This window comes from Lactuca sativa, chromosome 2 (genome assembly GCF_002870075.4).
Source record: "Lactuca sativa cultivar Salinas chromosome 2, Lsat_Salinas_v11, whole genome shotgun sequence".
Lineage (NCBI taxonomy): Eukaryota > Viridiplantae > Streptophyta > Magnoliopsida > Asterales > Asteraceae > Lactuca > Lactuca sativa.
The window spans coordinates 10,359,530-10,431,618 of record NC_056624.2 but is presented as its reverse complement, the minus strand read 5'-3'; the positions used below and the strand labels follow the sequence as shown (position 1 = coordinate 10,431,618).

General features: G+C 35.6%; 2 protein-coding genes across 5 annotated transcripts; both read left to right on the top strand.

The window, feature by feature from the left end:
• Positions 1 to 12,883: 12,883 nt before the first annotated feature.
• Positions 12,884 to 17,283, top strand: LOC111915502 (uncharacterized). Its single transcript, XM_023911154.2, has 5 exons — positions 12,884 to 13,156; positions 15,121 to 15,127; positions 15,457 to 16,057; positions 16,120 to 16,172; positions 17,216 to 17,283. Exons 1-5 carry the CDS (start codon positions 12,884 to 12,886, stop codon positions 17,281 to 17,283), a joined length of 1,002 nt encoding a protein of 333 aa, XP_023766922.2.
• A 643-nt stretch (positions 17,284 to 17,926) lies between these two features.
• Positions 17,927 to 47,989, top strand: LOC111915505 (uncharacterized). 4 transcript variants are annotated; one of them, XM_052768264.1, is made up of 10 exons: positions 17,927 to 21,005; positions 22,827 to 22,876; positions 24,955 to 24,991; positions 31,575 to 34,302; positions 34,437 to 34,961; positions 43,512 to 44,177; positions 44,840 to 45,571; positions 46,257 to 47,375; positions 47,505 to 47,547; positions 47,686 to 47,989. In XM_052768264.1, exons 4-9 carry the CDS (start codon positions 31,603 to 31,605, stop codon positions 47,526 to 47,528), a joined length of 5,766 nt encoding a protein of 1,921 aa, XP_052624224.1. In that variant the 5' UTR covers positions 17,927 to 21,005; positions 22,827 to 22,876; positions 24,955 to 24,991; positions 31,575 to 31,602; the 3' UTR covers positions 47,529 to 47,547; positions 47,686 to 47,989. The 4 variants fall into 4 exon arrangements, with proteins under 4 accessions (XP_052624224.1, XP_052624222.1, XP_052624223.1 ...); XM_052768262.1 differs by lacking the exon at positions 17,927 to 21,005 and adding an exon at positions 26,511 to 26,598 and having other exon boundaries at positions 22,854 to 22,876; positions 24,955 to 26,422; XM_052768263.1 differs by lacking the exon at positions 17,927 to 21,005 and having other exon boundaries at positions 22,854 to 22,876; positions 24,955 to 26,381.
• Positions 47,990 to 72,089: the final 24,100 nt, after the last annotated feature.

Here is a 72,089-nt window from a genome sequence, read left to right as displayed (position 1 = left end):
AACATCTTCTTCCATAGTTTCATGGTTAAACCTCTTTTTCTTCTTAGTCTTCTCTACTTTTCGGATTCTATGCCTTTCCATGGCTAGAAATCTTTATTCTCCCCTTGTGGTTTGTAGATTCTCACCATAACACAATGCATGTGTTAAAGATGGTGAAAATCCGGGATCAAACCCATGCAAGGAGTGGAAAAGAAGCACATATGATCATGTGACATCAAAACATAATATTTCATGTTCTTCTCCATTTCTTGTGTGTTCATGCATGAACGAAAGCATTAAACCATTTCTAGTACATCTTGGATGCTCATTCATTCCATGCATGTGTTAGAAATCGGGCCTTACCAAGGACATGCATGATGTTCTTATTGAAATACCCTAAAAATGCACACAAGCAAACATGCAATCTGCCAGATTATTTTGTTCGACTTTGAACAGTCATAACTCAGTCATTTTTTAACCAAATCATGATATTCTTTTTGTATTGGTTAGTTCCACGAGTTAACTTTCAAACCCAACTGGTCTTACTGTAAAATATTAAATATCCGATTTTTGGCAGATTTTACAAAAAGGTTGCGCATACAGCTCTTTTTCTGTGATCACTATTTTTATCTTGCTTAAACAATGGTCTTAAACCCAACCATAAATCTTAGGAAAAATACCTTAGAAACTTAACATATCTAGTGAGTTATGGTTGAAATTTCGTGGCTTAAAACCTCACTGAATGGGCTACAAAAATTCATGAACCTCAGCCACATCTACACTTCATGCATTATTGCATGCAACTTTTCTTAAATTGTTTGGAATCATTACCCTCATTTCTCTTCTGAATACATTCTTAACATTTTTACTTTTGAAAGCCCTTGCATGCATGAGATAATCTGGAAAATTTCAAGAGCTTTTGTTATTTATTTGATTTATTAGAATTATTGCTAAAACCAAGGGCATAAATCATATAAAATACTTCCAGAGGTCAATAAATCCTAAATAAATTCATGGATGATACTTATGGGGAATAATGACCCCTCACCAAATTTCAGCAATTTTTGTTACTGTTTCATATGATTTCTAATTTTCTTTTATTTAGGACATGATAAATTACAAAACCACTTTTTAGGATGTGAAAATTTTATCTAACAATTTTCGCATACCTTACTTGTGATGGGTGACTCAAGAAAATAATTTCAAGATTTTTCATCATGTCTAGCTATTTTTCCCAATTTTTGGTAATTATAATGGCTTAAAAATGGGAAAAATAGTTCTGATTATCCAAAATTCATGAAAATTTGCCAGGATATCATATTATATAGTAGGAGGTTACATAAAAATTTTGAATATTTTTCTCCACTGTAAACTATTTTTCCCTTATTTTCTAAAGTTAATTGCACTAAAATTCACTTAAATATACATAAATACCCAAAACCAGTTTATACATTATGAAAACCACTTTTGATATTTTTCCCAAGATATTTATACTGTAAATGATGTTACAAAAATTTATGGTAATTTATTTTAACTGTTTAATAATATTTCTTTAATTAATGACTATTTAAAGAAATAAAACAAGGAAAAATACAAATAACCACTGAAAAATATATTTTATATTTTTCCCAGCCTATTTATGTATAATAACAATTAAATAAAAAGTTTGGGTAATTTTGGAAACTGTTTACTATTTATTTCAATTTTTATTGAAATAAATGCTCAAAAATTATAAAATATAATTAAACAGCTTGGAAATCCATTTTTATAATTTTCCCAGCTTAGTGTTGTGTATTAACAGTTAAATAAAAAGTTTGAGAATTTTTATCCCTCGAATACTATTTTTCGTGAATTTATGTTGTTATTGAGACTTAAAATTTGGAAAATTAACCTTCCAAGGTTGTAATTAATCGCACGACTTGTAAAATTTCAATACATCAGAAAAAGTGTAACAAAATGATATAAATCCAATACTAAAACATAAATTGGCATTTCCCTATATGTAGAGTTTAGTATATTAGCATTAGATATCGACATGGAAACTCACTAGTGCGTGTGTTTGGTGTCGTAGGATCCCGGTAGTAAGACGTTGGTGCATCCCGAAGTACCGCTTGTGTCTACACAAAACATCGTGAGTATTCACGCACTCCCCTATTTTCGTTTTTTATGTTTTGGGGTGGAAAAGCATGTCCAGAAAAACTATTGTTTGCATGTTGTACTTAAATTGAATTGTATCAAACATGATTGCTATTGTATTGCTATGTTTCTTTATGTATGTCTATGCAACACGGAACATGAGAACTTATCGTACAAAGGCCCTTCCCTTATCTCTAACCATTAACTCTTTGAGCCAATGGTCGTTATGGATAGCGCTATTAGGAATTGACAACTCCTCACTCGCCCGAATCGCTGGAGTGCATGATACCATATTCATCTATGGAACGATAAGCATAGATCTCGATAGGGCTTCAGTCATAGGTTTGGTTGAGACTCATTGTTTGCTCATACACATACAAACTCGTTTCTCGTTATAGCAATAAACTTGTATTCATTAATAGCAATCAACTTGTTTATCATTGAAGCAATGTACTTGTATTTACGAAAAGCCTTATTGTACACTCGATTTTATAAACTTGTGATACTCACCAACTATTTTCATAGTTGACGCTCGTTTTACATGCTTTTTCAGGAAATAATTAGTAAGTGGATGTAAAGATTCATCATCATAGAGCATGCTGCATCGTGTTGAAGCTATTATGAAGCTATATTTTGAACAATGTTATTTTGAAAAACTTGTATTTTGTTCTTTTGAAGCTATGGGTTGTAAACTTTTAAATACTGCTATGGTGATGTATCTTTATCTTTTGCAATGAAACCGTTATCGCTGTCATACCTTGCGTTTCCGCTTTAGCGGGGTGTGACACTTCTGCTTCCACTTTTGCTCAGTTGATGAATGAGATTTAGAACGAGATCGAGACGAAACCGAGAGTGAGGAAGAATTAGAAGAATAAGAAGAATTAGACTTAGAAGGAGACTCTAGGTGACCCTTTTGTTTTTGATCATTGGAGGGACCGACCTTAGAGTTTTGTACTCTTTTGTCTTCAGAATCGAACCTTTGCATTCGGTTGGAGCTACCTTTGGAACCGAACCTTTGGTTCTGGTTGATATCCTTTTCAGAACCGAACTTCTGCCTTCGGTTGATATCTTCTTGTGAACCGAACCTTGGCTTTCGGTTTTTGTGACCTTCAAGCTTTCCTGCAGGAATGTTTTCATACTTTAGATTCTTGTCTTGATGAGTGAAGTATGCATTCTGGGAACGCCAAAATTGTTTCCTTTCAGAAAGGTTCTTCCGGTATCTATTATTCCTTTCTATCTTCCTGTTCCGCATCTGAGAAGGTTGATGATGAACATTTGCTTTCGTTTTTGCTGACTCCTTGACCGGTTCCATTTGAACTGTGGTTGAATTACTTTGAGCTGAAGGAGCCGAAGGAATGTCTTCTTTTGGTGACTGAACATTCTTCTGAGGAGTATCTTTTGTACCACTAGTGCTCGGCTCATTGAAGTTATTTGGCTTATTCAACGGTTCGGGTATGTATCTTCCTTTGCTCTTCCAGGAAGTTCTTTCAGATAAACCAATGGTTTCGTCTGCATTATCAATAGGAGCTTCCCAGAAGTATTCATCACAGCCATCAGCATTGTCTTCGTTTACAATGGCTGCAAGTTCAGCTGTTTGATGTTCAGTTACTCCTGTTACCTTGTATACTTGATTTGGAGTAGTCCTGACCTTTTGATACACAACAGCTTTCTCAACTAATTTCGGGGACTTTTGATGGGACAACCGAGCGAACTCTACTGAATTTTCAGAAATAAGATTCTTGTGATTTTCTGGCTCGGTTTTAATAAATTCTGAGCAGTCAACCGTGTCCTCTACAGAAATTTCACTCATATTGTCGTCCTCGTTAAGCTCAGATGCATTTTCAACATCAATTTTGTTTTCCGAGCTTACTTTGGCGTTTAAAGAGTCAAATTTTTGCATGGTTTCGGTCCTCAGTTTAAGTCTGTCATTTTCATCCAAAAGATTTTTAAGCATGAGCTTGTGGTCTTTAGATTTAATGAAGGACTCAATTTTGTCCAGTCCATACATGTAGGTGGGATTTATGTCATCAGACGATATCACACATTCACAATTATAGGCTTCGGCATCGATTTCATCTTCCTTAAATTCTAGGAAGGGCAAGATCATGCGGTGAATTCTTTGGCCTATTTCACAATCCAAGTGAAGTTGAGTAATATTAGAATACAGACGTTTAGCAATTAAACAAAAAACATTTCGTTGTTTTAACAACTTCAAATTGTCTCTTTGCAAATAAATGTTTTCATCTTTGACTTTGACTAATTCCGATTCCTTTAACTCTATCCACATTCTCCGCTCCTCACTCTTCGACGCTGCCCTGCTCAATTGATCAGTTAGGTTAGAATTTGTGACCCGAGTTTGAGTTAAGCTACTATCTAGATGAGATATTCTTGTATTGACATTTTTTAGTTCTTTCTCATAAGAGGATGATGGTACTTTACATGAAATAAAAACAGATTGTACCTTCTTTATCAGTTCATCAAGCTCATTGAACTGCTGGCTGAGTGGTTTGGCTGTGAAGCACATGTCCTCCTTTGCATTCTGTCCATCATTGCCTCCATCGGTGTTGTATCCCCTCAATTGAGATACGTCAGAAACCACAAGGCATTTACCACCACTGCCTTCTTTCTTAGACACGAACGCCTTTCCATGAGTAGGCTGCCTCACTTCCTCATCTTCTGAGTCGGTAGACCAAACTTCCGTGCTACCGAACTCATCACCTGGAACAGAACCCTGCACAATAAGAGCATTACCAGGCGGGTTAGCAGCAGACTTCTTCTTTCTCAACTCATCTAGTCTTTTCTGCAACACAACTTCCTCATTGTTCCCATCATCTTTCTCAGCCATTTTCTTGAGGACACAGTCCTTAGCATAATGATTTTTCCCACCACAGTAGAAACAGCTCACCCCGGAGTCTCCGTCAACCTTCGGTTCCTTCTTGTGCTCCTCAGCTTTCGGTTCATTAACCACCTTTTCAGAGCTGTAACTTCCCTGCCAGTTTCGGTTTTTGTTGTTGGGAAATTTCTTCTTTATGAACCTTTTGGGATTGGATACCATCAAGGCATAATCTTCTGATGTGAGATCATATTCTTCCAGGCTGAGGTCTTCATCCTCCATAACGGCTTTACTTTTTGAAAAGAGAGCCAATGAACCGAGACCGGAAATGACATTCTTTTCTTGCACAACGGTTTTCTCTTGAGACTTGAGAATTCCCACCAGTTTCGCCAAAGAGTATGATTTAAATTGCTCATGGGCTTTAACCGTGGAAACTACTGCTCTCCACTCAGACCTTAGACCATTCAGGAATGTAACCTTCTGTTCAATGAGCTTCCTTTCGATATCATGTTTGATCATCTTTCTTAGAAGATGATTGAAGCGATCGAACGTCTGGGTCACAGATTCTTCAGCCCCTTGTTTGAATTCACCAAACTCAGATAGAAGTAGAGTTTGAATAGAATGTTCAAGATCTTCGTCTGTAGAGTATAGTTCGCGAAGTCTGTCCCACACATCCTTCGCCGTCGCGCATGAGCTAACTAATCTGAATGTATCGGACTGAAGGGCGAATCGGATCAATCTTAGTGCTTTGATATTGCATTGGAACTTATCCTTTTCATCTTGTGCAATGTCTTTCACGTCCTTGAGCAGATCATTGTATTCTTTTTGAGTTTTAATGATTCTGGACGTTGCAGAATGAGAAAACGGTCCGTTGGTGATGGCTTCCCAAATCAAATACCCATTTTCCTCCGATCCAATAACATAGTCTTCAAAATGATGTGCCCATACTTCATAATCATGGGTATATAAGATCGGAATCTTTGTCGTCGAACCAATGCTGTTGGAAATATTAATGACGTTTGATTGTGTTGCGTCCATTATGATCGAAAAACCTGTTCAAAGATCAGACTTGTAATAAAGCAGATTAGGGCAAAATAATAAATATCAAGATACGTCAATAAAGAGATGACGGCTCAATAAATATTAATGATTGCGGAAAAACCCTAATGAAAATCTTTTTCACAGAAAAGATGTGTATCAATTACACAGCCTCCTGCTCTGATACCAATTGATGAGATTAAAGTTTCTTTTAATCTGTGAAGATCGATTAGATCTTGAACAAGTATGAAAACAATGACGATATAGACACAGTAAAATAATAGAACAAGAATGAATCAAACGTGTCGAATGATTAAAACAAAATCCTCAGAAGAGCTCGATTAAGAACATCAACTGTAGAGGATTGGAAGGTTACAAGTATGAACTAAGAAACCTTTAGTCGTCTGGAAAATATCGTATTCTCAGATCTCTAAAACCTTAACCTAATATGCATGCAAGCATAAGCTTATATACAAATCATAAAAGACACACGGTTGGACAGGCCCAAACCGGAATACAAAATATTATAAGTAGACGAGCCCAAAAGACGCAATCTTCTAAGCCCAACAGTGTTTCATATTACATATGTTTTTAACACTGACAAATCATAGCAGACAATCATTTGAACTTGCAGATCACATTATCATATAATTTGTGAAAAACGTTATAAATTGTCGTATTTTATATTTTCACAAATGGTTTTCCACATTATAATAGTTAAAAACATAACCTTTAAACTTTGAACACGAAACTTAATATATTGTTTTGTCCTCGGTAACACTCCACAGAGATACGCGAGTGGAGGATGATAAATAGAACTTTTGTATTGTCCTTAATAAAGCACCCCCTAGATACGAGTGTGAGGGACAGGTATCATTAGAACTTAGTCAGGTCCTAGTTAGTACTCCCCCTAGACACGATAGTAAAGAATCAGTAGAACAGGATTTCCGTATTAATATTTTCAGTTTTAAATTTATGAATCTTAAGATTGGAGACATGTCCTTTGCAACACTTCCCTTAGACACGAAAGTGGAGGACTATCTCCGTAACTAGAATCTCCGGAAAGGGGAGAGCGTGACTTGAGTGTATAGATCTATACGGGACTGACTATCCCGCACCTGGCTGCTAGCTACAGCCGAACCGAAAGGTTCAAGGGTGACAAAAGTCATAGAAGATATTGGCCCCGTCTCAAGTCAAATCTAGTCTGTAGTATGGTTATGGAACTCGCAATCAAGATTATGAAAACTTTATACTTATTTATTAATTTTATATACGTCTTAAAACTAATTTACGCTTAAAGGTAACCAAACTTTCAGGAAACTTCGCACACACACACTTTAAGTATGGTAGATACTTGTACGTTTTCATAAACACTTCAGGAAAATATAGGATTTTCCTGGAATAACAATTGAACATAATTAGAACCATACAATATACCAGTTAACCAAACATTACTTTTAAGAAAATATGGGATTTTCTTGGGTCGTAACATTCTCAGAAACACTTTAAGTATGGTAGATACTTGTACTCTGCGTTCTGAATCAATAACCAACCAAACTTTTAGGAAAATAAGGGTTTTTCTTGGGATAACATAACTGTTCTTAACCAAAACTGTATAACAAATAGATAACTAAAGTTTTCATATAAGAAAATATGGGATTTTCTTGGATAACGGCTTTTTCAGAAAACCAAAGGAAACTTGTTTATTTTCAGAAAACAAAACCGCTTATGAACTCACCAGCTTTATGCTGATTTTCAAACTGCTTGTATTCTCAGGTCCGCATTGGAAAGGTACCCGATGATCCTTTTGCCGAAGACAGAGTGCATCGAAGACACGTCTTGCTTTTGTTTATATATACATATGTATAACACTGTACAACTTTACTTTTGAACAAATGTAAATTTTAATATCTAATGTAATGGTTGTTTACTTTCTTACTATGTATATTGGTTGCGATATTCATGACGTCCTCCACCCCAGAACATTTCCGCCTTCGGTTTCGGGGTGTGACAGAGAGTGAAGGACACGTCCTGGATAATACTCCCCTAGATATGAGAGTGAAGGACTAATAATTAGAAAGTTTTGTATCAATATTATATTTAATTTCATTAAACCTAAGATTTGAGTTATGTCCTTGATAATACTCCCCCTAGATACGAGAGTAAAGGACCAATAACATTAATCTTAGAACTTTTGATATGTCCTTGGTACACTCCCCTTAGTTACGAGAGTGAAGGACTAATAGATTAGAATGTTATGTTTTATTATTTTAATTTCATTAATCTTAAGATTAGAGTAACGTCCTTGATAATACTCCCCCTAGATTCGAGAGTGAAGGACTATCCCTGTAACCAGAATCTCCTGGAGGGAGAGCGTGACTTGAGTGTATAGATCTATACGGGATTGACTACCCGCACCTGGCTGCTAGCTACAGCCGAACTGAAAGGTTCAAGGGTGACAAAAGTTATAAAAGGATACTGGCCCCGTTCCGAGCCTTATCTAGTCTGTAGTATGGTTATGGAACTTGCAATCAAGATTATGAAAACTTTTCTATTTATTTATTAGTTTTATATACGTGTTAAAACTAATGTACTTTTTAAGGATAAACCGACTTTCAGGAAACTTTACACAAACACTTTAAGTATGGTAGATACTTGTACTCTGCGTTCTGAATCAATAACCAACCAAACTTTTAGGAAAATAAGGGTTTTTCTTGGGATAACATAACTGTTCTTAACCAAAACTGTATAACAAATAGATAACTAAACTTTTCATATAAGAAAATATGGGATTTTCTTGGATAACGGCTTTTTCAGAAAACCAAAGGAAACTTGTTTATTTTCAGAAACAAACCGCTTATGAACTCACCAGTTTTATGTTGATTTTCAAACTACTTGTATTCTCAAGTTTACGTTAGACAGGTACCCCACGATCTTTTGGAGAAGTCGGAGCGTATAGAAGACCCATCTTAGCTTTGGTTCATATGATATATATGTATAACACATGTAACTCTTGTTTTCAGACAATGTAAATGAATCTATGTAATGTAAAGTTTTGTGTTTGCTATGCTTACTATGTACATTGGTTGCGATACTTCATGATGTCCTCCGCCCCGGAACGTTTCCTCCTTCGGTTTCGGGGTGTGACAAAAGGACTAGAACCAGACATGACTTAATTAATTAAACAACTATCAAGAGGACAATCAAAGGTTCACCAAGTAGTGGTCGCTTATGAGCAGTTGGAAGTATAGTAACAAATGGACCTTACTGACATTATTCTTATTAGATATGATTCTATTAATAATGAGTTGTCATATGGCAAATATGGAAATGTTTTGATATTGGGAGTTGGACATTAAGAATATATATGTCTAATTAGAAACTTTTATGTAAGAAGGATATTCAAAGAAATGTACTTTGAATGTGAGACTTCATATCTATGGAGTTGTCTTGAAACAATCTCTGATAGAGGACTTTGTAATTTCATTGGCCCTAGTCTTTGTGACTTTGGTGCTACGACATTACGAAAGGATCATTGCATAAAATGTTAGAATCTAACATGTTCTGTAAGTGGCAAGAATTTGGTATTCTTACACTTATGGTAAGGATTGGGAATTATTAAATGAGTGTGATTGTAAATGTTATTCAATTATACCATTTCACAAATTAAGGACCATAGGTAAACATAGTGTGCATGCTAAGAGCATGGGACAGTTGTTGTTATAATTCAAGTAATAAGTTGATTACCAGAAACATTATACAATGAATAATTTGTAATCAATATGGTGACTAAATAAAAGGAGTTTTATTTATACTCAAAAGGTTGGGACCATACTAGATTCGATTATATTGTGTTTCACTTTGCATGTTTTGACTTCCTGAATAATTTAGTTAATTGAAAAAAAATTGAATTATTTGAACGTTCCACAGTCGCTCATACTTTGGGAGTAGGTATGAAAGAAGATTGTCATGAATTGGTTTGTAGATTGTTTAAAGTGTATTAGACATAGAAAAGGTTTGTTGCAACGTTTATGAGTGCTTTTGAACATGATTTGAGCATTGGATTAAACCCACGCTCACTTGGATCGCTTCATGGATTTTATCATGAGCGATTGGTGAGACGATAATATCTTATATTCTTGAAACCGAGATGTGTGAGTTGTATTCTGCAAGTTGGTTGCACAGTGATAATATGCAAACGCACCAGTAACTTGGTGTTATAAAACATATTGTTGTGTGTGATTTGATGAGTAGCTACAAGCGAGCATTGAGTCAAGGTTTATTTGTTCCTTTTACACAAAGTGGGATAAAAGCGATATCTATGGGCCCCTCGATGATTTAGTGATGAAAAACGCAAGTGCTCGGCCGAGCCAGGACTAATTTGATTTGTTCAATTAGTCAGTTGTCATGAATCGGAAATCAAGAAACAACACATAGACTGAGAGAATGATTTCAATCCATGTCTCACTTCTATACGATATCTAGAATGGAGGAATATATGATCCCTTATCTAAAAGATGCATATCTGATAAGATCAGAGTTGACAGTGGCTTTTGAAAGCTACGATTGTTGATCAGGATCCGAAGTCATACGCGTAATAGTTATTAGACTTATCCAAGTGGGAGACTGTTGGATTAGTGTTTAAGTCCATAACTATATTTGGTATGTACTTGACTCGGTTGTAGCATGGTCCTTTTGGGTTGCCTTCACACTGGTGACTAGACAGGATGACTACTGAGGAAAGAGGCCGATTTATTGTTAAGAATAATAAATTAGGGTATAAATATGATTTGTTAATATATTATAAGAATAATATATTAATTAGGAATCATATTATTAATTTGTGTTTAATCAGAAATTAATTAGGAGTTAATATTGGGATTAAATGAATTAACTAAAAGTACAGGGGCTGTTATGTAATTATTTGATAGTTGAGACTTTGAGCCATTGGATCACCTTTATTAAGGCTTGAACAAAAATCCTAGAAGGATCTAGGAGTTTTCATCCAAGGGCTTAAGGAAAGGAGTCCATGGACTTGCTTAGGCCCTAACTAAAGGATTAGGGTTTCCACCTTGAAACCCTAGCTAGCCTTAAGTATAAATAGCCCCATAGGCTTAGGAATTCGGTCATCCCTTAGGAAAAACCCTACTATAGCCGATTTGGAGCTTAATAACCTTACTCCTCTCTCTTATATTCATCCTCTCACCCAAGTGTGTTTGTGAGCCATGAGAGATACTACACTTGTGGCACTTGCTTTCAAAAGCTAAGGAGATTCAAGGAACTAGTTGTTATTACTATATAACAACAAGATATATGTATTCTATTCTTCTATGTGGATTTCGAAAAGAGTAGTAGCATGTCAAGTTTCTTTTTGTGTTCATAAAGTTGTATGTCTAATAGTGAAAACATAGATCCAACTCTAGGGTTGCATGCACACATAGGATTGTTTGTATAAAACCTAACATTAAGCAAAAATTAGCTACTTGACCAAAATAGCCATGATATCAACCCATTTCAAAAATTGAATAAAAAATTAGCTACTTGACTAAAATATGTAACACCCCGACTTCCAGAAGCTTGGAGTATTAAAAGCTTGGAACGAGAAGAAGAGGGTAGATCCTGTATCTACATTATCTTGGCTTGCATTTGAAGGTGTTTGTGTTGGAGCTGTATTCGAAGGAGTTTAACATTATCATCCCGAGCAACTTGTGAGGTGAGTTCTTCTCACTATATCAATAGGGTCTAAGGCACCAATGTCGGCCCTTTTCGTATTTGTATCCGGGTTTATTGCATGATATGCTTATTGATTGGTATCCTGGTATATAGGATAATGCTAGTTAGTGACCGGTCAGGTCGGTATCCTGGTTATATAGGATGTTGCTATGCTTAGTGATCTGTTAGATCAGTCTGACTGTTATATACATGCTAGCGTATGATATTTATGTACACATGGTTGTTTGATTTGGGGGTTGGGTTGGGTTGAGGCGGTCGTACTTTGTGTTGAAGGCCAACATACCTAGGGCGGATCGGATAGACTACAGGCCCGGGAGGGCGTACTAGTCAAGCCGAAGGCCCGACGAGCAGTCCGGATAGGCTGAAGGCCTGTGAGGCAGTCCAGATGTGTCGAAGGCTCAGAGAGCGGTCCAGATAGGCTGAAGCCCTTGCGAGGCGGTCCAGTCAGGCTGAAGGCTCTGCATGCTGTTTGTTTATATGATATGATTATGATTGTATGACGTTGGTATTTTGGGGGTAACAACTCACCATAACTAACAACAACCTATACTTCCCAACCTCTAGGAATTGTATCTAAGGGATATGGACAACTTGAGTCATGTGTGGAAGTGCAGCAGCTGGAATAATTTTTTCACTCTCCCAAAACAACAATCAGAATCCTCATTCCACAACCGTACAACTAGGGGTGGCAAATCGGGCCATCGTGTCGTGTTTTTATCTGACACGACACAACACGACAAGGTTTTATGTAACACGAACACGACACGACACGACGTCGTGTTTTTTTAACTAACACGAAAACGAACCGATTAAAAAACGACAAACACGACATGACACGAAAAAGATAACATAATAAAAAAAATTAGTTTATTTAATTAATATTTAATCATACATAACACGAAAAACACGACAAACACGAAAAACACGACAAATAAATGCTAACCGTGTCAATTTCGTGTCGAATTTTAAACACGAACACGACACGACACGACATCATGTTTTTTACACTTAACACGAACACGATACGAACACGAATTCGAATTTCAGTTTCGTCCCAATTTCGTTTCGTGTATTTTTGTCGTAGCGTGTCAACAATTGCCACCCCTACGTACAACCATAAAAATTAAGAATTGCAAAAGCATTAAGTACTTGTATTCACCTCTCATGGCAGAACTTCTTTCCAACCTACAGAAAGTCAAGATAGAATATTGTGATGGTATTGAAGAAGTTGTTTCAAAAAAAGATGATGAGGATGAAGAAATGACTACATCTACATCTACCCACACAAGCACCCCTTTGTTCCCTCATCTTGATTCTCTCATTCTAAATCAATTGAAGAATCTGAAGTGTATTGGTGGAGGTGGTGCCAAGGATGAGAGCAATGAAATATCTTTCAACAATACCACTACAACTACCACTTTTCATGATCAGTTTAAGGTATGTTTTGTGAGTATTCAATTGCTTATTTAATATCCTTATCAATATCCATTTTTTCTTTGAAATATTCTACAAAAATCACGAAATTACATATAGAAGATTTAAACTTTTATTTCACACCCATTACCTACCATCCAAACTCAATAATGTGATTTGGAGGCATAAAAAGTTCCATTCATTTGAAAAAGTATTACCGTGTATTTATTATTTTATAATTTACTGATAAGATCTCTTTTTTATTTTTTCTAATTAGAAAATATAAACGTGTCTAATTAGGTTTGCCATTCTATGTGAATCCTCTGTTGTTTCTGTAATAACCGAGCATCTTAGATTATTTTTCCATTTTCATAATTGTGTTTATTTCGGACAATATTTCCTTTTATAGTTGTAATTCCAACCAGTTATATTTTAATAATGCATTTTATACATATACTACAGTACTATACTACGATAATAACTACCTAAAGGGTAAATGCCATGACACATTATATATATATATATATAGTCATTAAACAATCAAATTTATTTTTCATCAAAAAGCTATTACCCCAAACAGGTAATAGTTTTTAAAAAGAAATTTCACAATATATATAAGCTGTAATCATTACAAACCACAAAGATTTAACCATTAACCATCATAATTTTAACATACACATGAAAATACACATATTTAAGTCAACAAAAATCTGTGTCTTCGGTTAATCCCACAAATCCCAGCATTGTACATACTACTTATTGCATTTCTTTTCTGATATATACTACACCGTCAGCATGGATGACAAGTTGATCACAAATCCTAGCATGTCTATGATTGAAGTGCTAAACCCACAAATCCCTGAAATAATTGTAGATGTGTTTAAGCTAAAAGAAGTTAAAAACATGCAAGTAACTTTTTCATACCGGATGCTGAATACATGTATTGAAATCATCTTCTTGTGACAATTTTGCTACTGCTGGTCTCCAATAATGACAAGAATGGAACCAAATCTTGAAAGACAAAAGGATAGTCATCAACACATTATGACCAATTCATCACATTATGAAATATCATTTAATTCTCAAATTATAACCAATTTAATGGTTACAGCTCGTACGACTAAAGGCTATTCATTAAAATGTGAGGGTCATGCATGTAACACATAACTTCTTAACTTGTTGTAAACTACTATAATGATTTAAGTTAGAAACTTACCCTATGTCATATATATATATATATATATATATATATATATATATATATATATATATATAGAGAGAGAGAGAGAGAGAGAGAGAGAGAGAGAGAGAGAGAGAGGTAGGTTCAAATGTTTCTCACATCTATTGTGTGCTAGAATGCATCAATAAGAATTGAGTAAACATTAAATGTATATTAAATGATATCCATATTTATAATTCCTTTTTATAAAAACTAATTTAATTCGTCATTAATGTCAATAATAATATTCTTTCAGAATGAATTCATATATAAAATAATAAGAGTGTATTCTAGGAGAACGAGATTATATTCTACTAGAATACACCCTCATTCTTCATATTCCATACAACTTTATTGTATTTTAAGTGAGTGAGTCCTAAAATAATGTTATTACTAACATAAAAACCTAGGTACGAATCTATTCTGAAAGAATGTTATTGTTGATATTAATGACGAATTTAATTAATTTCCATAAAGAGAAAAATTATAATTATGGATATCATTTAATATACATACAATTATGGAAACGATTTAATATCTATCATTATTTAATTAAATAATAATATAATTTTTACTAAATTCCTATTGGTGCATTCCAGCACACAATAAATGTAAAAAACACTTTAACCTAGCCCTATATATATATATATATATATATATGTGTGTGTGTGTGTGTGTGTGTGTGTGTGTGTGCGCGCTCTAATCTAAACAGTAAGAAGCAAAAAAGGCAGTAAATATTTAGTTAAATTTAGATAATCGTGACCATCAGGCGACAGGTATTGTAGGATATAATTCAATAAGTTATAATATTACCAAAAGCTAATTTTTCTAATCTTGTTTTGTAAACACATGCTTTCTTGATTTCATTGAGTTTGCATACCTATATTTTAGTTTGTATACTGGTATGTCTTTTATTGTCTCTAAAATAAATCCGGACATTAACTATTAAAAAAAAAAACCAAAACTACATTTTTGATGTGGAGAGCAATCGTGTCATTTAGTATAATAAAAAAACTAGATTTTGAATTAATTTTTTTATACAAAGGTTGTGTCTATAGTTTAATTTTACATTAAACTTTTCTATGTTTGTTGCTGGTGTCTGAAGCGGGTGGTGTTTCTTGGAGTTTATGCCAATACTCTAGAGAGATAGGAATAGTTGGATGCCATGCATTGTCAAGTGTGATTCCATGTTATGCAGCAGCAGGACAAATGCAAAAGTTTCAAGTGCTGAGAGTAGTGGTTTGCGATGGGATGAAGGAGGTATTTGAAACTCAATTAGGGACGAGAAACAATAAAAACAATAGGAGTGGTTGTGATGAAGCAATTCCAAGAGTAAATAACAATGTTATTATGCTTCCCAATGTAAAGTTACTGAAGATTGAATGGTGTGGCCGTTTGGAACATATATCCACATTCTCTGCACTTGAAAGCCTAAGACAACTTGAAGAGTTAAAGATAAAGGATTGCGAGGCAATGAAAGTGATTGTGAAGAAGGAAGAAGAAGATGCCTCATCATCATCATCATCTAAGAAGGTTGTGGTCGTTCCTCGTCTCAAGTCCATTGAACTAGTCAATCTACGAGAGCTAGAGGGTTTCTTCTTCGGGATGAACGAGTTCGAATTTCCTTCATTGGATAATGTTACCATCATGAATTGCCCTCAAATGAGAGTGTTTGCACCTGGTGGCTCCACATCTCCCAACCTAAAGTATATACACATAGAATTAGTCATATATACTCTTTGACTAATCTGACCTTAACTTTTATCAGGTGTATATATTTGTTTAATTGGCATCATCTAATTAAGAAAGATATCATGCCAAGTAAATTTACTTTAAACACATTCACACTAATTTCAATCTAAGTTTATGTTGTCACTTGGAATCAAACTTTTTCCATTTTGAAGAAGGGAAAAGCATCCAAAATAACTTTACATATATAACTTTCTTCATTAAATCTAAAATAGTAACCCGTTGGATAACTTTTACTTGGAGTTATAATGAAGTACCATCGTGATTAATAATTATAGTCTCTTGTATTTTATTAAAATTAGTACAACATACATATATATCTATTTTACCTTATAAAGCATTTTCATCAAATGCCGAATTTTAAGTCATACAAGCCTAATTGCATTGTTTACAATCATTTTGTGCATACCAAATCATGGATCTTAGTTCGCGGTCAATATCTGTAAAGGTCAAGATAAGATATGGGAGACTCATTCAATACCAAGACTAATTCAAATCACGGTCACCCCCATTTTTTGCTTAAAATATGGAAGACTTATTCAAATCTTTTTTCCTCTATAAAATCCACTGCCGCACCACATGATTTTTTTCCGCATTCAAAGCTCGCTCTCTCACCTTCTTCTCTGTTCTCTATCTCAGATAAACACATACACCATGGAACTCTACCACCATCGCTTCTACCTTCTAACCTATCTCTTTAATTGTGTGCTTGTGTGTACTTTTTGTGTTTACAGGTCCCAAATCAGCTAACAATACTTAATATGTCTCTCTTCCCCCGTCTATACATCAACAATGCTTGCTGGAAACGAAGGTAGAAAATAAATGCATCTGGCCTGTTATTTTTTTTCATATAAACCGATTTGAATTCCATTTTCATTCTAATTTAGCCTATCATTCAAAATTTCATCTTGATACATGCTACTTTCTAATCAAGAAGTCCTTCAAGAAATTAACTAATTAAAAACAAGCTTATAGGTCTTAGTTCATGTCGCCTAAATTGTCATCTGGAGTCTCCACTTTTCAACATGCCAATAAAAACACCAACAATATGCCTAAATTATGAGATTTTACTTCAAGTTTTATTTTGGTTATAATTTATTGAATCTTATTTACAGTGCATATAAGGTATTTGGTGAAATGCACATTTTTTTGTGATAATGGAGCTCTTACAGGATTCATGTAACTTGGGCGATTCAAATTGGGTTTTGGATTTGAAGATGTTTGACTGAAGTCAAAGGAAATCAAGATCAAGTTGCTTCTAATCAATTTTTTTCTTTTCATCTACATCGATCCAAATAAGAATTGGTAACACTCTCATTATTAATTACAATATTTGTACATTTTCTAATTTTTCATATAAAGGACGAAGATGGTTTGGTGAAATCTTGGAATCTTGGGTCTAAAGTAGAGCTCATTATTGCAGATCGGAGATAGCCATGGGCTCGAGCCCTCCAGTTACTGTTCTCCAGGTAAGCTTGTACATAAGCTTCCGATCACACCTTATATATTTCTCTAATTTGAAACTTTACCCTAATTTTCTTCCTTATGTTTCCAATTAATAGAATTTCTAAAGGATAAGATTTCAATACTTTGTTACAGAAACATGAAAATGAAGGTCGAAAAGATGTCTTGAGGTAACTACTTTTTGCTACAAATCACAGATTTCCTTGTCTATTTGGGGTGACTTGAGGAGAATGGATTTAAAATTTGAAAATCGCTTGTCTTCGCCTACAAATGACAGATTTTGGTATTCTCTTCTCTCTCTCTCTCTCTCTCTCTCTCTCTCTCTCTCTCTCTCTCTCTCTCTCTCTCTCTCTCTCATCCTGTTAGATACGTGATGTGCACTTCTGACTAAAAAAGTTAAACTCTTTCCTCTTTCACTCTTATCTTTGTCACTAAGATCGATTGCATGTTTATAAACCATTTGATGATATGTTTAATACAAGCTAACGTATATATGTGTATGTTTGTTTGTGGCTTTTTTATCTTTCGAAACACCATTTGTTCCATGAAATTACTCCAAAGAATCATTTTTTTACTACCTAATATACACACCAAATGTTAATCTTTGTCTTTTGCCTCAGGTGCATCAATACTTTAAAGCATTGCATAGGTAAATTCATGACATCTATTTGGCTTGATATGTAATTTCAAGTTGTTTTGGTGGATGTTTATTGCATTTTTTTACAGAGGTCAAAATGAGCTAATGGCTCAAAGACAACCAAATTTATCCAATAATACTTTGATCCTATAAGTAGAAAAGGTGTGTTTATTAATTTTGTTTATAACTACCATTATTTGGGATGATTTATGTGCCTTTTCTATATATAGCTTTGTATACTGAGAATGAACCAAAAAGAGCATACGTGTACAACTGGTGCTCCAAACAAAGTAAGTTTTTTATGTATTCTTGAGCACATTTGCATATCTGGTCTAATACCATTTTATTGTTTTCTTTAAATTGTTTCTCCTTTTCTTTCTGCAGCCATAAATATTCAAAAGAATGTTGGGTTGCTAAATTGGAAATACCTGAAAAGAAAATATAACTAACACCTGTAATAAATTAAAATAACAACAAATATATCAAAATATGAAATTAACACAATCTGGAAAAATCACTTGATTCTTCAACCACCCATCCTTGTCTACCTTACAATTAATCCAGGAAGAATCTATTCATTTTTTTGTGACTTCGTGTTTTCCCAAATTAGAATGAAGTTAAATTTATGGATTTACATACTTATTAAACAAAAAAATGAAAATCGATAGAAAATATAACATCCACTTTGTGAATTTGTAACAATAAACCGGGGTGTAGATATCCTTTCAAAAAAGTTGGTTGCATAACAATAACTCTTGTATCTATTGGTAGAAGAGTACCCTGAAAGGTCATACTGTTTTGGGAGGAATTGTAAACTTAGTACTATTAAGTTGTTAGCCTATAGAAGATGTTTATCAATATAAAAATAATGTTGGTGATTTTAGGGTCACCACGTCATTTTATGTGATTGGAACTAACATGTGAGCTAATGAGCTTCATAATTTGTACTTTAATATATGTGCGGAGTGTACACATGTATAAGATCGAATTAGAAGCCAGTTCGATGATAAGATGGGGGTCTGGGGTTTCCAAAGAGGCAACGCCCTTTAGTGGAGTCGAGGGGCAACGCCCTTAGCGGGGTCCAAGGGGTAGAACTCTTTGTTGGGGTCCTACTGATATTAGGGTTTGGAGCAGCGCTCCAAAAGTTCTCCGAATTTCACATATAGGAACATAATGAGAAAATCGAATTCTTAAGGGTGATTATGGTAAAACTGACGAAATTCATCAGATTTGGAAACCCTTGATTTCCTCATTAAATTACGGATTTCACTGACATGCTTCCAAAGCAACCCATGACGGCCAACCCTAAGAGGCAAAGCCTAAATCTTGCTTATTATATAAACAACTCTTCTCTTTGAGAAGAGGCACACAACTTTTAGCTCTCTTTTCTTCAAACGAACATAGAATCCTTCTGGCAATTTGGCTTGCGATATTTGTGCGTGGATTCGTAAGTGCCCTCTTGGATTATCCTAGGCTGAATTTCTTGCAACCCAAGCATATAGTTGAAATATCAGTTCGGAAAGTGCTCACACGATCCAAGGGGTATCCAGATCTCCAACATAAACCCTAATTCCTCCAACAAGTAGAACCTAATGACGTTTAAGTGCATATTTTTTTTTATTGATTTTGTAAAACAGCCACGACAATATATAATGTATGAGCAAAAGAATCCGCTAAAACATAGTCCGTATAAGAGAGTTATACATATTTGAAGTTGAAAAAATTGAACTGAACTTGAACTAATGAGAGAAAACACCACTTAAAAGAAATGTTTAGGCAAAACACGAATGGTATTTCGAAGCACGGCCATGCTTTGGTGTCAAGATGCTAAAAAGAGGGTAGAAATGGGTTTTAAGGAAGTACATTGCTATTCTTGGCATGGTTGGCAAAAATACGGTCGTGTTTTGTAAAACTTAGCCCATGCTTTGGGTTCAAACCCTCTACAACATTTATAAGGGGTAAAGGTGGGTTTGGTGGCCCCATTTATCTTTATTATTTCTAAAAATCAGAATTAAGTAAAAGAAAGAGTAAATTAGACGAATGGTTCATATGGTTTAGGGTAATTTGTGCGTTTGGTCTTTAACTTATTTTTTTAACTCGGAAGATCTCTACTGTTTGGTTTTGTTATGCGCTTGTTCCCTAGCTTACCTAAAAAACTTATTTTGCCATTGATTTTTTAATTTATTTAAATAAACACACCACCAACCTCATCACTCTCATCTTACCTTAGCTACCCCACTAGTTTTCCTTTTTAAATAATAATCTTTTTAGGTAAGATAAAGACCAAACGCGTAACAAAAACAAACAGTATGAACCACTGGCGTAACAAAAACAAACAGTAGGGAATTTCCGAGTTAAAAAGATAAGTTAGGGATCAAATGTGCAAATTACCCCAAACCATAGGGACTATTCATGTAATTTACTCTAAAAGAAATTATAAGATAAATACCATAAGGATAAAAAATCATTTTATTTGGACGAAAGACCAAAATTGCTAATTTGACTACACCACACGGACCTCCGATGTAACAAAAAAAAGGTTGAAACAAAGTTGCCTATTTCTCCATATCCAGGGGCCATTTATGTAAGAGTTCTCTAAATTTTATTTCGGTTCATCAGTTCTCACATTTTAACAGGGTAAAGTGCGTGTACGCGCGCACCTGAAAGGTTTAAAGGTAACTTCCAAACTGAAGCAAGAATCGATATGAAGTATCAAGTTAGAGGTTCAATTGGTGAAGAAATCAGCTGGAGGTTGGGGGATCTAGCTTCCACTGCTGACGTAAAATCCATAACCCTAAATATTGGTACGCTTATATATCAAATTGGGTGTTTTGTTGCATGAAAAAAGCATGCTCAAAAAACCAGTGTAAGGCATGGTATATCACATATATATAGTTACTGATAATAAAATGATGATAATTTTGGCTTTACATAAGTTAGGGTTCGTACTTTAACCAAATGTAAGAAATGTTGTGAGTCTATCTATGTATTTGGGGAATCACATTAGCAACTCGATTGTACTAGTAATTAGTTTGGTAAATATTTGGTTGCAAAGTTGTAAAAGCAAGGGTAGGACAAAGTTTGATATTGTTTTAAACCGGAGATTGAAGCCATTGATTTTAATTTGGTTCTAAATGTTTTTTGAAATAAAATCCTTTAGCTGGTTTCACATTGGGCAGCTTAATTTATCAATGAAATTTATGTGATAAAAAGCCTACTAATTTGACCCCTGATTAGTCACAGTAAATTAGTGTTTAACTGTTTGAAACAATAGTTTGTATATTTTAAGATTTGATATGTTCAATGTACAATAACTTGAAGATGTTTAGTTTTCTTTTTCTTCTGAGCAGAGCAGTGTCATTAACAGTATATTTGGGAGTTTAGCTGTTTAGTCTCTTAGTTGTATTGTTTAATTAATTGATATATTAAATCTGCAGGTTTTACATTTCTCTTTGATAATTTTTGTTTATATGGATGTCATTTTTTCTTTAAAAAAATTTGAAGAGGGAAATTGCGTAATTTTATTATTAAGTAAGTTCATTAGATCTGTTGGTTCCTTTCCCTCCAAATCTTCAATCGTGAAGAAAGTTTTGATGAAAAATTTACTCAAAACTTTCCATGTTTTTCTTTAAAGTATTTTTCTCTAGCCCCTTTAAATATTTTGAATAAATATTTGTCTCTAGAAAAGTCTATTTTTTGTGTTCAATTTTTATAAAATGTAGGATCAGAGTTTTTCATGGTCAAACTTCTTTTTTTTTTTTTTTTTTTTTAAATTGTGTTTATGTCACGTATGGCAGTTAAAGTGTTAGCCATTTCCCCATTTTACCAACTAAATTTTTTTATTTTTTTGGGATACATACTCCATTTAACTTGATGGTTTGCAAGCATCTGTGTCTATCCTTCACATACAAGACATGAATCAATGCATTGTAAAAAAGTGTATCGGGTTCACATCCAAAAAATTTCATTTTTTCAGGTATCCTCAAATCCCTCAAATTTTGTCAAGTAACACATAATTATAGTATTAGGAGGGTAATTCTGACCTTTCATCCCATCTAGTAACACATAATTATCATAAAGTACATTGCTATCTGTTGCGTGTAAGCTCAAATATACCAAACAATAAATCTTAATATTCCTTTTTATATTTACAAGATAGAAATATCACATCATATAAGCAATTTGGGTTGATCCTTAAAAATAAAGCGGGTGGGTCACACGTCCATCTTTTGATTTTTATCATCTAATAATAATCCATTTTGTGGGTTGAACTTGTATAAAAAAAGTGAAACTACATTCCCCTTTTTGATAAAAGTCGTATCCCTTTGGTTCTATTTGGATTTGTTTTTCTATGATTGATAATTTGAGGAAAATTCTGATTAAGATTGATAGGTATAAACTTTCTTATAAAGTACATCACTGTTGTTATGGTATATTGGGCTTCTAATGGAAATGTTAAATGAGAAAGCTATTAAGAATGATGTTGTTGGGCCCTAATGTTTAGGTGTTATATTGAATACATTTCTAAGCCCATTCTTTTATTATTGTCAAAAGCCCAACCATCCTCTATTTTTCACCTTTGTATTTATATATTTTTCACCTTTGTATTTATATATTTTATGCAGGAATTTATGTTTAAAAAAACTGATCAATAATTTCAGGTGCTTATTAAAAGGTAAAATCTATTTTTCATGTCATCCTTGCTGCCTATAACCTTTTTTTTTTTTTTTCTGTGCATTAATTCTAATAATTAATTCATTTCCCTTTTTTTTCAACCATAAGTGCACGATTGTTTATCATGAGGCTTTTACACATAAGTACAAGATTCATAATACATGTCCTAAATCACATTCGTTGTCCTTTATTTGTGTCAAAAGTGACGGATTAAGTGCCTAATTCTATTTTTTCAACCTCATGTGATTTTAGTTTGCGGTGGTTTTTGCCCATGTCAGAGGCAAAAAGACAATTTTACCCTTATTAGATATTTGTATTATAAATTTAGTACTATATGGTTATTAAAATAAATGGGCTCCATCCCCCATTCATCACCACTTATTTTAATAACCATTTAATAATAAATAAATAGTAAAAAAGTTAATAAAAAATATATGTTAAGGGTAAAATAGACGAAAACTGCAACAAAGTAAAATCACAGGGCCCGAGTGATAATATAGTTTCAGGGACGGAATCCGTAACATTTGACAAAACTAAAGGACAACGGATGTAATTTAGTCTAAAACTTATAATGTAGAGTGTCTATGTAATCAAAATCAAAATTAAAAAAAAAAAATATTTTTTCATCCAAATATGAATAATTAAAAATAAATAAATAAATAAATAAAACCTTCTAATGAACACCTGGGAACATGTAAAGATTTTTTGCTAATGTCATCAGAAAATAACTCAAGAAGAATAAACAATTACTGGTTTAGTGTGAAATCCATCAAATCTGAGGATATTATTCACAATATTGGCTTAACATGTGCAGCCTTATAAATTGCCCCTCTTTTTCCCTATAAAATACCCTTTTCCACCAACCTTACTCAATGAAAAGAATCTAAAGATAAGATGCATGTATTTGCTTTATTATTGATTTCAATCGAATCCCCTTTGGGAAATTGTTTGCTATGCCTTTACCATAAGTAAGGATATCGACAGAATCTCTCCATGGCATCACTAACAACCGGATTTTAGATATTCATAGGATCTCATAAATAGTTTTTTGAAATCAAAACAATTTTTTCAAATTAGAGTGTGTCATAAAGTCTATTTTACAAAACGTTTAGTTATTTTATGATAGCTTAGAAAAAAGTTGTTTAGTGATAGTACACATCACGTTTTGATTTAAGTTTTTAAAGCAGTGGGATTTTCAAAGCTGGAGTCCTTTCAACTTTTAGAAAAAATATTTTCACAGAATTATGTACTTTACTAAAATTCTATATAAGTTTACAAAAATAAACTCATATTAGAAACAACATATATGGTACAATTATTAACAACCCCACACTCCACCTCCCATTTTACTTTATGATACTTTATATCAAACTTTAAGAAAGTTTTTTCCCACTGTCTCAATTTCTCAATAATATATTTTGGGGATATATTACTAAAATAACCAAAATAGGATTCGTTATCATTGCTTTGAAAAATTGGTTTGACTAGTTTTGCAAATTGCTGTTTTTTTTTGGCTAAATTTTAGGTTTCAATAGTGATTCGTGCGCATCAGCCAATTAAGTACGCAAGAAGAACAGGAAAACACTATACCAAACGACAAACATAATACCAAATAGTATCTAAAAACAAATATTTATGCTAAAATTAATTAAGGATTCACAGTCAACATATATTTTTTACTTAATTAAAAATTTCGTAAATGCGAATATTATTTGACAGAATACCACTTATTACTTTGCAAATATGAATTCTCAATCTGCTCCCCAAATGTTCATATACACAAGGGGTGCACCAATGTGTTCTCTTTCTTGAATGACCAATTATGCTACAGCTACTATATTTCAAATGATTTTTTTATTTAGTAATTGATAAATATAATATATCTTAGAATTTATTGGATAAGAAACAGTAGGTGTGAACACCTCAAAAGTTAGGTGTGGCCATCTCCAAATTACCATCACGCCCCTTCCCCTCACAAAAGTCTTATATAATTTGGCTTTTGTCATACTTGTATCTTTCACAGTTCTTAGTATTATCCTCAAAAAAAAAAAAAAAAAAAAAAAATTCTTGTGGTTACAGGGAAGAAGAAAAGAGAAGCATTCACACTCACACAGAGGTATTCGTTCTCCTTTCTTTACTGATTCACATACACACAATATCTATTTAGTTTTCACAAATAAAGTTGTATTGTTTTGTTTGAAACAATCAGTGGTTTCGTTAACCCACAATGCCTCTTTAGTTTTCTCCTTTGATTTTGGAAATATTGGTTTGTGAAAGAACAATAACTGATGGAAACCGGAAAGAAACATGCACTCACTAAAAACTCGTATTTCTTCATCAAAATTGGAAAAGGGAGAAAGTTGATTGATCCTTTTGAAAATTTTAACATAGGTTTTGATTGTTGTAAGTATTTTGGATTCAATTTTTTACGTAGTAATATTTCTGTTCTGATTAAATGTTTCATTTTGAGTTTTGTATTTTTGATTTTATAGAAACAATAAATATGATAAAACGGTTAAAAGGCAAATCTGATGGTGATGAGTGGCTGGACAGGTTTTTAACATAACTGATAACATTAATCGTTATTGGTATGAAATATTTTGGATCAAAAGTAAAAATGAACTTGACCACTATAAATTAAAGTTAAACTTGAAAAATATTGAATACTTTAATGATGAAGTGTGTATCTTGCTTTTATATAGATACATTTGTTTTAAGAGACTATTACACAAACTGACTAAAATAGATAAGAGTATGATAACAAATGGGACAAAACTGCAAATATAATCCTTGTGGTATGTATTTTTTTATTCAGGAAAAACGTCCAAACCATTAAAGTTTTGGATTGGTGGTCTTTTTGAGCATCTTTCATTGCATATTTGGTCATCAGAAAACTGAAAAGACTAAATCGCCTTTTTGATAATTTTTTTTTGCTTTTTTCTTTATAATTTAAAATTTTATTAATCTCTCTCTCTCTCTCTCTCATAAAAGAAAAAAAAAAAACCCCACCCTCATTTCATCTTTTTGAACTCACATTGATACAAATGTTTGAAGAAACAATCGATGAAACATGGTAATTAGATTGAGAAATCTTCTTTCAAGACTTGTACTCTGTTTCTCTGGGTTGTTCTTTTCAGCAATAACATAGATCTATTTTGGTTTTGAACTACAAAAAGTACAGAAAAGTAGGATACTTGATACTTGTAAGGATCCATTGCAGAACCAAATGTTTAGGAAGCTATGAACACATTGTATTTTGTTCATCTATATCAATAACATAACAAGAAAAACCCAAAATTGCAAAACAAGAATACCCAACATTTTCAAATTACAGATGACGATAAGAGATAGAGACATGGATTTGGAACTGGATAAGAGATCAAGAGAAATGAAGCACTTCATATTTGATATTAAAGACAGTGTTTGAGATTGAGCGAGAGAGATGAAGCTGAACATGCAAATATAAAAAGCACACCCCACCCGGAGTCCTTAAACGATTAATCAAGGTTGTGTAATTTGCATTATATTTTCATCGCAATCATTCAAGGTTCTTAACCTTTAACCCTTATGTTGATTTACTTTCAAGATTTTTGGACATTCACAATTATATTCCTTCTACATGATTTCATTTGTAGTGGTAGTACATGAAGCCCACCATGAGGTATTCAACAGAAAGACATGATGTAAAAGGAAGATGATAGTGAAAGTTCAAAGGTTTTGAAAGTAAGTTAAGGAAGATAATAGTGAAAGTTCAAAGGTTTTGAAAGTAAGTTTATGCTCATCCAGTAAATTTATGGATAGAAGGATCCATAAATTACATGCACGGAAAGGGTGCAACATCCTAAAACAAAAATCACAAAAAATTTAAACTTTTTACAACAACTCCAAATCATAGAATGTTTACAAAATCATTGTTTTCAAAGTATTGTTCAATATCAGAGTATCTCATAGATCAAAAGTACATAAAGCAGAGGATGTGTACGGTCATTTTTAAAGCCTTTACAGCTCCTTAGTTTGAGACTGGATTCACACGGATGTTCTTCCAATTCGCTCAAACCAAGACTCTGATACCAACTTGTAACATCCCAACAAAAAAATCACAAGAAATTTAAACCTTTTAAAACAACCACAAATCATAGAATGTTTATAATATCATTGTTTTCAAAGTATTGTTCCATATCAGAATATCCCATAGATCAAAGGTACAATAAACAGAGGATGTGTACATAAATCGTTATTTTCTAAGTATTGACACAGACCCTCAACATGTCATTTAGTGTCTGAATGGTCCACTCACTCTGGCCATTAGTCTGTGGATGATAAGTTGTGCTAAAATGCAGTCTCGTATCCAATTCCTCATGGAACTTCTGCCAAAAAACGAGATGTGAACCGAACATCCCGATCCGATACAATGGAGAGAGGAATACCATGTCGAGCGACAATCTGCCGTACATATAAATCGGCCAATTTCTCGGCCAAAGAACTCTCTCGAATTGCTAAGAAGTGAGCACTTTTGTTCAGAAGATCCACAATCACCTAATTCGCCTCAAATCCCTTAGTCGTTCGAGGTAATTTGGTGATAAAATCCACAGTGATCTGTTTGCACTTCCACATGGGAACCTCCAAAAGCTGTAACTTCCCATATGACCTTTGATGCTCGTTTTTGACCATCCTATAGGTCAAGCACGTCTTGACATATGAGGTCATCTCTCTCTTCTTACACAGTCACCAATTGCTTAATCTTGAATCCCGATATATCTTGGTGGCTCCCGGGTGAATAGAAAAGCGAGACTTATAAGCCTCCTCCAGCACTATCTTCCTAATCCCACTGGAAACTGCAACCCAAACCTAACCGCATCGGGTCAAAAACCCCCTCTCTCTTCATACACGGCCACCAATTGCTTAATCTCAAATCCCGATATATCTTGGTGGTTCCCGGGTGAATAGAAAAGTGAGACTTATAAGCCTCCTCCAGCACTATCTTCCTAATCCCACCGGAAACTGCAACCCAAACCTGACCGCATTAGGTCAACAACCTCGAGTATCGGTGACAAACTTGTCGAGGCTGCATCTCCCTAACTATATGACGCCTAGCGTTCGAACGTTGGGCATTCCCATGCAAACGGTTGGCGTTTGCTCGTTGATTACCAACTTCCAAACCAATATCTTAAAGGCTTAAGATATCATGTCCAAACTTCAGATCCAATCATAATGGAACGTCTAAATCCATAAAGTTGCAAAATTTTTCGCTCCAAAACTGTTGCATGGAAGATTATGAAGACCTAATATTGCATTTTTATGATTCTAGACACACTATTATGCTTGAAAGGACAGTCCAAACCTCTGAAGCATTCCAAACTATGAAAGATCAAGTCTTTGGGACCAAAAAGTACACAAACTAGCCCTAAATCAAGATCTAACAAACGAGACATCAAGATTTGAACTTTATACCTCAAAATGATGCTCCAAGATGTCAATAGTCCAGATCCACAAGTTAGAGAGCAACCACTATACTCCAAAGATCTTCCTTCTCTTATCAAGAACAATAAATGATACCAAAAAGATGAACCAAGGCTTCAAACTCTCATACACACTTAGGGTTTTCAAAATGAGGATGGAGGTTGGAGTGGTGAAGGGTTTTGAGACCATAATGTTCTTTAAATAGGGTATGAACTCTACAAATTAGGGTTTGGTCTTTGCGTGCAAACGCCTGGCGTCCATCATAGAACGTCCAGCGTTTTATGCCAAACGCATGGCGTTTGGACCAAAGACTTCATCATCGGGATGTTACAGCTTCATTCTTTCTTACAAAAGAAAGGTGGGTGATGGAAATCTACGCGCTTCTGGCACGATGTTTGGCTAGGTGACTTACCACTTAATGTTAGATTCGCAAGATTGTTTTGTTTGTAATTTCAACAAAATTGTTGGTGTGAGTGGTATGATGGGTGGAATTGGTCTTGGTCTCGGCCTATACGTGGAGGGGTCAGTAGCCGTCAACTTGAAGATCTTTTAATGTTGTTGCAAGGCATATGTTTTTCTAATGATCGAGACCATTAGAGATGGTTTTTAGACAAATATGTTTTTTTCTCTATTAAGGAAATCAGGTTGCACATTGACAATTTGACTCTTCCTTATAACATTATGGAAACTAGGTGGTATAAATTCCTTCCTAAGAAGGTTAATATTCTTGTTTGGAGAATTGTACTTAACATGTTCCCTTCTAGATGGAATCTTAGTCGAAAATGTGACGATCTTAACACCCTCATGTGCGTTGTTTGCTTGTTTGTTCTAGAAGAGATAGACCATCATGGACGATGTTTATTATAACATTTCATTTCAGTGTTTTTTGATATATATACTTTTTTTATGTATAATAAAAATTCATACACTAAAAAATACTGAAGTATCAAAAATAAAAAAATTAAAATCAAAAAAAAAAAATACAAATTAAAATATTTATATAAAATATGTTTTGTTTTTTTTTAGGATAATTAAGATGTGTTCGGTTCAAAGTTTTTAACAACTTTTAGTTTTTAATTAAAAAAAAAAAAAAAAAAAAAAAAAAAAAAAAAAAAAAAAAAACTTGTTAAGCAGCAAGAGAGTTTAACTTTTATTTTAAATAAAACATTCATAATCCAAAAACCACTTCAAATATCCTTTTCCATCTTTTTAACTTTTGGTTTTTATATGACTTATACCATTAAAAGTTAACTAACTTTTCCTAACAATAAAAACTATATTCTTCAATTTTCAGATGTCATCTATTAGTTAGTTTGACTAAAACACTCTAAAAACATTAGAATTTTTTAAAACTTAGATTAAATTTTGATGTGGATATTTTTCATGTTAATTAGTTTCTCCCTTCTTATGTTTTTCATATTAATTAGTTTCTCCCTTCTTATGTTTGTAACTTGTTAATATTTTGTACATGTAATGTTTCTTTTCTCGCAGACTAGTTCCTTGCTAGTTTTGGCCCTTTTTATATATAATCATTAGCAATTTCAAAAAAAAAAAAAAGTTTAAAATGTCAATTACAGTCATATTAATTTTTCTATAGTATGAAAAACTAGAGGTAGTTGCGTTTCTTTCTAAATTTATAATTTTTTTTAATTGGGTAATTAAATGAAAATTGAAGGTTTATGTATCCACACATAACACATTTACCAATTTGCACTTCTCCCCACTTCCTCGCCACCGCTGTTCATCGACGTCATCGCCAGTCGCACCCTCTTATCCCAAGTTCGGCACTTCATCGCCACTGCCGTTTATTGGCGTCTCTATCTGTACGCACCTCCTTCTACTTAGTCGTCCCGACTGTAATTCAACTATTGTTACACTAAATTCAAGGAAACTGCTCTTCCAATTTGGTAGCATTTGACATCATGGATCAACGAACAACTTTGTTAAACTTTAAAGTATTTAACATGAGGGGAGCTGCTCTTCAATTTGGTAAAAGCATTTGACATCAGAGTTCTTATAATATCTATAGTTCTTTTTTTTTTCTCGGTTGCAAAGGAATCAACGAACAACCTTATGTTTCAGTCTTGAAATTGATGATTTCTTATTGGGCGTGATTGGTTCGATGCATCTGTTCATTAGATTGTTGGACTTGCTAAAATAATTTATATTGATTTGCTCTGATTGTGAACCCAGTACTTTCTCTGTTTCTCTGATTCACGTATCGTACAATTTGATTGTCTGTTGTGGTGCTTTTGCTAAGTACATGTATTCGTTAACCTGAGGCTTGATTGTTGTAGATAGTGTGAAATAGATTCTCAATTGGTTCTTTTTTTTTTTTTTATCACTGTCTTTCCCTCCTATTGTTAAAGAAGATGCAAATTCTACGGTCTTGTTGATTTGGTAACATAGTGAAATCAAAATCTGAGTGATTTAATTTGTTAAACTTTTTCTTTCTCATTGATTGATCAAATATAATTGTATCATTATTTATATAAAAAAATGTTATTCAAGTATTTTATAGTTTGTATATTTACAATTACATTTAAGAGAAGTTCTCAAACGAATAATTATTTTCTTTTTCTGCATACTTGTGCATTTGAGGGTGAGGGTATAACAATCATTCACTCTTACTCAAACGGTTCAAGGATTTGGTTGCCAATCGTTATAATCTCTAATGGTATAATATTAAAATAATAGTCTTAGATTTCTGACAATTTAATAAGTTGTAAAGATTGAATATATTTTGTTCAACTTTCGACCTAATTAACATGTTTTATGATTGGGTTAATTGCAAATAATACAAGATACATTCACCATTTATTATTTCATGCAACATGTTCTTTCAGTAGTTTAATGTAACCAACTACATTTTCTACCATATTATGCAACAACCACACGATTATATTACTGTTTTATTTGATGTTTTATATTAATTGATTAAATGTTAAGAAACATTAAGCTTGTTACAGGAGATAGTTGTATAAATTGGTGTGTGTGTGTGTATTCTTTGCAATCAGGACTTAATTTTTACCTAAGTTTTAAATTTTAAATGTCAAAACATTATCTATAATTCATTTTAGTTTATGAGATGGTTCTTTTTACATTTTAGATCATCAATATATGCTAACAACCTTTCTCAGTGAAATGAATCTAGCATATTCTTGTAATTGCTCAGTCATAGATTTCCAATCAAGTTGCATTGAATTCAATTTCTAATTCGGTCGCTTTTATATGTGTAGGGGCAACTAAAAGTAAAAATATTAAGCAATGGCGATTGTGGATTCAGTTGTTGACCCAACAGGGATTGTTGGTGCCATTATTAATCCAATTGCTCAAACGGCCTTGGTTCCCCTTACAGACCATGTAGGCTACATGATTTCCTGCAGAAAATATGTGAGGGACATGCAAATGAAAATGACAGAGTTAAATACCTCAAGAATCAGTGCAGAGGAACACATTAGCCGGAACACAAGAAATCATCTTCAGATTCCATCTCAAATTAAGGATTGGTTGGACCAAGTAGAAGGGATCAGAGCGAATGTTGCAAACTTTCCAATTGATGTCATCAGTTGTTGTAGTCTCAGGATCAGGCACAAGCTTGGACAGAAAGCCTTCAAGATAACTGAGCAGATCGAAAGTCTAACGAGACAAAATTCGCTGATTATCTGGACTGATGAACCTGTTCCCCTGGGAAGAGTTGGTTCCATGATTGCATCCACCTCTGCAGCATCAAGTGATCATCATGATGTCTTCCCTTCAAGAGAGCAAATTTTTAGGAAAGCACTAGAAGCACTTGAACCCGTCCAAAAATCCCACATAATAGCCTTATGGGGGATGGGCGGAGTGGGGAAGACCACGATGATGAAGAAGCTGAAGGAGGTCGTGGAACAAAAGAAAATGTTCAATATTATTGTTCAAGTGGTCATAGGAGAGAAGACAAACCCTATTGCTATTCAGCAAGCTGTAGCAGATTACCTCTCTATTGAGCTGAAAGAAAACACTAAAGAAGCAAGAGCTGATAAGCTTCGTAAATGGTTCGAGGACGATGGAGGAAAGAATAAGTTCCTTGTAATACTTGATGATGTATGGCAGTTTGTTGATCTTGAAGATATTGGTTTAAGTCCTCTGCCAAATAAAGGTGTCAACTTCAAGGTCTTGTTGACGTCAAGAGATTCACATGTTTGCACTCTGATGGGAGCCGAAGCCAATTCAATTCTCAATATAAAAGTTTTAACAGCTGTAGAAGGACAAAGTTTGTTCCGCCAGTTTGCTAAAAATGCGGGTGATGATGACCTGGATCCTGCTTTCAATAGGATAGCAGATAGTATTGCAAGTAGATGTCAAGGTTTGCCCATTGCCATCAAAACCATTGCCTTAAGTCTTAAAGGTAGAAGCAAGTCTGCATGGGACGTTGCACTTTCTCGTCTGGAGAATCATAAGATTGGTAGTGAAGAAGTTGTGCGTGAAGTTTTTAAAATTAGCTATGACAATCTCCAAGATGAGGTTACTAAATCTATTTTTTTACTTTGTGCTTTATTTCCTGAAGATTTTGATATTCCTACTGAGGAGTTGATGAGGTATGGATGGGGCTTGAAATTATTTATAGAAGCAAAAACTATAAGTGAAGCAAGAAACAGGCTCAACACCTGCACTGAGCGGCTTAGGGAGACAAATTTGTTATTTGGAAGTGATTACTTTGGGTGCGTCAAGATGCACGATGTGGTGCGTGATTTTGTTTTGCATATGTTTTCAGAAGTCGAGCATGCTTCAATTGTCAACCATGGTAACATGTCAGAGTGGCCAGAGAAAAATGATACCAGCAACTCTTGTAAAAGAATTTCATTAACATGCAAGGGTATGTCTAAGTTTCCTAAAGACCTCAACTATCCAAACCTTTCAATTTTGAAACTTATGCATGGAGATAAGTCGCTGAGCTTTCCTGAAGACTTTTATGGAAAGATGGAAAAGGTTCAGGTAATATCATATGATAAATTGATGTATCCATTGCTTCCCTCATCACTTGAATGCTCCACTAACGTTCGAGTGCTTCATCTCCATTATTGTTCATTAAGGATGTTTGATTGCTCTTCAATTGGTAATCTTCTCAACATGGAAGTGCTCAGCTTTGCTAATTCTAACATTGAATGGTTACCATCTACAATTGGAAATTTGAAGAAGCTAAGGCTACTAGATTTGACAAATTGTAAAGGTCTTCGTATAGATAATGGTGTCTTAAAAAATTTGGTCAAACTTGAAGAGCTTTATATGGGTGTTAATCGTCTGTATGGACAGGCCGTTAGCTTGACAGATGAAAACTGCAATGAAATGGCAGAGCGTTCAAAAAACCTTCTTGCACTAGAATCTAAGTTGTTTAAATACAATGCTCAAGTGAAGAATATATCCTTTGAGAATCTTGAACGATTCAAGATCTCAGTGGGACGTTCTTTAGATGGATCTTTCAGTAAAAGCAGGCACTCATACGAAAACACGTTGAAGTTGGCCATTGACAAAGGCGAACTATTGGAATCCCGAATGAACGGGTTGTTTGAGAAAACGGAGGTTCTTTGTTTAAGTGTGGGGGATATGTATCATCTTTCAGATGTTAAGGTGAAGTCCTCTTCGTTCTACAATTTAAGAGTCCTTGTCGTTTCAGAGTGTGCAGAGTTGAAACACCTCTTCACACTTGGTGTTGCAAATACTTTGTCAAAGCTTGAGCATCTTGAAGTCTACAAATGCGATAATATGGAAGAACTCATACATACCGGGGGTAGTGAAGGAGATACAATTACATTCCCCAAGCTGAAGCTTTTATATTTGCATGGGCTGCCAAACCTATTGGGTTTGTGTCTTAATGTCAACGCAATTGAGCTACCAGAACTTGTGCAAATGAAGCTTTACAGCATTCCGGGTTTCACAAGCATTTATCCGCGGAACAAGTTGGAAGCATCTAGTTTGTTGAAAGAAGAGGTACATATACATATAGTTTATGTTAATACATTTTAAACAATCTTTTCAACTAAAAGTTTCAGAATATATCTGTATTTTGATTGTATGATGTGTTAGTGTTTGGATGTGGCTATTAAAGGATAATTATTTGGCAGGTTGTGATTCCTAAGTTGGATATACTTGAAATTCATGACATGGAGAATTTAAAGGAAATATGGCCTAGTGAGCTTAGTAGAGGTGAGAAAGTTAAGTTGAGAGAGATTAAAGTGAGAAATTGTGATAAACTTGTGAATCTATTTCCACACAATCCCATGTCTCTGCTGCATCATCTTGAAGAGCTTATAGTCGAGAAATGTGGTTCCATTGAAGAGTTGTTCAACATCGACTTGGATTGTGCCAGTGTAATTGGAGAAGAAGACAACAACAGCAGCTTAAGAAACATCAATGTGGAGAATTCAATGAAGCTAAGAGAGGTGTGGAGGATAAAAGGTGCAGATAACTCTCGTCCCCTCTTTCGTGGCTTTCAAGTTGTTGAAAAGATAATCATTACGAGATGTAAGAGGTTTACAAATGTATTCACACCTATCACCACAAATTTTGATCTGGGGGCACTTTTGGAGATTTCAGTTGATTGTAGAGGAAATGATGAATCAGACCAGAGTAACCAAGAGCAAGAGCAGGTATGGATTTCAATTTTACTCTCTTACTTAATTAATGATTAAGCCCCTGCTTTTTAATAAAAAGGAGACAAACCATTTCTTGACTTAATGTTGCAATACAAGTCATGTATAAGAGTGACTAACTTTTTTTTATTTATAAAATAACTACAAAACATGTTTTTTCATTATAGATCATGTATAAATGTGACTAATTTTTTTCATCACCTAACTTTTGTTGATAAATGATTAGAAATGTCACTAATTACTTTTTAGTATTTATAAAATAACTACAAAACATGTTTTTTCATTATAGATCATGTATATATCAACTAAAAATATTATTCCCTTACACAAAAAAAAAAAAAAAAAGGTTCGAGAAAGCCTGTATTTCGAAATAACTAAAAAGAAAATATTTGATACTCACTAAGAGAAATTTTTTTCTAAACATGATCGCAAATGATTAAAACTTAAATTAAAACTAAAAAGATTTTTATATATGTTATACAAAATTAAAATTTGAAATTAAGTTTATAATTCTCATATCACAAAGGGATATATATAGTAAAATATTTTTTTTTTGCAGTCATGCATAGTTGTATTTTTAAATGATTTATTAACGTGGTAGGAGTGGAAACCACTCAATCTAGTAGACCCACTATCACATGTCACATCAGCTTTACATCTATTTTTCTTTCTCTTTTTTTCATCTTTTTAAACTCATAACACATAAAAATAACATATTTTCCAACACACTCAACTCATTGTCACATTATTATTTTTAATTTAATTAAATTAGAAAATATAAAATTAAATAAAACATAACATTTTTTAATTAAAAAATATTAATACAAATAAAAAAATACACGATAAATAAAAAAAGATAATTAGAAAAAAAACATAATAAAAAAAAAGACAACAACATTAAAAATAAAAAAGCAACAATTAAAATTAAATAATAATCAAGAAAATTTTAAAACTCCTAACCATATTTTTATGTAATTTGTCGTTTCCGTTCAAACACCATTCGTAGAATCCCTCTCATAGAATCCCTCCTGTCAAGTGATCATGCGGGTTGAGAAAAAACTTCATGTCTCTCTCATGTATCTTCAGGTCCAACAATTTAGTTTTCCTTTCTTCATTTTTTTTTTTCGTGTAAGACGCAATTTTTCATCCCTATATCATTTTCTCTCTTTCACCTCTACTTTGTTCACAATGTGGATGCCGATAATTTCGTTGACCGGATCAACGATTTAATTTGGTGTTGATGCTTCAGATGCTGCTTTCTTTCCTTTTCGTTGTCTCCGAGGCAGTGAGTTCAATTTTTGGTGTTGTTGGTCGAACCCCGGTGGAAATTATGCATCTGAAGATGTTGTATATGCATTGGATGAAGAAGTTTTGTACGAAATCATCTTCACCCAAAATTTTCATTCTCTCTCCCCTTTTTCATTCTCTCTCCCTTTCGTACGAAATCATCTTCACCCAAAATTTTCTCTCTCCTCTTCGTATGAAACTTCATTGCACCATATTAACGAATTTTCCTCTTTCAATCTAACGAACACGAAGCATACGAAGCCTATCCAATGAACAGTAACTTCTTAGTCATTCATCCAACCTCTGAATCGACTCATCGTATCCAAACACAGGGACCCTTTGTACATTAACACAGTTCTTTCCAAAATCATCTTTCCTGTAGACGCGAATGAACACACATACAGGCACAAAATCGACTCCAAATCATAATTCACACACAGATTCGAACAACAATCCCTTGATTCCAAAATTGAAGATTATTTCGACCATAAGCACTTAATACGATTCCAAAAATCCATTACAATCGAAACCTTCTTCTATTGTTCGCTTCATTTGCCGGTTCCAAAATAGAATCATTGACTCCAGACGTTCTTTGACTTTCGTTCCTTTCACAAGTAGCTAACTCAATCTTCGGATATAATCGTTTTTCAGTCATCAACCCAAATCAACACTAATTTAGCTTGATTTCGAAATCATGGGTCATATATTGATTCAGATGAACAGTATTGGATCAAATATTTGTTTGGAATGGGCTTGTGTATTGATAATCAACGGATTGTCATTAAATTGGGCTTCAAAATGTTTTGATGAACAACAGCAAACGTATGTTTTAATTCATTTAGAACTAAAGTTGAATCCAAATGAGCAATTGTAATAATGTGAGAATCGAATCAAATACACGAATATTGGATTGGATTGGGGCTTGATCAGTGAAAAATTATTGGATCATAACAAGTGGGTTTTTTTAAAAAATGATTCAACGAGTCAAAATGATCAAAATTTCAAGAATGTAACGCACGAATCAAAGAGATTAAGAGAGATCATAGAGAGAGACTTGCCATAAATTGCTCAAATTGTGACAAATATTGCGAAACCGAGAATCGTTTTTCAAAAAATCACGTTGATCTTGAAGAGTCGCTCTGATACCAATTGTAGTGACATAAGAACATGGTTTGGCATGCGGAATTAAAGATTGCACAATGAACATGGTGATTTGGGTGTTCAAGAGATGTATTTATTGTATATGGTGTTACACAAAAAGGATCTAGATCTAGACTACATAAATAACATACACTTACACACTCATTTTTACATCTCTCAAGCACACCTCTACAAGTGGTATGAACCCACTATTTATAGAGGTGTTTACATGTCTCTCTCTCACTCTCTATCTCTCATGTGTCACAAGGCTAATACTCCACATGCAAGTGGGTTTTACAAAAGTCAAACATTACAAAATCATTCAAGGAAAACTTTGTACCCCAACACTCATACATTAGGCATATAAGGCATCCTTCCTAGATCCTTAGCCTTAATCTAGCATATAGTTCTCATAATCATATAATATAACATAACATAACATGTATGGGTATCTTGGGGAAAACTTACTTGAGCTCGGCTGGTCGCATGCATCACACACCTTGTTCTTTCTCAAAACTCCTTATTTTTAAATTTTAGAAAACTATTTTCTTGTAAAAATCTTTCAAGCCCTCGCTTTGAGTCCAGACACCCCCGAAGGTGTGTCCGAATCCCTCAAACCAAAGCTCTGATACCAACTTGTAACATCACAAAACCAAGACCGGAAATTTTGTTTTGAATTATGTTACTTATAAAATAGTTCATGGAAAAACATCATCGATATCATATCAAACCATAAAATCACAGTCACATGTCTCAAAAATCATATCATCAAATAGTAATAATGTTAGAGTACAATCCCAGGGATCTCAAATACGGAAATCATGTGTGTGCGATGCGCTGCTACCCTGTCGGCTCCTTCCCCTTTGACGCAGAGGTATCTGAAAGCAAAACTAAAAACAGTAAGCACAAAGCTTAATGAGTTCCCCCATTATACCACATACCATATAATATACATACTGTCGAGCGATTCTGGGGTGCCCAACCTACCCCTGTCAAGCAGTTCTGGGGTGCTGACCTACCCATGTCAGGCCATTCTGGGGTGCCGACCTACCCGCCGGTCTATCTCAACAGGCTATGAGGACTCTTTCACCCCTTACTACTACCACACAATAACATATCATAATCATATCGTCAGGCATATCTAGGGTGCTTGACCTACCCTTTGATCCTAACGACCGAACTTGGGATTATTCCCCTCCTACTACCACTATCACATATAACATATCATGCTAGCACATAAGACACATCAGGTAGTAGCAAACCTAAATAATTATCACAAAGACAATCATCTATCAACACTCCTACTGGTGGGCCAACATTGTGGCAGTAGACCCACCTCTACTGGAAGGTAACTCACCTCAATGTTGTGTAGTATCTGCACTTTCCTCGGTACTGGGATCAACTTTTCTAAAATCCTCAAACTCCTACACAACAACCTTTCTTAATTACCATTTCATACTCATAACCCTTTCAAGGGTCAACTCAAGTCCAAGTTAAAGTCAAGGTCAAAACCTTGGTTAAAGTCAACTTTGGTCAAAGTCAACATCTACTTGACTCACCTCACCGAGTTGGTCCACCAACTTGTCGAGTCCCTTAATCCACAAACTTCAAGAACTTCGATCCTACTCGTCGAGTCTTTCAAGAACTCTTCGAGTTTCCCTTACACAGAATCGGGACCTTTTGCTCATGACTCGCCGAGTTCATCCTTGAACTTGTCGAGTCTAGCTTCATACGAGTTGGAGTGTTTAGTCCTTGACTCGTCGAGTCCATCTTCGTATAGTTGGGACATTGCCTTGAACTCACCGAGTTCATCATTGAACTCATCGAGTCCTTCGATCTTCAAGTCCATAATCATGTCCATCTTGTTGAGTCCTCTTCTAGACTCAACCAGATTCCTCAGAAACAGAAAAGGTTAGGGAACCATTACCTGACTCGCCGAGTCCCAAGAACGAATCCCCGAGTCCCCCAATGTCCATGACCATACAGTCGATTTTCGTTGGGCTCATTGCATCCAAAGCATAGATCTAACCTCCTAGGGTCCATATTACACGTAAAGCTACGAACTTGACGTCCATGCATGGGGGATTTGGCTCAAATGGCATTAAAATGGGGTTTATCTGATGCATGGGACTCCCATGGCCATAAAGTTAACACCTTTATGCAATGGGAATCCTCAATGGTTCCATATCTGAAGTTAACACTCTACAATATGTTCTAAACCCGAAGGTGGCTTAGAAATGCCCCAAAATGGAAAGATTCAAGCCTTAAAGGAGATCTAACAAATGATAAGTCAAGGTTCAAGCTTTTTACCTTGAATAAGCTGGAAATGAAGCAAAATCTCTGGATCCACTTGCTTCTTCAAGAACCCCCAAGCTTCCACTTCTTCCTTCAAGTTTCAAACAACTTTAAACACTCAAAAATGGCTCAAGAACACTCAAAAAGCTTTAGGGTTTCGAGTTAGGGCTTTTTGGAAGCGAGAGGGACGATGGAGGCTGAAATGAGGCTAGAAAAAGTGTTTAAATAAGGGGCAAACCCTAAATATTAGGGTTTCATCCAGGCAGCCCTACTCGTCGAGTCGGGCTCCCAACTCGTCGAGTAGGTCACTTAAAACCCGCGTCCATAATCCAGTCTACTCGACGAGTTGGGCCTCCAACTCGTCGATTCCCAGTGCAAAACGTTCAATTACTTAAATTTAAATACGTACCAGGAACCGAGTGTTACAGTTGAGACTTTATACCTCCATAAGATAGATCTAGGTGCACATAGCCTGGATCCACAAGCTCCATGTCAACAAGCGACTCTTCAAGAAGTTCATTCTTCCTACTTAAGCACCAAAAAACACACAAAATCACCATGAAGCTCAAGAAATACTCAAATAGAGGATAGGGTTTCGTTCGTAGGGTTAGAGAGGATGGAGGCTAGAGGAAATGAGGGTTAGAGGCGAGTTAAGGTCTTTAAATAGGGTCCAAGACCCTAAATTAGGGTTTTAATCTGGCCAGACGAACGCAGGGTGTTCCCAAATGCATATGTGTCCAAATTCCCGTGTGCGCCATGCGTACCTCCCTTGTACGCCATGTGTACCGGGTTTGGTCCAAACCCTTCTAACTTCAAATGATCATAACTTGCACCCCTTATCTGTTTTCGATGTTCTTTATATCCACGGAAAGGTAACAAGAAGCCCTATACTTCTATAAACTTTATTTAATCTGAAAACCAACCGAAATTAAATCCAAAATTCATAAAAGTCCCGAACCAACACATTTACCGATACCCTTGGGCTCCAAAACACAAATTGAAAACCCGGATCATCCAAACTACATCATCCACCTCCAAATGAGCCCAAACTCAATTATTCAAGGGTTCTAAGCCTGTTAATGCCCACTCCTCGATTACCACCCCGCAATGGGAAACGATTCAAAACAGGACGTTACATAATTTGTTGTGGTTTTGTATTTTTTATTTCCGGTGACAGGATATCTACCGACGACCTTTTGTATTTTTTAGGAAGAGTGAAGGAATAAATTTTATATTTGATTTTCGAAGAGCTTAATATCTAATTTTTTTAGTAAGCTTAGTCTTGATTGTTTCCATAATTTATGGTTTTTTTTGTTATTTATTGATTTAGTTCATAATATATTTGATTTTCTAGGATACATATATTTGAAAACCTCAGGGGCCATGAGATTGGTCCTTTTATTTCTTGGATTTAGTTACATATATACATGGTATTAATAAGGCAAAAAAACAGGGTGGTCATGACCCCTGGCCCCATAGAGGTTCCACCATTACTTAAGTCATAAAGTTCCTGACTTTATGACTTTGCATGGTTTAATGGGGTAACCATAATCTAAGCTTCATAGTCTACACTTCTATCAACTCACTCTTACCATAAAACTTTTGGAACTTTAATCCAAATTTCATAAAAGATCCGAACTATCACTTTACGGTTATACCCTTAGGCTTCAAAACTCTAACCGAACTCTTGGATCACCTAATCTATATTATCCACACCCAAAGGAGGTCTAAATCTCTCCTTCCTTAAGGCCCAAAGCATTATTATAATTAATCTTCGGCTCACGGCTCCGAATTAGGAAATGATTCGAAACAGGATGTTACATTGCCGATGACACATTTTTTCTTTTATGTAGTGGCACAATAGTACACAAAAACAAAAACAAAAAATCGAAAAAAATTACATTGCATCCGAAAAAGACAGGGGTTGTCGATGCCACTATGGGCACTATAGTTGAACTGCCCCTGCGCGCGCGCGCGCACACACACACACACATATATATATATATATATATATATATATATATATATATATATATATATATATCTATATATATATATATATATATATATATATATATAGAGAGAGAGAGAGAGAGAGAGAGAGAGAGGGGAGATGTGATACTTCTCTTGGGAGAATGGGATAGAATCTTTGATATTGTATTTTTTTTAATGTAATTTATATATTTAATCATTTTAGTTTATAGGTTTTATATATTGTTTATATGAAGACAAAAGAAGTCTTTTATATATATTGGATTTAACATAAAAATCTAGCAATATTAATCAAAGACCAAAAAATGTGGACAATTTGTATCACATTATATCAAAATTTAAGGAAGAACGGTAATAGTTTGACAACCACATTAACTAGAAATGTAATTTTTTTTTTTTTTTGATAATTTTTAATACTTTGTTGTGATCTATGCATTTAAAATTAAATAGCAAACAAAATCCAAAACCCTAAATTGCAAGTCTCACCCAATTTCTCTCTCACTAGTCGTCACTTACGATGGCGTTACGTCGCTCTCTCACTGCCTACGATCCCTTGCTGCTGCTCATTACAATAACGAAAAGTTGAATATCCATATATTTGTAATTTATCGATCACTTCAAAGTTTTTGATCAAAAGGGTGAGTATTTGGAAGTGAAATCGAACGAATCTCGTCAAATTTTTGATTTTGTTGATGGATTTGAGTGGAGGTTTGGGCAGAACGGGAATGTTGGTCTGCAGGTGGTTATAAACATGGTTGAAGATAAAATGGAGGTGTCACCGTTGTATTATAGATCTCTTAGGTTCTTGAGTATGATTTATTACTATAATGCTTGGAATTACAATCCATCCATATACGTAGCCTCTTTACAACGGCCAACGGCCAAGGTTTCTTCCAGGTACCATTTGATCTTTTAGAATCCAGTTGTGTGAAACACCCTGATTTGGATCAAATATTGACCAACAACTCCTAAGTTCTGGATTAATCAATTGTTTTCTTGATCTTGATAACAAGTGGAATGATTTTCTACTTCAAATTGATAAAAATCTACTACATTATAATTAGATTAGCTTGAAAAAAAAGGTCCAGGTGCGTTTGGTGGGTCTGGTAAAGGAATCTTTTATTTTAAACAAATTTGCTTTCATCCCATTTCTTTCTTTCTTGATCTGTTCATGATGGTTTGTGGGGTGGATAAGTTACACCTGGGAGCGATGGGAAGGGGTATGTGATTTACAAAGGAGGTGACTTGGTTTATGGTTGGCCGAGTTTAATTTATATAAACAAATAAATATATAAAACAAGGGGTAAAATGGTCATCTTATATGTATTTAAGCGACCTCTTTTAATGGTGACCAGTTTTACAGTTTACTCTCTTTGTTTTTTAATTGTGATGCCCAAGACCGAACTCATTCATCTTCTTTTTTTTTGTTATTATTTTTTTATTTTATAATCTTAGAAGGGTACCACCATACTAGGGCAGATAAATTTAGTTAACTTAACCTTCAATTAACCTACCTTTTTCTTATTAACTCAATTTCAAGCTAAATTCTGATTCTTGTTTGAAAATAAGTTGCATCTTTATGTTTGTATTATCCTGTTGCATAGGATCCTTAGCATCTTTTAATAATTTATTTGAAGGTGAAAGATCAAACTATTTTTTAGCTGTTGGCATTTTCCATCATTTGCAACTGTTTCTTGAAAAAAAAAATACCTAAAATCAAAATAACCATTTTCAAATCCAAAATTATAAGAGAGAATTGTTAATGGACGTGGAATCATAAATCATTAACACAATTCAGTACACAGGTTGCTAATTACATTTCTTGCTTTGCAGACTGATATTCTGTCAGAGGAAGAGACATTACAAGAAGCCACTGCCAGTATTTCTAATGTTGTATTCCCACCCTGTCTCATGCACTCTTTTCATAACCTCCATAAACTTAAATTGGATAATTATGAAGGAGTGGAGGTGGTGTTTGAGATAGAGAGTGAGAGTCCAACATGTAGAGAATTGGTAACAACTCACAATAACCAACAACAGCCTATTATACTTCCCTACCTCCAGGAATTGTATCTAAGGAATATGGACAACACGAGTCATGTGTGGAAGTGCAGCAACTGGAATAATTTCTTCACTCTTCCAAAACAACAATCAGAATCCCCATTCCACAACCTCACAACCATAAATATTGAGTTTTGCAGAAGCATTAAGTACTTGTTTTCACCTCTCATGGTAGAACTTCTTTCCAACCTAAAGAAACTCCATATAGAAAGATGTGATGGTATTGAAGAAGTTGTTTCAAACAGAGATGATGAGGATGAAGAAATGACTACATCTACCCACACAACCACCAACTTGTTCCCTCATCTTAATTCTCTCACTCTAAGATTCATGAGGAATCTGAATAGTATTGGTGGAGGTGGTGCCAAGGATGAGGGGAGCAATGAAATATCTTTCAACAATACCACTACAACTACTGCTGTTCTTGATCAATTTGAGGTATGCTTTGTACATATTCAATTATTTATTTAATTTCCTTGTTAATTTGCAATATTCTATAAATAATACATTTTATACCCACTATACTAAGATAATAATTACCTAGAGGGATGGATGCTATGACACAGCTGCTACACTTCAGAAACTCTAGTAAGGGCAGTTATGGAAGTTCAATAAAATGATAATGGCATCTTTTGATGGGTAATATAGGCAATTTAAGTTTTATTTCTGTTAAAGCAGTATTTAGCAAGTACTGGCCAGTAGGAGAGGAGAATATCACCTTTTGTGAAAATCTGGTCATTGTACCCAGAATTTAGTTAAATGTAACATTTTAGATATTAGGGGACATCAGGTGACAGATATTGTAGAATAGAACAATATATAATATCACCCAAAACTATTTTTTCTAAGGTTATTCTGTTAAATATGTGCTTTCTTGTTTTCATTGAATTTGCATTCGTATATTTTAGGAGTTAAAGTGATTTTCTCTTCAATAAATCCCGAAATTAATTAAAAAAAAAAAAACAAAAGTACATTTTTGATGTGGAGAGCACTGGTATCATTTAGTATATAAAAAGCTAGATTTTGAATTAACTTTCTTATACAAAAGCTGTGTATATAGTTTAATTAGTTTTACATCATTTTTCCATGTGGTGTTGCAGTTGTCTGAAGCAGGTGGTGTTTCTTGGAGCTTATGCCAATACTCTAGAGAGATAATTATATATGAATGCCATGCATTGTCAAGTGTGATTCCATGTTATGCAGCAGGACAAATGCAAAAGCTTCAAGTGCTGACAGTAATGTATTGTGATGGTCTGAAGGAGGTATTTGAAACTCAATTAGGGACGAGCAGCAACAAAAACAGAAAGAGTGGTGGTGATGAAGGAAATGGTGGAGTTCCAAGAGTAAATAACAATGTTATTATGCTTCCCAATCTAAAGATATTAAGAATTGAAAATTGTGATGGTTTGGAACATATATTCACATTCTCTGCACTTGAAAGCCTGAGACAGCTCCAAGAGTTAAAGATAGAGGATTGCTACAGAATGAAAGTGATTGTGAAGAAGGAAGAAGATGAATATGGAGAGCAGCAAACAACAACAACAACAACGAAGGGGGCATCTTCTTCTTCTTCTTCTTCTTCTTCTTCTAAGAAGGTTGTGGTCTTTCCTTGTCTAAAGTCCATTGTATTGGTCAATCTACCAGAGCTGGTAGGATTCTTCTTGGGGAAGAATGAGTTCCAGATGCCTTCATTAGATAAACTTATCATCACGGAATGCCCAAAAATGATGGTGTTTGCAGCTGGTGGGTCCACAGCTCCCCAACTCAAGTATATACACACAGAATTAGGCAGACATGCTCTTGATCAAGAATCTGGCCTTAACTTTCATCAGGTATATATATATTTCTTTAATTGGCATCATCTAATTAAGAAATATATCATTCCTGCCAAGTAAATTTACTTCAAACACATTCACACTGGTTTCAGTCTAAGTTTATGTTGTTCTAGGAAGGCCAAAATGGGAAAGCAAGATAGGGAAAAATAGTGTATTTCAGTGGAAAGGGTATTTTAGGTATTTTCTGTCAAAAGTTGTTATTGCAGGCTTTTTAGTACCTGGAATCGTGTGTGGGAGGAGCATTATTATTCTGATTTGCTTGTTTCTTTATCATTTTTTCTTAGCCTCTGGAACAGCTAGAAACCCTTTTAATCTTTTGATTTTCAATGACAAAATTTTTCCTGTTACTACATTTGATTGTTGTTCTTCATGGTTCTAAGTGAGTTATTGGCTCATCTGTTACTTCTTTTGATTGTTATTTTCATATCATGTTAGTCACTTGAATCAAGCTTTTCTATTTTCAACCAGGGCAAAAGGTCAAAAGTAACCTACTTTATGAGATCAAAAACAGCAACCCATCGGATAACTTTTAGTTGGAGTTAATAGTTACAATTACCATTGTGATTAATAATTATAATATCTTGTATTAATTCATAAAAATTGGTACAGCACATATATGACATTTCAAAGGTTTTTGTTTGACATATATATGCCTCTGGCGTTTTCTTTATTGGACATGCAGACCTCATTCCAAAGTTTATACGGTGACACCTTGGGCCCTGCTACTTCAGAAGGGACAACTTGGTCTTTTCATAACTTGATCGAATTATATATGGAATTTAATGATGATGTTAAAAAGATTATTCCATCCAGTGAGTTGCTGCAACTGCAAAAGCTGGAAAAGATTCATGTAAGCTGGTGTGATGGGGTAGAGGAGGTATTTGAAACTGCATTGGAAGCAGCAGGGAGAAATGGAAATAGTGGAATTGGTTTTGATGAATCGTCACAAACAACTACCACTACTCTTGTCAATCTTCCAAACCTTGGAGAAATGAAGTTACGGGGTCTCGATTGTCTGAGGTATATATGGAAGAGCAATCAGTGGACAGCATTTGAGTTTCCAAACCTAACAAGAGTTGAAATTAGTGTATGCAATAGGTTAGAACATGTATTTACTAGTTCCATGGTTGGTAGTCTATTGCAACTCCAAGAGCTACGCATATGGAACTGCAGTCAGATAGAGGTCGTGATTGTTCAGGATGCAGATGTTTCTGTAGAAGAAGACAAAGAGAAAGAATCTGATGGCAAGACGAATAAGGAGATACTTGCGTTACCTCATCTAAAGTCCTTGAAATTACAACTTCTTCAAAGTCTTAAGGGGTTTAGCTTGGGGACAGCATTTGAGTTTCCAAAACTAACAAGAGTTGAAATTAGTAATTGCAACAGTTTAGAACATGTATTTACTAGTTCCATGGTTGGTAGTCTATCGCAACTCCAAGAGCTACATATAGATTACTGCAGACAAATGGAGGAGGTGATTGTTAAGGATGCAGATGTTTGTGTAGAAGAAGACAAAGAGAAAGAATCTGATGGCAAGACGAATAAAGAGATACTTGTGTTACCTCGTCTAAAGTCCTTGACATTAGAATGGCTTCCATGTCTTAAGGGGTTTAGCTTGGGGAAGGAGGATTTTTCATTCCCATTATTGGATACTTTGAGCATTTCCAGATGCCCAGCAATAACCACCTTCACCAAGGGAAATTCCACTACTCCACAGCTAAAAGAAATTGAAACAAATTTTGGCTCGTTTTATGCTGCAGGGGAAAAAGACATCAACTCTCTTATAAAGATCAAACAACAGGTAAATCAGATCTTTGTTTCTTTAATAATTCTTAAACTACATTTGAAAAGCTTCATGCAAGTTTTTTTTGTTATATTGTCAAAAACCGCAACCTACATTTTCAGCTTTATATTTATGTACTTTATGCAGGATTTCAAACAAGACTCTGATTAATGTGAAGTGAATATTAAAGGTAAATTATATTTTCATGTTCCTAGTTGCCTATTAATTAAAGGCCTTTTAGTTCGTGATTTTTGGATGTATTCTTCATGATGATGTCAATCTTCTAATACCCCATTCATTGTTTGGTTGAATGTTGACTCTATGTCAGGATGAATATTCAAGGGAAGAATTGTTCATCATATGAAGGACATTAAAGAACATGGATGCTATGAAGATGTTGGGAAAACATATGTATCAAGTGGCAAGCTGCTTAATGATCTAAGTTTGTTGGTTGAGGATGTTGATTTCAATATTTCAAATTCATTGGTTATATGGGCTTATCAATAGTGTTAATGGGATAATGAGTGACTTAACCTAAATTATGTTGTTGGTAAATGTTGGACAAGTATGGAAAATTAGGAATGACTTGTGAAAAATATATGCAAAAGTAGGATTGAGATTTTCAATGAAAATATTATGAAACTATAGTATATAAATAAATGCAACATCCTGTTTGGATTTTCAATGAAAATATCATGAGAGTAACTAGAAGTAGAGTTTACTCTACCTTTGGTGTCTAGGGATTAACCGGTTAGGCGGGGATTAATCGGAAACCATTAATTATTAAGAAAATTATTCAGGAATTTATAAATCTAATTTTAATCATAAGAATGTTAATAAATAAGCATAAAAGTTTAATAATAAGTTTAACAAGCACAATAATTTATCATCCAATTAATAAGAAAAATTATTCAAATTTTAATATATCTTAAGAAAATAAGTAAATTTAGATATTTGCATATTTGAAAAAATAGAAATTTTGACCATTCTGGAGAAAAACTTTAAAATTTAATTTTTATTTTTTTTATTTATTAGTTGAACATTAAAATACTATGAACTTTTGAAATTTTGAAAAATTTGGTTTAATATTTACAAATTTGAAAAGTTGGCCGATTAGGCCGCCTAGGATTGATTAGAACCGTCTAGTTTCGACTTTGACCCTCTTTGACCAAAACCGATTAAGCCGATCGATTAGCTTTAATCCTATTCGGTTAAAGACCACCTAGTGATTAATCCCAATTAATCGTCCGCCTAGATTGATTTTTACAACACTGGTTTATTCCCATCTTCAGCTACTTATAATTTTCATTTCTTACCTATAAAAATCTGATTAAACTTTAGAGTTATTTCAATTTTTTGCCAACCAAGAAAAGAGACAGGTGCAAATTTTCATATAAAGGCCGCAAGTAACTATAAGTATAAAAACGATCACTAAATAGTGACCACAATATACTGATCATTAAATATGTGACAAACTGTTTCGTCATTTAATGTTGTCACTAATCAATGAAATGTTTTACCTAATTAGTGACGATAAAAAGTTGTCACTGTCTTATCCGACTTGTGACCAAAGTCATCGTTGATTTATCCAATTAGTTACAAAAAAAACTCGTCATTGATTTTTGTATTTAACCAATTTAAGTAACAAGCATGGAACTTGGTAAATGGTAAGATATTTCATGAGCAATTTAAAAATATAAAACTTGTCCTCAAATTATAAAAACGAAAGGTTGGGGGTAATTATTTTCCCTTTGGCATTGTCTCAATTATCATGCAAACTTACATCATGTCCTCAATAAAACCTTAACACAATTTTCCAGCAAATTACATAAACAGAAAACGAAAAAAAAAAAAGATTCAACTCTTCGGGTTATTCAAACAACATGATTTGCTTCAAGATGTTTTTTTTTTCCTGCAATAACTGTCTCATCTGTTTGCAGCCCCTATGTAACGCCCCGTTCGAAAAGTACTTATTTATGAATTTCTGAGATCAAGAGTAAGGGCGTTTTGGTCTTTTATGGACAATGGGTTTTATTCGAGAAGGTTTCGGGCTGGGGTGTGTTGCTAAAAGCGTAGGGCTTCTCGCTACCTTTTCATGGATATAAAGTTCGTCGGAAACGGACTTAGGATGAAGGAGTTATGACATTTTAAAGAAAGTTACATTCATGGCCCTTAATGGAAAAAGTTGTCAAAGTAGGCCATGCATACCTTTGGGACACGCGTGGGTACGCCTAACATAGGTTGGGTTACGCCCAACGTTATAGAGCAAATGGTCGCGGGTGCAAGGACGCGTACGCCCAACATACGCTCAGAGTCCTTAAACCCTAATTTGAGGGTGAGCCACTATAAATAGAACATAATGGCTTCAACCCTAGCCCCCATATCAGCCTCCCTAACCTCAGAAGAAACCCTAGAACGTTCCAACCTCCATTTTAGAGATCTTGGCCTTGAAAAGCTCATCTTGGTGGTTTAAGCTTGGAAGAGGAAAAGAGTAAGTTGTCAAGGAAGGAGTTGGGTGGCTGGAGCTCGTAGATCTGGGAAGGCATCATCTCCTGGAACCCTTTTGAGGTATAAAGTCTCTTGCTTGACATCTATTTTATGTAGATCTTGGTGTTATGAAGTTTTGACATCATTTCTTGTCCCAAAGCCCTAAAGTGATGCATGATGTGAGTTGGTTGAGATTAGCTGTCCTTTCAGACCTTAGGAGAGGTCTTGAGTGAGAAAAATGAGGTCCCAATGGCTTTGGTTGTCTCATGTATGATGTAGGTGGGTCTTAATGGATTAAGACTTTGAGTTAAGAGCTTTATGGACGTCCCAAAGGATAAAGTTGGAGACTTTATGGATCCTAGGCATGTTTGGTCGATGGATCTGAAGTTTGGGCGTAAGAGCTTAAGCCATTAAGAACTTATGAGGACTTTTAGTTCAGCGAGTTTACGCCCCGCGTAAAGTGATGTACGCCCAACGTACTCACCATTCTGCTTGTACGCTTAACGTACATGGGGGGTACGCCCCGCATACTCTGTCTGTATGGATCATGAGTTTTTGGGCCATGGGTTGGGGCATGTTTGGGTATTTGGGCCTTAGTGGGCCATCAGAAATAATATTATATGGACCAAGGAGTATATTTTGGGCTTAGGGTGAGGCCCATTAAAGGATTGGGCCCAATGTAGCAAATTGGGCCATTAGTGGGTCACCAGTGGGCTTGAGAAGCTTACCTAGTGTTGGGCCTTAGTCATGGACCAGATTGGGTTAAGGGTAAAATGGTCAATTTACCCTTAGGAGAATATTGTTTTGGGCTAAGTGTTATTGTGGTATTGATAGTTTGGGGAGCTAGAGGAGCAGCAGTGCGGGGATTGTCAGATAGCAGCCAGAAGGGTACCAACAGTGTTTCAGCAGTTCAAGTTGAGTTATCCTCACTATATCGACAGGGTCTACGGCACCAAGGCCGGCCCTTTATCGGATGGAAATCTTGGTAGTTGTTGTTTTGTTATTGCTTTGCTATGTTTGCATCATGGTAGTTAGGATGATATGTGTTAGAGACCTGGTTAAGGTCGGTACCCGGGATATAAGGTAATGTTATGCTAGTGACCGGTTAGGTCGGAATCCTGGTTAGGATATTGATATGCTATGTGATCTGTTAGACTGTTTGTCTGGTTGAGGATTGTATATGATTATATGTTTATGTGCACATGATTGTTGGACTGGGGTTGGGTTGAAGTGGGTCCTGCTTTGTGCTGTAGGCCAACATACCCAGGGCGGACCGGATATTCCGAAGGCCCAACGAGCGATCCGGATAGGCTGAAGGCCCTAAGAGGGCGGACCAGACGTGCCGAGGCTCGGAGAGTGGACCAGGCCGACTAAAGGCCCGGAGCGGGCGGACCAGTCATACTGTAGACTCAGAGAGTGGAACAAGTGGATTGAAGGCCCGGTGCGGGCGGACCAATCACACTGTAGACTCGATGTACATGCCTAGACTCGGAGGGTGGACCAGGTGGACTGAAGGCCCGGTGTGGGCGGACCAGTCATACAGTAGACCCGATGTGCGTGGCTGTTCTATTTGTGATATGATATGAGTATGTTATTATGTGTGGTTGGTATTTTGGGGGTAACTCACTAAGCTTTCGGGCTTATAGTTGTAGTGTTATGTTTCAGGTACTTCAGGAGATCGTGGCAAGGCGAAGGCGTGATCGTACCGCTCCTCATGTTTTATGATTTAAGAGATATGGTTATAGGGGAAACTCTGATAATAAACTATTTTGAAAACGAGATGTATGAACTTAATGGTTTTGAAATGAATTAAAATGTTTTAATTTGGCTTAATTTTTTTGGATGTTATACTCTATAAGCAATCCCCCCAAGTCAATCTACAATCTATATAAGATAATTCACATGTATTTGATACCCCACCACAAGCTAAAAGCATCATCACAAATAATTAATGTCAAAATAATATTCAAATGGAGAATCATGTTGCCTATTGTACACTCTTAAACACGGAACACCTAAATAAGGTTATGACAAAAATAATATTTTTTTAGTTTATAAAATATAAAAATTATAGTTTGGCTAAAAGAATTAATTTTCTTTTACAAAGATTTAAATCACTAAAAATTACACGGTTAAAACTGGTAATATTGCAATTTTTCATTCCATTTAATGATGGAATGAAAAGAAATCACCCCCTCTAATAAGGTTTGAAAAATAACAAAAAGGAAGGAATCACATTTCCTCTATAATGCTCACATTCCATTCTGTCAGCCAATTCAAAATGTTTCTTTCATTCAAAAAGTTTTTTCATTAAAATGGAATGAACCATTTCGTTTTTTTTTTTCTAATTAAGTAAATTTAGAATCTTACATGATTAAGTGGATTATCCTCTAGTGGGCTTGAATAAGCTTTTTCAGCCTCAACCCATGCCCTTTGCTTTAAGTAACATGTCTTCTAACCTTCCTTCAATAATCAACTGGTTAATTTTTTTTAAAGCACAACACCTTAATAAAAAAGAAAGTATAAAGTAAAGTAATTGTCCATTTCTGAGCAGGGGCAGAATGGTTATAAAAAAATTTGGAAGTGCAATGCATTTTCACCCAAAAAATATCTTTTATAAACTTTTCTTATGTCAAACTCAAAAAATTTGTAAACTATAAGGATACCCTTTTCTCTAATGAAACCAATCCCCATCAAACTGCATCCAAAATCAAAATTAACACAACTAGAGGACTAGAATTATAGTTACACCAGGTCTTAGATCCATTAAACTCCAAAAAGGACCAAAATACCCCTTGGAATTTTTATTGTACCAGATCTTTAGAACATGAAACCAACTCTTTCTAATCCCTTGCCAACAATAGTCACAGTGTTTTATAAAATCTTGAATATACATGTCGCATTTAACAGTAACCCACAAAAGACAACAATGCCCTTTGTTTTTATTTTCGCACCAAGCCGTTCCTCAGTATTGTACTTTGTTCCAGTAAACCTAAACCCCACAAAATTGCACCAAAGAACAAGGATGACACAAATAGAACAAGTTTCCTTCATTTAACTCAAGTTTTATACGCTACACTACATCCTAAATCCACATTATATCATATAGCTATATTGATTTGGATTATCTAGCATATACAAATTTCCAATAACAAAAATACCCTAGAAATAATTCAAAGTGCAAGTAACTTTTAAATTTTATAAGATAGACTTACTTACTTCATCATGTAGGGAAGATGCCTCATGTTGACCTCCCATATCTTTATCTACACGTCCAATATCCTTTGCAAACTTAAAATGTAAACTCATACAGTCACATATTTAATATCTTGTTATAGTTATACTATTACAACATTATAACTATGCATTTGTTACCTATTTTGATCATGTATGTTGCCAGTAGGCGGAATAACTTGTCCTGTTCACCAAGGTACATTTTAAATAGGTTGAAAGTACAATGTTGTTATAGAAAAAGAAATGGAAGCTAAATGCTATAATACACAAATAAACACACATGTGATGCTATTTATTGTATCTATAAAAGCATCAGTTGACAAAAACAATAAAACAATCAACAACCACCAAAATAGATTTCCAGAAACAGTTTAGTTTACAAAGTGTAGAACTACATACACAGGTAATGTATCCAATGAAAATGATATTTTGCAAGAGAATATGATTTTCATTTATACCAAAATAGGGAAATTTTGGTTACCCAAATCATAATAGTTTGAGCTTTTGTATGTGACCTAAACATAGACCACGTTCTTAAATTGATACATAACAAGTCTGATAGCTTAAAGAACTATTTAGGCTGGAGGGAGTCGGCCGCTACGAACGCTCGCCAAGTGCTCGCTAAGCACGTTGCACACCACCCCTAGCATGCGCTACGGGCTTGCTACCGATGAGTTGCTAGGAGTATAGCGAGAGGAGAGAGAGGGTTTGGTTTGCAGTGATTGGTGCTAGCGGATCCCACTTCACATTTGACAAATTCATAAAAAAATCCCTCCGTTTTTGGATGTTGGTAGGTGTCGAAGCTTTGATTTTTGTTGTAAAATTTGGTGCGTTTAAACAGAGAATTGAGGAAGAAAGATAAAGAACTTACATATATGGTCCTTAAAGTTTCAGTAATTTGGTATTTTTTTTTCCCAAAATTTAAACAACTTGATATCCAAAAATAGAAACCTTTTTATTTAGTATTATATTTTAAATTAGTGTAACCTTTTTTTATTTTAATAGTAAGTGTTTGTATTTAAAAAAATAGAATTTATGTAATATTAAATGCTTGTGTATTAATAAAAAGAATTTATGTAATATTAAATATTTGTGTATTAAAAAAAAATAATTTAATTAAATTTGAAAAAGAAAAAAAAACATGAAATGCTAGTAGTATTACCACTAGATATGAAATGCTAAGAATTAAATGCTAAGACAAAAAAAATGATGTGGCACTCAAAAAGGTGATATGGTAGGAGTGTTACCGCTCCCTCTAGCCTTAAGATAATGAATTTGGAAGCATTTACAATGGATTTCCTTATCTGATTGAAGAATAAATTACAAGAGGAAATAACATAAAACAAATAAACTCACTGTCAAAAGACAAATCATAGAGATTCACAGCCACATAAAAAGAAAAAAAATCGGAATTAAACCTAAAAAAATCGGAAACATAGAAATACACACAATTGAGAGAGATATCGAGAGAGTGAGAGGGATACCAGAAACACAATGACCATAAATGGTAGATGTGATGAACGTAGAAGGAGAGACGAATGGAGATATGAATATGGTCTACATATCAGTGTGAATATGAATGTCGTCACCAAAATAGTTTGTTTCGAGATGGCCTGTCGAGCTTTGGGCACGCTTCCTCAGTTTTGGGCTTTCAAATACTACTTCAACTCCTCTACCCAGTCTGGCGTGCATACGTTCTCTTAGCGGTGAGGCATCCATGCATTCATCATAAACCAGAAAGCCCCTAAGAAGAACGGGTATGACAAATAGCTATGGGTGAACCGTAACTTGGTCGGTTTTGGCTATCCCAGTCGAACCAGTTTCTCTGACCGGATGCCTCAACACTTAAGGCAGTTATGCGATGGGAGATGCCGAGATCGCCATCCGAGATTAGGAGTTTTATGGGATTAGTTGGATACTATACGAGATTTATCAAGGATTTCTCCAAGATTGCGATTCCTCTCACCAGATTGACCCGGAAGGGAGATTGTGTGAAGCTCATTCGAGATCTGAGCAGCAGGCATCATTCGAGACCCTTCGCCAGAGATTATGCGAAGCTTTGGTGTTGGACCTTCCGGAGGGAGTGGAGGACTTCATAGTCTATTGCGATGCGTCTATTTCAGGGATGGGTGCGGTGTTGATGCAGATGGGTCACGTGATAGCATATGCGTCGAGGTAGCTGAAGCCTCATGAGACGAGGTATCCCACCCATGATTTGGAGTTAGGAGCGGTGGTGTTCGCCCTCAAGATCTGGTTCCACTACCTTTATGGTGTCTGGTGTACTATATACACGAACCATAAGAGCTTGAAGTACCTGATTGACTAGCCCAACCTGAATATGAGACAGAGGAGATGGTTGGATGTAGTGAAAGACTACGATTGTGAGATCTTATATCACCCAGGCAAGGCTAATGTGGTAGCCGATGCCTAGAGTGACAGAGTTAAGAGCGCTCCGATCCAGGACGTGTGTATGAGGATCACAGTTATGACTCCAGTCTTAGATACCATCTGAGGGGCTCAGGTGGAGACTACGAGACCGGAGAACCTTAAGAAAGAGCGTGTGATTGGGCAGGTTTTCGAGTTTGTGACAGACAGTAATGGGCTTATAACTTTCCACGAGCGGATTTGGGTGCCCTATCGGTGGGGCTTGCCGTATTCTGATGGAGGAGGCACATATATCGACGTTTTCAATCCATCCAGGTGCCACCAAGATGTATTTGGACCTGAAGAGAGACTATTGGTGGCCCTGTATGAAGAGGGATGTGGCATGCGTAGTTGAGAGGTACTTGACCTGTCGCCGGGTTAAGGCTGAGCACCAACGTCCACATGGTCCGTTACAACCTTTAGAGATTCCCTGGTGGAAGTGGGAACAAATCACCATGGATTTCATCACCAAGCTTTCGAGGACCGCGCGTGGAGTAGACGCGATATGGGTGATTGTACTCGCTATCAGCAAGAGTTCGTTTGCAGAGAAATTGGCCAAGATCTGTGTTTGAGAGGTGATGGCACGGCATGGAGTGCCAACCTCGATAGTATCGGATCGAGACGTGTGTTTTACTTCTAGCTACTAAAAATAAATTTCATGAGGAGCTGGGTACCCGGTTGCATTTTAGTACTGCATACCATCCACAAACAGACATGCAGAGTGAGTAGATGATTCAGACGCTTGAGGACATGTTGTTGTTGGATTAGTGTCTAAGTCCATAACTATTTTGGTATGAACTTAACCCGATGGTGCATGGTCCTTTTGGGTTGCCTTCACCAAAGCAACTTGATAGGATGAATTATGGAAAGAAAGGATTAAATATGATTTATTAATATATTATGAGAATATTAGATTAAAGGAGAAATCATATTGTTTAATTAATATTAGTCAAGAATTAATAAGAATTAAGTTTGTGGCTAAAAAAGATTAATTAAACTTAAGGGTCTAGAATTGTAATTATAAGATAATTGAATTTGGGCTATGGATGACCTTATAATATAAGGTTGGATGGATTCTATGGGGAAACCCATTAGAAATCGTCCTAGGGCCTTTAAGGAAGAAGTCAATGGGTTGCTTAGGGCTTAAGCATCCAAATTAGGGTTTCCTTGTTAGATAACCCTAATAGCCTCTCTATTTAAAGAACCCTTATGCCCCAAAAACGTGGTGAACTAATTGGTTAGGGTTTCCACACGTTTTGGGCAGCCTCCTTCTCCTCTCTTCTTCATCCTCTTGCTCTTGGTGTTTGTGAACCATTAGAGGAGTGACATTTGTGACTCTAAGCTTTCTAAAGTCATTACAAGGAGGAATTGCAATTGTTATTGCTACATAACAATCAAGGTAATATCTTAAACCCATTCTTATGTTAATATTGATTATCATATGCTAGATCTAGGGTTTAAAGTCTTGGATGAATAGCATGTACAATAGAGAAACCTAGATCCGAGCATTAGGGTTTGTATGAGCACATAGGATGTTCTTGTGACCAAAACCCATCAGTGGTATCAGAGCTTTGATTGGTTTCTATTGTATTGATGCCTTGTTCAAGCTAAAAATTGATTTTTTTTGGCCTCTGCCCGACCTGACTCGGTGAGTCAATTGATGAACTCGGCGAGTCCAATCCCTGACTCTGCGAGTCCAAGCGTCAGACAGAGGGAATATCGGGATTTCTTGCTGTTTTGCTAAAGGATTAATACCAAAAACGTATTTTTATGATAAAATCCGATTTTTATTATATTTGGGTGATTATCCTTCATAAAACAAAAGATAATTACCTATTGATTGGATAATAACTTCCTTATATGATAAAGTTTGATTATTTGTATTAATTGGGTATCTTGTTTTCAAGAAATTGAAATTAGGTCAAATATAGATAATGATGAAATTGATTGTTTAATTTATATTATTTGTTATTTGATCCTTGTATTATGAAAATTTTCAATTTTTCCCCTTTAGGTTTTATAGTTTAAATTTGAACTTAAAAGTTTTGGTTTTGAAATTTAAATAGTTAAAACCCTAATGTTTTAAAATGTTTCAAAACTTGCCCTCAAGTTTTTGGAATTTAAAAGTTGATTAAAAGTTTAATTTAGAAATGTTAAATTCTAAAACCCTAGTATTGTTTTGAAAAGTTCAAATCACGCCCTTATGGTTTTATAAATTAATTAAGGTGTATAATTAAAGGAGATTTAATAAATCCATAAAGTTTTGGTTTACAATTTAATTGAATTAAAAGTATAATTGTTAAATTTGACCACATAGTATTTTAAAAGTGTAAAATACACCCTATACTATATATAACATTAAAAGTCTAACATTATATATATATATATATATATATATATATATATATATATATATATATATATATATGTATGAGTAAAAGTCAGTCTTACCGTTAGTAGGCCTCATTCACGAAGCTGGTCTATAAGGGGTGTTTAAGGAAATTTCCTATAAAATGGCGATTGAATGGGTATCCACTCTTACCTACCGCACTCTTGACTAGTGGAGGGTCGTTAGCCGAACGGGTAGGATAGGACAAAACCTTCCATTATAAGTATAATGAAGTACAAAAGTAACTAAATGTTTTTACAAATTCCCAATCTTAGTTACTTTAGGCAAAAGTGAATTGATGCAATTCCATGAAATTACACTTTGTGCCCTTGTGAAGACGTTAGTGGAGCATGTGTGGTTTACTGGCACACTAAATGGTTCTAAGCAAAGGTAGCAAAGGATGACTCAATGTTTGTCATAGTTCGGTGGAGCGTGTGTGTTTTACCGGCACATCGAATAGGTGACCGTAACATGTGAGGGCCCCATGTAAATTTGCATGGTTATTCACACCCGCTTTGTGATCCTCGGCATCCCAATCACAAACTAGAGGGGCATATCGAGATTTAAACATGCAATTGAAATGTTCAATGAATCTCAAAAGATCTAGGAGTTTTCATAGATTTAAAACTAAAATTTCTTTTTCGTTTTTCATGGTGGAAAATTAGTGAATCGTCATTCACTTACCTTCAAATATTCTGCAAGTAGATTATGGCATCCCTTTTCTAGGTTGTAGCGTATTGTGTTGGGTCCTAGCCTTAATATCTCATTTGGGTGATTTATTAAGGACTCAATCAATCAACTAACTTGAATTTGTTTTATCTCATTTTGTAGATGTCAAAGTTCGACAACTATGGTCTTCTCAAGTCCCGTGGAACAAGCATTCCACATGAAGATGATATTTTACGATTCGATCGAGGAACAAGAAATCAAGCTTCACTTCCTCCTCCTCCTCCTGTTGTTCTCCCTAACCCACAAGATCGAAGAATTGAAAGGTTCAATGTCACTAAAGCCCTATTGAAAATGAAACATGAAGATGGTAAACCCGTGTGTGCCCACATTCTAGGAATGAGATCACACATTGATAGGTTGAAAATGTTGGGTGCATCATTCCCTGATGAGTTGGCTATAGGCTGGGTTCTACAGTCACTCCCTGAATCATATAATGAGTTCAAAAGAAAGTATTATATGACGGATCATAACGCAAACCTCATTGACCTAACTTACATGCTCATTGCTGCTGAATCAGAAATGGTTTGGCAAAGCAATGGAGTGTATTTGTTGGGAGAGTCAACCAACCTTGCTTCCGAGGACGTTCTAGGAGAACCGACCTGCGTTTGCTGCCAAGAGAAAGGGCGTTGGATACAAGTCTGCCCTAAGAGCCTGAAGAGTCTAGAAGATGGGAGAGTCAAAGAGTATGGCTGTACTTCAGGTAAAATCCACTATCTAACTCGATTAAGTTCCTATTCGTTGATTCTTAATACATAATGTGATAAGATTGCATTTGAATGTTTTACAGGATCGATGAAAAGAGAGGAAGATTGATGAAATAGCAAGATGAATCTAATCACGAAGACATGGATTCGAAGATTAGATTTTGAGCTTAGATAGAGTTGTTAGGAATATTTATTACATAGTTTTTCAGTTGATTTTGCATTGCAAGGACAAATGATTTCCGCTGCTTTTATGAATAAAATAAATTTTGGTTTGACTCATTTATTTATTTATTTATTTCCTTGCAATGAAATCGTTATGAAAAATTGGTGTTTGCATATTTCTACAACAAATGGATGTGATTCTTAATTATGTTGTTTATGGAAATGTCAAGAATTTACCAAATAGGGAGAGTTTCTCATCACCCAAGTTTCAGTTGGACAGAAATTTGGAATCACGCAACTTGGTTGCATGATGAATGAAAATTTTCATATTTGGAAATTAGACTAATTCGTTGACAAAGTGTCAAGTGAAGGACTAGGAGATCGAGTACACAAAGTTGTGTGTTGATCAAGTCCACCACAAGAGTAACAAGGATATTCGTCATGATTTACTAAAGGTTTAGTAAATATGATTACACTTATGAGATTAAGTGTAATTCTTAGTTGATTGAAAAAGTTTAAGTCAATAGCAGAACGAATAAGAAGAATCAAGTGGACAGAAAGATAAAAGTTTCTCTATTCTAAGAAGAAGGGAGAGTACCTTTTATTATATTTTGTGATAGGTCTCAATGATTAAGAACCATATCTCAATTGATCCTCTAAGTGAGTCTTTGTGCAATTGTATGTCTAAGAAGAGGAATCGAGAATTGAACAAATGGTTAAATCAAGAAGTCAATCATACTTCGTTCCAAAACAAGTCTTAAAGTTAAGATTATGATATTAAGTGACAAGTCTTAAGAAGGTTTATAACACTCATCAATTGTAGAATATGGAAAAGGTTTTTCTTATTCTTGCACATTTGAAATTGGAAAGTTGTGATGTCTTGGATAAGACAAAGATCAACTAGGACCAAATTTTGTGAAGTGTTTTGTCTTGATAAAAACTACACTAACTCTTGAATATTTGTTTGTCAAGAAATGTTTTATTGACAAGAGAATCTTATATGTCAAGGAGTCAGTGGGAGTCTTAATGGTCTTGAAAGGTTTCAAGAACAAATTAAAATAAACCTTATCAAACATCACTAGCACATGACTTGAGGTTTACAACCTATCGTGTTGACGTTATCTTGTTTCTGTGCCATTCCAATCGAGTTAATTATGCATGTGAGTTCTCTGAGTTCTCATTTGAATGCATAAAAGGCAAGGACCTTGATCAATGAAAAGTACATTGATAGGAAAGGGTGATCTGCTTAGCTACTTGGAAGACATGGTGGGCAGCCGTGTTACCATAAGGCAAGAAATCAAGATTGAGAAAGTTCGGTCCATAAGAGTTTGGATTTGTCGCAAACTTTGGTTTTGACAATTCGCATGGATATGAACACATACACCATTGAAATCTAAATGTCATAAGATTTTCTCCTTCATGAAAATGACTGTGAGGAAATGCTTTCACTAAGAAAGATTTTAAGAAGATAGTGATTGTGAAATTGTATTCTCGAATTCAATTATGGTTACGGTATCCCTTTCCATGATTCGAATTGTGAGATTTGGCAATTAGTCTTAATATTTTAGACACACATATGAGTTATCTAAGGCAAAGGTGTATAAGTTTGAGAAGCTTTGATAAAAGATTATCATAGCATTAAGTATTAGAAACATGAACTTAAAGAAATTCAATAGGCATTGTTTTTCTGAAAGTTAAGCTGTTTTTGAATACATGTCAAAACTAGTGGGAGCATAAGTGTTATGTTTGTAATAATCATCATGATAGTGGTAGCATAAATGTTATGATTGGATGATTATTAAGGCAAGTATTGCAAGTTAGCAATATTAATTATAGAAAACAATAGTTATACTTTGCAAAGTCGTAAGGGTTGAAAAGTTGTTTTGCTATAATTAAGGGAAAGAATATTATGCTTCGTTTCAAATCTAAAGGTTTAGGTTGTGGAATGTTAATAATATTAGTCAAAGATACATAGTGTGTTCCTAAATTTCGATTATGATTACGATATTCCTCTTCATAGTTCGAATTGTAAGAACGAGACACATAAAATATTATGGCAGAAAATTGATAAAGTATCATATCTTTATGTAAGACATTATGCGTCGTGTCCTATACACTTTGGGTATAGGATTGATTGCTAGTGCTATAATATTTGACCATTTTAAAATTTTCCAAATGTCTAACGCATTTAGAAGGAAAAAGTACTAGAATTGGTTTTGAATAAGATAGGCAAACAACTATCAAAGGAAGATCCAAAGCTTGCTGAGGATTGGTCGCTTGTGAGTAGTTGGAAGTATGGTATTGGATAGAGCATATCGACATTATTATGAATAGATAAGATTCTATTAAGAATGAGTTGTGATATGGTAAGTATGGAAAGGTTTCCATATTGGGAGTTAGATATTGAGAATCTATGTCTAGATTAGAAACTTTATGCAAAAGGATGTTCAAAGAAATGTACTTTGAGTGAGAGACATCACATCTATGGAATTGTCTTGTAACAATCTCCGATAGAGGACTTTGTAATATCATTGGCAATAGTCATTGTGACTTTAGTGCAGTGACATTACGAAAGGATCATTGCATAAAATGTTAGAATCTAACATATTCTATAAGTGGCAAGAATTTGATATTCTATCACTTGTGGAAAGGATTAGGAGTTGTGAAATGAGTATGATTGGAAATGTGTTCATTTGATCTATTTCACAAAGTAAGAACCATAGGTAAACATTGTGTGTATGTTGAGAGCATGAGACAAGTGTTGTAATTCAAGTAAGAAGTTGATTACCCGAAACAACAAATAATGAGTATTCGATATGGTGATAAATAAAAGGTGTTTTATTTATACTCAAAGGTTTGAGGTCATATGGGATTAGCATTATTCTTGTGTTTCACTTTGCATGTCTTGACTTCCTGAATAATTTAATTGGTTAAGAACAGTCAAATTATTCAAACGGGCCACAGTCGTTCATATGTTGGAAGTAGGTATGAATGAAGACTGTCGTGAATTGGTGTGTGGATTGTCTAAAGAGTATTAGACATAAGCAAATGTTTGCTTCAACGTTCATGAGTGCTTATGAATATGATTTGAGCATTGGATTAAACCCATGCTCACTTGGATCACTTCATGGATTTTATCACGAGTGATTGGTGAGATGATAACATCTTATATTCTTGAAACCGAGATGTGTGAGTTGTATCTTGCGAGTCGGTTGCACATTGATAATATGTAAACACACCAGTAACTTGGTGTTATAAAACATATTGTTGTGTGTGATTTGGTGAGTGAGTGCAAGCGAGCATTGAGTCAAAGTTTATCCGTTCCTTGTATCCAAAGAGGATAAAAGCAATATCTGTGGGCCCCTCGATGATTTAGTGATGACACCAAAGCGCTTGGCCAAGCCGGGACTAAATTGATGTGTTCAATTGTAGTCTGTTGTTAGTCGTCATAAATCTGAATTCGGGAAACAACACATAGACAGAGAGAATGATTTAAGATCCATGTCTCAGTCTATACGATAATGTCTAGAATGGAGGAATATATGATCCCTTATCTAAAGGACACACGTATTTGATAAGATCAGAGTTGACAATGGCTTTAGAAAACTATGATTGCAGATCAGGATCTGAAGTCATACGCGTAATAGTTGTTTGACTTATCCAAGTGGGAGACTGTTGGATTAGTGTCTAAGTCCATAACTATTTTGGTATGAACTTGAACCGATGGTGCATGGTCCTTTTGGGTTGCCTTCACCAAAGCAACTTGATAGGATGAATTATGGAGAGAAAGGATTAAATATGATTTATTAATATATTATGAGAATATTATATTAAAGGAGAAATCATATTGTTTAATTAATATTAGTCAAGAATTAACAAGAATTAAGTTTGTGGCTAAAAGAGATTAATTAAACTTAAGGGACTAGAATTGTAATTATAAGATAATTGCATTTGGGCTATGGATTACCTTATAATATAAGGTTGGACAAATTCTATGGGGAAACCCATTAGAAATCGTCCTAGGGCCTTTAAGGAAGAAGTCCATGGGTTGCTTAGGGCTTAAGTGTAGGCATTTATATTGAGTTGATAGTCTATGTTAACATTTGTAAATCATTTTGAAGAAATGAAAAGGAATTATGTGAATATTATGTGAATTATGTGTTTTATGCTTAATTATTAGGGCATAATGAATTAAGAATAAAAATAAGCGTCAAAATTAAAGTGTGAGATAAGTCCGATATCTTTACATAAAGTTTTAGTGGTCGAAACAAGGATTTTGGGGATATAAAGAATACCAAATTCCGAGTTATAACGAAGAAGTTATGACCTGTCGAAGTTTCGCAACAAAACCGGCACAGTGCTGAATGTCGTAAAAAGTGAGTTTTTGATAAACTACATTTTAGCCTTAGTAATATAAACTAAAGTCGTAGTATTTGTTAAACCGAGAAGTTCGATAAAAAAGAACGCCCAAATCTGACTTCGTATGAGGAAGTTATGATTTTTCGAAGTCTCAGCTTAGCAGTAGACAGCTAAAAACTCGAATTTTAGATCGAGCGATTTTTAGCCGACACAACCTAAATGAGAATTGAAGGTCTCGTCATTAGGAGCACAACGGTAAAAAGTCTGACGAAAACGGACGTCGGATGAAGAAGTTATGAATTTTTGGCGCAAAAATCGAGAAAATTTGCATAGTCACGAGTTGCCACATCAACCTCGCTGAAAAAGTGCCACGTGTCCTGCTGAGTCACCAGGCCGCTGAGTAACCAACCTGCTGAGTCACCGAGCTGCTGAGTCATTCGAAGCCGTGGCACATCCGAGAAGTGACGTGTGTGCAGCCTAGTTTCGAGCCTCGCATAGCCTAGCTCCGAACCTCGCAGGTGCACCAGTAGGCCGCGGTCCAATCAAAAGCTGCCAGCGAGCCCTCGCAGGTGCGACCCATGTGTGAGCCATGCACAGCCCTCGTGCGAGCCACCTCCTCTGCGAGCTTCGGATCCATGACGCGTGTCTTCCTCCTGACCATCCGATCAGAAGCCTCGCCCCTATAAATAGAAGGGTGCGAGACCTCTTAGGTAATTTTAGAATTTTGCCATATTTAACCCCTAAACCCATATTTTCTTCATCTTAACATCCCGCAAAGCCCCGATATCGATTGTAAAGCCCGGAATACTCCACGAAGTGCCCGAGAAGCCCGAAAAATTTATCTTTTCGGTTTCGAAGCCCGACTTTTGCAGAGCCCGGTTTCTCAATAAAACTCCCGATTTTATTAGAAACAATTGTTTTAGGAAACGGATTGCTGCCCGATTTTCATCAAAATAAGTGAGTGTGTAGTTACTTTCAATTTACACAAAGATATGAAGTATTTACCTTGAAATACGTGTTATGTGTAAATATATTAATTGTTTAATTGAGGTGACTGTTGAATTGATGTTTTATACAAGTTTTAAACTGTATATGCTTTTTATCTACAAAATATGTTGGGTAGAACATGGGTAGATGAAATAGTTGATGTGTGTTAAAAAGGTGAGAGGCCTCGATTTCGATGTTGTTGTTGTTGTTGTTGTTGTTGTAGTCTTCTAGCGGAGTATAGATGACGACCACGGACTTTCTAGACAGTCCAGTGGAACACTAGCAGGTTCGCAACTTGTAGGTGTTGATGAATTAAATGTTCATTGTCATACTCCATCCCCCTCATGGTTGCCTTAAGGACATGTATGGCTGAGGAAACCCCTTAGCAGTAGTGTCCATCCCGATGATATTCCTTAGGCTAGGTCCCTTGTGATAGGTGTTTAGGGACGTAAAGTGAGGACAACGGGAATGGGTAATCAGGGTTATTGTTGATTGGTGAACTTAATAAGTATATTATTAATGTGGGTTGAAAACCCTATATGCTCACTAGGCTCCCAAGCCTGACCCACTCAGTTTTATGATTACAGGTAGTGGACCCCGAGCATAGTCGGAGGACGACGAGAGATTTTGAATTATAGGCCAGTAGTTGTAAATAACTGTTGAAAGACTTATAATGTCTTGTTTATGCTTTTGATCTGTATCGGAACATGACATCCCTAGGTTTTGATATATATGAAAAATATATACCTTCTTAATGAAGGATTTTGATAAACTTTTATCATATGTTGTTTGGGGACCAATTCCGCAACATCTTTTAAAAAGATTTCTCTGATTTTATTTTAAAAAGCATAAATTAAATCGGTGTTTTTTGGCCGAGAAATTAGGGGATGTCATAGTTGGTATCAGAGCCTTAGTTTAAGCGAACTAAGAAATTGTAGAATTTCTAGACTTGAACTTAGAATGCTAAGTGATGATTGTGAGATGAGTGTCTACCATATTTTAGACACGAGCACTAGTTTATTTTAGGGAAGATGCCTAAAATGCCCTTATGTGCTAAATGCTATGTGTTTGCGATGTGTGCGATTATTTGTTCGCATCTATGGTCTGTTGCCGACCGGATCTGGAAACCTTATGTGTGTAGGATTCTAAGCGTATGAATACGAAGTTAGAACTAACATGTAAACGTTTCTGAGTGATAAGGGAATTGACATGTATAACAAGAATAAAGACCTAAATTCGCCTTATTCGGTATATAGATTGTAATGGCAAGAACTCGGAGTGGAGATGGAAATGCAAACAGAAACCAACAACCTCAACCCCAAGTGGTGGAACAGGTGCCTATAGTAGGAGCTGCACCCGAATCCATCACCATGGCTGGAGTACGAACTATGATTCAGACCATGTTGGCTGAATAGAGGGAAGAATTGAGGCAAATGTTGCTGAACGACAGGGATGAACTTTCAGTTCCTGTTGAACAACGTGAGCTAAATGACGATCGGTCTGAAGAAGGGAACAACAGTAGATCGGTTGGTCATAGTGAACCGCTTGTGGTTGGGAGGAATAACCACGAGGGTAGAATGGAGAGAAATGGGTGCAAGTATAAGGACTTTATGACTTGCAAGCCATCGACCTTCAATGGAAAAGAAGATCCTGTCGGAGTAATGGACTGGATCTCGTAAATGGAGTTGGCTTTCATGACTTGTGATTGCCAAGGCAAGTTACAAACTACCTTTGCAGTACGTCAGTTCAGGGGTAGTGCTGCTCGTTGGTGGAGCACTTTGGGGAATACCCTAAGCCCTAATGAGCCACTGCAATTAACCTGGGCAGAGTTCTTAATGCACTTCAAGCACAAGTACTGCTCGGCCCAAAATGTACTTGAGTTAGAAAACCAATTTCTAATGTTGCAGAAGGGGAGTATGACCGTTGACGAATATACGAATAACTTCACAGACAAAATGGAGTTTGCTTTGCGTATTGTCCTAGATGAGTTGGAAAAAATGGATAGGTACACAAAGGGACTTCCATGGGAGTACGCGGTGCCAGTACATCAGACACTTACTTTGGAGGCAGCTATCTGGGCTGTCAAGTCTGTTGAAGATACGATAAAAGGGAGAGCCGCCAGCAAGGTTGAAGTTGGCGAAAAGAGAAAGTTTGAAGGAACTTCAGGTTCCAATAAAAAGAACAAATTCTTGAAGACTGGTTCGAGAATGTTTGGAGGAAGAAGCGAAGCCAAGTGGTGTGACAAGTGAAGGAAGAAACATGCTGGGAAGTGCAGCGTGGAAGTCACTTGTTACAAATGTGGGAAGCCTAGACATTATGCCAATGAATGCACCTTCAATAAGAACGTATGTTTTGGGTGCAATGAAGACGGGCATATTTTGAGGGATTGCCCGAAGAAGAAGGGCGCAGCAAAACCCAATCTACCACCAAAGCCGAAGGCGAGAGCCTTTCATATGACACTCGAAGCTGCGAAAGAAGAAGCCGATGTCGCGTCAGGTACCTTTCTCGTAAACGAATTGCCTGCCGAAAATTTGTTTGATTCTGGAGCCAATTACTCCTTTATCGCATGAATTTGGTAGAAAGCTAGCTTTGCCTGTAGATATGCTAGTTAATGCTATAATAGTCGAGATTGCTAGTGGCAAGTTTGTATCTGTTAGCCATCGTATGAAAAACATCCTTATTGGCTTGGATGGGAATAAGTTCCAAGAGGAATTTATGCCTATCGAGTTAAATGGATTCGACATAGTTTTAGGAATGGATTGGCTTAGCGCCAATGATGCAGAAATACTATGTAGAAAGAAGATAGTAAAAGTAAACCCGCCAGGGAAAGAGTCGTTTATGGTGTATGGAGACAAACGCAAAGTAAATTCTGGAATCATTTCCCTAATGAAAGCCAGAAAGTGTTTGGCCAAGGGATGTACATCATATCTAGCGTTCGTGAGTGATGCTAAGATGGAAAAGAAGGAGGTGCAGAATATTCCGGTGGTGTGTGATTATCCAGAAGTCTTTCCCGAAGATCTTTCCGGATTGCCCCCTGATCGACAAGTAGAATTTCGTATCGACTTGTTACCAGGAATGACGCCGATAGCAAAAGCACCTTATCGATTAGCGCCAACCGAAATGAAAGAACTTATGACACAACTTCAGGAGTTAATGGATAAAGGTTTCATTCGACCTAGTTCATCGCCCTGGGGAGCCCCTGTGTTATTTTTAAAGAAGAAAGACGGAAGCATGAGAATGTACATCCATTACAGAGAGCTAAACAAAGTGACGATAAAGAACAAGTACCCGTTGCCAAGGATCGATGACTTGTTCGACCAGTTGCAGGGTTCGAGCTATTTCTCGAAGATCGATCTTAGATCGGGATACCATCAACTAAAGGTGAGAGAACAGGATATCGAAAAGACTGCTTTTAGAACGAGATATGGACACTATGAATTTTTGGTTATGTCGTTCGGACTAACCAATGCCCCAGCAACTTTCATGGATTTGATGAATAGGGTTTGTAAACCATTCTTAGATAAATCCGTGATAGTATTCATAGACGATATCTTGATTTATTTGAAAAGCAACCAGGAACATGAAAAGCATCTACGTGAAGTGTTAGAAGTCCTGAAAAAGGAGAAGCTATGTGCAAAGTTCTCAAAATGTGAATTTTGGATTCAAGAAGTCCAATTTTTAGGTCATGTGGTTAACCAAGAAAGAATAATGGTTGACCCAGCAAAGATTGAAGCTGTAATGAAGTGGGAACAACCAAAAAGTCCTATGGAGATTCGAAGATTTTTAGGATTAGCTGGATATTACTGAAGGTTTATCCAAGGCTTTTCTTCGATTGCTACTCCATTAACAGCTTTGACCCACAAAGGAGCCACTTATGCTTGGAATGAGAAGCGTAAGGAAGCCTTTGAGAAGTTGAAGAAGAGATTGTGTGAAGCACCGATTCTTTCATTGCCCGAAGGAGTTGATGACTTCGCAGTTTATAGCGATGCATCTGGAGTTGGGTTAGGTTGTGTTCTAACCCAAAGGGATAAAGTGATCGCGTATGCATCGAGGCAATTGAAGGAACATGAAAAGAACTACCCCACTCATGATTTGGAGTTGGCAGCGGTAGTATTTGCCTTAAAGATATGGAGGCATTATCTTTATGGAACAAAGTGTAAACTTTTCACTGATCATAAGAGTCTCCAATATCTCTTTAATCAGAAGGAATTGAACATGAGGCAACGACGCTGGCTAGAGTTACTCAAGGACTACGATTGTGAGATACTTTACCACCCTGGTAAAGCAAATGTGGTTGCTGATGCTCTCAGTCGGAAGGTAAACCTTGAAAAGAAAAGGCCAAGAGCGTTGAGAATTGAAGTTGTCTCGACAATTATGGAAAGTATAAAGAAAGCTCAAGAGGAAGCTTTAGAGAAAAGTGACCGAAAGGAAGAACGTTTGGGAAAAACATTAGTGTTCGGTACAAACAACCAAGGGTTGAAGGTATTCCAAGATAGGATTTGGGTACCTAAGACGGGCGGAGTAAGAGATCTTCTGATGGAAGAAGCTCACAAGACCATGTACTCGATTCATCCCGGCAGTACAAAAATGTATAGGGATTTAAAACCCTATTATTGGTGGCCAACGATGAAGCTTGATGTTACTAAGTACGTGGCCGAGTGTGTAACTTGTGCTAGGGTTACGGCACAACATCAGAAACCGTATGGGAGTTTAGAACCTTTACTCGTACCCATGGGTAAATGGGAAGACATCACCATGGATTTTGTGACTGAACTACCCAGAACAAGGAACGGTCACAACATGATTTGGGTGGTCGTTGATCGCTTCACTAAGAGTGAGCATTTCGTAGCAGCCAAAGAGAAATGGTCTATGGATAAACTTGTGAATTCTTACGTGAAGGAATTTGTGAGGCTTCACGGTGTTCCGTTAACGATTGTATCCGATTGTGACAGCCGTTTTACCTCGAGATTTTGGAGGAGTCTACAAGAGGAATTGGGTACCAAGTTGTGTTTGAGTACAGCTTACCATCCGCAAACCGATGGTCAGAGCGAGCGAACGATTCAAACATTGGAGGATATGCTGAGAGCATGTACCCTAGAATTCCAAGGTAACTGGGATGAACACTTACCTTTAGTAGAATTCTCCTATAATAATAGTTTCCACTCAAGCATTAAGATGGCACCTTATCACGCTTTGTATGGGGAAAAGTGTCGAACGCCATCATGTTGTCTGGAAGCTGGGGAAAAGCAGTTTATGGGACCTGAAATAGTCCATAAGACTGCTGAAAAGTTGAAAGTGATAAGGGAAAGGATGTTAGCTGCTCAAGATTGACAAAAGAGTTATGCTGACAAGAAAAGACAACCGATAACCTTTGAAGTTGGAGATTCGGTTTTACTTCAATTCTCGCCGTGGAAGGGACTTATACGATTTGGTAAGAGAGGGAAGTTGAGTCCAAGGTTTATTGGACCATTTAAAGTTCTTCAGAGGATCGGGAATTAAGCTTCGAAGATAGAGTTACCGGAAGAACTGGAGGGTATTCATAACACCTTTCATGTGTGTTATTTGAGAAAGTTCACAGGAGATGTGCCCGACATAATTCCGATTTCTGAGTTAAGGCTGGATGAAAACAAGAGGTTGATCGAAGAACCTGAGGCAATCGTTGACAGTAAGACTATGAAGTTGCGACACAAGATGGTCGATTTATTGCCTGTGCGCTGGAAACATACGAATGGACCAAATCTCACTTGGGAAACGGAGAGTGACATGATGAGTCGCTACCCGCAATTGTTTGGTGATATGTGATTCTGGGGACGGAATCATCCTAAGGGGGAGAGAATTGTAACACTCGTGTTTCTAGCCTAGGCATTTATATTGATTTGATAGTCTAGGTTAACCTTTGTAACTCATTTTGAAGAGATGAAAAGGAATTATGTGAATATTATGTGAATTATGTGTTTTATGCTTAATTATTAGGGCTTAATTAATTAAGAATAAAAATAAGCATCAACATTAAAGTGTGAGATAAGCCCTATATCTTTACATAAAGTTTTAGTGGTCGAAACAAGGATTTTGGGGATATAAAGAATACCAAATTCCGAGTTATAACGAAGAAGTTATGACCTGTCGAAGTTTCGCAACAAAACCGGCACAGTGCTGAATGTCGTAAAAAGTGAGTTTTTGATAAACTACATTTTAGCCTTAGTAATATAAACTAAAGTCGTAGTATTTGTTAAACCGAGAAGTTCGATAAAAAAGAACGCCCAAATCTGACTTCGTATGAGGAAGTTATGATTTTTCGAAGTCTCAGCTTAGCAGTAGACAGCTAAAAACTCGAATTTTAGATCGAGCGATTTTTAGCCGACACAACCTAAATGAGAATTGAAGGTCTCGTCATTAGGAGCACAACGGTAAAAAGTCTGACGAAAACGGACGTCGGATGAAGAAGTTATGAATTTTTAACGGATTTCCTGTCCCGGTCTGCTAAAAAATAATAATATAAAATTTAAAGTCAAAATTAGCCGACGAAGTCTAAACGGAAGTTGTAGAGCGTAATTTTAGCTACGCGTGCATATAAAGAACGTCAAAAACGGAGCTCGTATGCGAAAGTTATGGATTTTAGAAGTTTTGGTGCGAAAATCGAGAAAATTCGCATAGTCACGAGTTGCCACGTCACCCTCGCTGAAAAAGTGCCACGTGTCCTGGTGAGTCACCAGGCCACTGAGTCACCAACCTGCTGAGTCACCGAGCTGCTGAGTCATTCGAAGCCGTGGCACATCCGAGAAGTGACGCGTGTGCAGCCTAGTTCCGAGCCTCGCATAGCCTAGCTCCGAACCTCGCAGGTGCACAAGTAGGCCGCGGTCCAATCAGAAGCTGCCAGCGAGCCCTCGCAGGTGCGACCCATGTGCGAGCCATGCACATCGCTCGTGCGAGCCACCTCCTCTGCGAGCTTCGGATCTGCAACGCGTGTCTTCCTCCTAACCATCCGATCAGAAGCCTCGCCCCTATAAATAGAAGGGTGCGAGACCTCTTGGGTAATTTTAGAATTTTGCCATATTTAACCCCTAAACCCATATTTTCTTCATCTTAACATCTCGCAAAGCCCCGGTATCGATTGTAAAGCCCGGAATACTCCACGAAGTGCCCGAGAAGCCCGAAAAATTTATCTTTTCGGTTTCGAAGCCCGACTTTTGCAGAGCCCGGTTTCTCAATAAAACTCCCGGTTTTATTAGAAACAATTGTTTTAGGAAACGGATTGCT

Coding starts and splice junctions, on each gene's coding strand:
- LOC111915502 (XM_023911154.2), top strand. CDS start 12,884: ATGGCAGAACTTCTTTCCAACCTACAGAAAGTCAAGATAGAATATTGT. Junction 16,058..16,119: donor TCCACATCTCCCAACCTAAA/GTATATACACAT, acceptor AACTTTTATCAG/GTGTATATATTTGTTTAATT. Junction 16,173..17,215: donor TAAGAAAGATATCATGCCAA/GTAAATTTACTT, acceptor TCTTATTTACAG/TGCATATAAGGTATTTGGTG.
- LOC111915505 (XM_052768264.1), top strand. CDS start 31,603: ATGGCGATTGTGGATTCAGTTGTTGACCCAACAGGGATTGTTGGTGCC. Junction 34,303..34,436: donor CTAGTTTGTTGAAAGAAGAG/GTACATATACAT, acceptor ATTATTTGGCAG/GTTGTGATTCCTAAGTTGGA. Junction 34,962..43,511: donor GTAACCAAGAGCAAGAGCAG/GTATGGATTTCA, acceptor CTTGCTTTGCAG/ACTGATATTCTGTCAGAGGA.